The 67,675-nt window shown below is 59.4% G+C and overlaps 2 protein-coding genes across 2 annotated transcripts; both read right to left on the minus strand.

The window, feature by feature from the left end:
* Window positions 1-8,509: 8,509 nt before the first annotated feature.
* On the minus strand, window positions 8,510-15,085 carry CDC42EP2 (CDC42 effector protein 2). Its single transcript, XM_062195857.1, has 2 exons — window positions 15,020-15,085; window positions 8,510-9,877 (listed from the first exon to the last, which is right to left on the minus strand). The coding sequence occupies exon 2, from the start codon at window positions 9,648-9,650 to the stop codon at window positions 9,003-9,005; it is 648 nt and encodes a 215-aa protein (XP_062051841.1). The 5' UTR covers window positions 9,651-9,877; window positions 15,020-15,085; the 3' UTR covers window positions 8,510-9,002.
* A 13,246-nt stretch (window positions 15,086-28,331) lies between these two features.
* POLA2 (DNA polymerase alpha 2, accessory subunit) lies at window positions 28,332-55,971 on the minus strand. The gene is made up of 18 exons (XM_062195858.1): window positions 55,561-55,971; window positions 50,251-50,375; window positions 49,812-49,909; window positions 49,572-49,629; window positions 47,386-47,492; window positions 45,030-45,223; window positions 44,439-44,527; window positions 41,872-42,027; window positions 41,267-41,329; window positions 40,519-40,561; window positions 37,005-37,129; window positions 34,925-34,963; window positions 33,950-34,023; window positions 30,413-30,521; window positions 30,088-30,194; window positions 29,430-29,489; window positions 29,176-29,302; window positions 28,332-28,629 (listed from the first exon to the last, which is right to left on the minus strand). Exons 1-18 carry the CDS (start codon window positions 55,637-55,639, stop codon window positions 28,480-28,482), a joined length of 1,803 nt encoding a protein of 600 aa, XP_062051842.1. The 5' UTR covers window positions 55,640-55,971; the 3' UTR covers window positions 28,332-28,479.
* Between the last annotated feature and the right edge of the window lie 11,704 nt (window positions 55,972-67,675).

Raw genomic sequence — 67,675 nt, forward strand, 5'->3', positions numbered from 1 at the left:
AGGGGCGCGCACCGCGCCTCCGGCCCTGTAAGCGCAGGCAGCCTGTCGGAGCGCGCTTTCCGCTCTTGCTGCGCGTCGGTGCTGGCGGACCCGGCCTCTCCCCCACCCGGCTGAATGGCGGTTCGCGCCCCAGCAGAGCCCTGGAATCAGCTCCCGACGCAGTCGCCCAGGGGCGACCCCAGGCGCTGGGAGGCCTGCTCTGTGTCCTGGCGGGCTTCTTGGCCGGTCCCTGCTTTTCCAGACCCTGCCCCAGGTCTTCCAGACGCCAGGCCCCGCACCGGCCCCCTCCCGCGCTCAGGCGCCCACGGCCCAGTGCCCCGGGCTTGGCGCTTGGTCCTTGTCCCTTCCCGAGTGCCCCTCGCAGCGCCAGTTCCAAGGCCTGCGGCCTGCCCCCACGTGTTAGCATTTCGGAGTGAGGCCGTGCCTTCCATCCCTGGGATTCAGCACGGTGCCTGCCTGGCCAGAGTGGAGAGGAACTGGCACTGCTTACCCTGCACCGCACCTGAGTCTCAGAGTGGTGTCGGCAGTGTGGAGGGAAGCCGGCACGGTCCTGCCTGGCCAGAGTGGAGAGGAACTGGCCACTGCACCGCACCTGAGTCTCAGAGTGGTGTCGGCAGTGTGGAGGGAAGCCGGCACGGTCCTGCCTGGCCAGAGTGGAGAGGAACTGGCCACTGCTTACCCTGCACCGCACCTGAGTCTCAGAGTGGTGTCGGCAGTGTGGAGGGAAGCCGGCACAGTCCTGCTGCCCAGAGGGCTGCGGGGCCCAGGGGGCCAGAGCTCCCCGTGCTAACCTCCTGCACCCTAGGAGGTTAGAGGAGCTCGCTTGGATCCCTGCCACCCACAGGGCAGATCTGGCCTGGGTGCTGGGCTGCTGCTTGCCAGCCGGGCTGTGGCCGGCATCCGGGAAGTGAACCAGCGATAGAAGATCTCTGTCCTCCCCCTCTCCGCCTTTCAAGTAAAATTGAATGCATAGTTTGGGAAAGTTCGCCAGCACTAAGCATCCGGGTGCGCCTGCCCTATGACCCAGCAAGCCCCTCCCTCTACGAGAAGGAGCGATTACAACATCGTGAACGGATCTCCAGCACTTAGCATTGATCCAGAGAGGCCAGAGAACGCACTGTGCGAGCTCATTTACGTCAAGTTACACAACAGACTCATTATCGCAGAGGGCAGAGGGCAGGAGGGGGGACAGGAGGTGGCACTGAGGGGCGAGGACTGGTTTTTACCTCTGGGCACTGGTTACACATCCCTTGTTCTCTTCGTAACCGGCAACACGAGACCTGTGCATTCCTCTGTATGTATTTCAATGAAGAGTTTGAATTTAAAAACATCAGTGGGGCCGGGGCTGTGGCATAGCGGGTTAAAGCTACCGCCTACAGTGCTGGCATCCCGTACGGACACTGGTTCGAGTCTTGGCTGCCCCACTTCCAATCCAGCTCTCTGCTGTGGCCTGGGAAAGCAGTGGAGGATGGCCCAAGTGCTTGGGCCCCTGCACCTTCGTGGGAGACCCGGAAGAAGCTCCTGGCTCCTGGCTTTGGATCGGCCCAGCTCCAGCCATTTTGGCCAGTCGGGGAGTGAGCCAGCAGATGGAAGATCTCTCTCTCTGTCTCTGTAACCCTGCCTTTCAAATAAATAAATAAATCTTTTTTAAAAAATCAGCAACAACAGTGACACTAGGTAGGCTAGCTGCAAATGATCGGGAAGGCAGCTCACGGGCCCAGCACCAGCAGTCTCGGATCTTCCGAGAAATGCTGCACCGCCAAGCGGCAGCTGCTCCTCGCGCTCTGGGCGGGAGCAGCGGGGCCAGTGTCTCCTGCACACGCGCACCGCGGAGAGGACGCCGGCTGGCCCTGGCACTCTCCAAGATGTTGCTTTCGACCTCTTGGGTTTGGGGACCACGGGAGACACACCTCCAGCAGGGGGCGCTGTAACCGCTTCTCTAAGTCCTGAGCCGGGATGATCCGTGGAGCTTGGTGCACACCATGCCACTGGGCAAGAAAGTACCAAGAGGCCGCATTGTTGGCTGGGCTGATGGATCTCAACTGTCAAGGGGAAACAGGACTCCTGCTACCCAGCGCGGGAGGGAGGGACAGAAGTGAAGACCAGAGAATCCCCTGGCAGGTCTGTGCCTGTAGTTAGGAGGAGACAGGCTCCTGGTTAGGTGTTTGATTGCAGCCCTCCCACTAAGACAGAGGTGGAGGGGGAAAAAAAAAACCGTAAAATCATTGAAGAGCTAACAACAGTGGAGCATTACTGGGTCGATACTGAGGCTAAAATCCAGGGAGGCATTTACTGATCTGGAAAACATAACCACGGAACTGAACTGTGGTTTGACAGTCTTTGGGGCCGGGGGGGGGGGGGGTCAAAGGCCAGAGCGTCCCCGGTGTGGGAAGGCAGATTCCCCAACACTGACGCTGGGACCCAGGGGCGGGCCTCTGGTGCTGGGTTAAGACACTGCTTGGGACACTTGCTCCCATATGGGAGTGGCTGGGATCGAATCCCGCTACCCCGCTCTCACTTCAGCTCCCTGCTATTACCCATCCCTCACCCCCCACCCCCCCACCCCCCCCCCCCGAGAGGCAGCAGGTGATGGCTCAAGTACTTGTCACCTACATGGGTGACTTGGATGGAGTCTCTGGCTTCCAGATCAGCCTGGCCCAGCCCTCGTTGCCAGCATTTGGAGAGTGACCGAGTGGATGGAAGGCCTCTCTATTTCCCTACCTCTCTGTCACTCTGCCCTCAAAAACAAGGAATCCCCAACTTCTCTGGAGTTGTAGTCTAGAGTCCTATCATCTGGGTGGTCCAGGGAAGTTGAAAAGTTCAAACCTTGAACTTGTCAAACCTTGAACTTGAATTAGCATAGAGCCATTTTTTTTTCCTGTTTTCATTTTATTTGAAGGCAGAAATACATAGACATGTACAGAGAATTCTTCCACCTGCTGGGTCACTCTCCAGATGCCTCCAACAGGCAGGGCTGGGCCGGGCTGAAGTCAGGGGGTCTCCCACCTGGATGGCAGGAACCTAAGGACTTGGGCCATCTTCCGCTGCCTCCCGGGCTCATTAGGAGGAAGCTGGATCAGAATTAAAGTCGAGACTCCATGTTCCAGGCACTGTATTGCGGGATGCAGGCGTCCCAAGTGGTGGCTTTGGGCTTAGCCTGTTGTGCCACAGTACTTGCCACAATGTGCATCCATTTTTTTCACCTTTTGTTTTTCTTTCTTTTTTAAAAGATTTATCTATGTCGGGGCTGGTGTGGTATAATATGTTAAGCCAACATTTTTTTTTTTTTTTTGACAGGCAGAGTGGACAGTGAGAGAGAGAAAGACAGAGAGAAAGGTCTTCCTTTTCTGTTGGTTCACCCACCAATGGCCACTGCGGCCGGCATGATGCGGCCAGCGCGCTGCGCTGATCTGAAGCCAGGAGCCAGGTGCCTCCTCCTGGTCTCCCATGCGGGTGCAGGGGCCCAAGCACTGGGGCCATCTTCCACTGCACTCCCGGGCCACAGCAGAGAGCTGGCCTGGAAGAGGAGCAAGCGGGACAGAATCCAGTGCCCTGACTGAGACTAGAACCCTGAGGTGCCGGCGCCACAGGCGGAGGATTAGCCTAGTGAGCCGCAGCGCCGGCCAAGCCAACACTTTTGAAGTTGGAATCCCATATGGGTACTGCTTAGAGTCCCAGCTGCTCCACTTCCGATCCAGCTCCCTGCTTATGGCCTAGGAAAGCAGTAGAAGGTGGCCCCAGTGCTTGGGCCCCCGCACTCACATGGGAGGCCCAGAGGAGGCTCCTGGCTTCAGCACAGCTCATCCCCAGCTGATATGGCCACCTGGGGAGTGAACCAGAGGATGGAAGACCTCTCCCTCTCTCTCTCTCTCTCTCTCTCTCTCTCGGCTCTTTCAAAATAATAAATAAATGTTAAAAATAGATGTAAATGAGCTCACAGTAAAATAAAATTTAAAAAATAGAAATAATTGGCAAATGGATGGAGGTGTATGGAGGTGTATGGATGGTATTTTTTCTAAGTTTGAAATGTTTCAAATTTAAAAATCGGAGAAAATGCAAACTCTGTATAGAGAAAGCCACCAAGGGCTCAGATTCTTTGGAGAAGGAGACCTGGGACCCCCCCCGCTGAAGAGCCCTGCTCAGCTGAGGCGCATGGCGGATGGGAGGAAGGGAGTTATTCATACCAGCTAAGGCTTGTTGGCCTACACGTCTTTCTTTTCCTGCTGTGTCAAAGATATTTCTTATAGGCCGGCGCCATGGCTCACTAGGCTAATCCTCCGCCTGCGGTGCCGGCATCCCAGGTTCTAGTCCCGGACGGGGCGCCGGATTCTGTCCCGGTTGCCCCTCTTCCAGGCCAGCTCTCTGCTGTGGCCCGGGAAGGCAGTGGAGGATGGCCCAAGTGCTTGGGCCCTGCACCCCATGGGAGACCAGGAGAAGCACCTGGCTCCTGGCTTCGGATTGGCACAGCGCTGGCCATAGTGGCCATTTGGGGGGTGAACCAACGGAAGGAAGACCTTTCTCTCTGTCTCTCTCTCTCTCACCGTCTAACTCTGCCTGTCAAAAAAAAAAAAAAAGATATTTCTTGCATATTTTAATCCACCACACTTCTCTCTTCCTGTCCACTCGTATGCAGGGTACATGTGGTGGTCATGGACTTTACAGTGCGGACCCTAGGCTGAAAATGACTGAGCTGGGCCGGTATCTTTATTGTCAGTTGCTACGACAAAACACCCGAGAGCGGGGGGCTTACGAAGGCCAACGGTTTACTTGGCTTAGTTTGGTCGCAGTTCTGGAGGCCGAGAGGGCCGAGCGCGCGGCGCTGGCATCGCCTCTGCTTCTGTGAGGGCCTGGCCCTGCTTCAGCCCCTGGCGGAAAGCAGAGGGACAGGTGGGCTTGGGCAGCCCAGACAACCCGTTCTCACGCCAGTAATCCAGGCCCGGGGAATCAACCCAGCCCAGAGGAATCCCCCTTCATGATCCTATCACCCAGACAGCCAGCAATCCTGCTTAACGAACTAATCACTTCTCAACAGCCCCCACGTCCCCCACGCCAGAGGGCACGGCCCGGAATCAGGTAATCGCAGCTGGAAGGACTGCAAGAGGCACGGGTGTCCTGCGACCTGGACGTGGACGGTGGGTGTGACCGGAAGAGTGAGTGGATTCCTGTGTTTATTTCTGAAGCCAAGAGGTGGATTAGACCCGAGTGAGCAAGCGAGCGAGCAGCTGATCCATCTCCCGGCCGCTTCTCTCCCCAAACACCCGCGACAGTTAGGCCTCGGCGGGGATGAAGCCGGGAGACGGTCACCTGTGCCTCCCAGGGCGCACACGAGCAGGCAGCCTCGGTGGGAAGTGCCCAGGTCCTCTGAGGAGGGATGCAGGCATCCTAACCGCTGGGCCGCACGCCTGCCCGGACACAGGCATTTCTGACGGAGGGCGAGCTGCTCTGTAGGCAGGGGGCCGGGCGGTTGCCGTTGCTGCTTTTTGGAGAGTAAGCAGAGAGGGCGTGCACGAATGCGGAGGGTCTCAGAGCGGACTGGAGCGGCACGCCGCCATTGTCTGCTTGCTCAGCAGATTCTTTCCCCGCTTTGGGGGAAGACTTGTAAGGGTGGAGCTTGTGGGACATGGTGCTTACTGAAGCCAGAGAGAAGGCTCTCACTCCCCAGGAAGGGGCCTTCGCTTTCCCAGGGCCTGCGGCTGAACCCAGGGACAGAGGGTTGCACCAAGGACAGGCTTTGGGGACCCGCAGACTTGGGTTCAAGCCCCACTCCAGGAATATGTCCAATCTCCAGTCTTTTTTTTTTTTTTTTTCTTTTTGGACAGGCAGAGTGGACAGTGAGAGAGAGAGACAGAGAGAAAGGTCTTCCTTTATGTTGGTTCACTCCCCAATGGCCGCTGTGGCCAGCGCACCGCGCTGATCTGAAGCCAGGAGCCAGGTGCTTCTCCTGGTCTCCCATGGGGTACGGGGCCTAAGCACCTGGGCCATCCTCCACTGCCTTCCCGGGCCACAGCAGAGAGCTGGCCTGGAAGAGGGGCAACCAGGACAGAATCCGGAGCCCCGACCGGGACTAGAACCCGGGGTGTCGGCGCCACAGTTGGAGGATTAGCCTAGTGAGCCGCGGTGCCAGCCAATCTCCAATCTTGACACGACCACCAAGTCAGCTCAGGGCAGAAAGTTTGGCAGGGATGTAAAACGGTGAAATGGTGCCGGTTCTGTGGAAAGCAGCATGGTAGTTCCTCAAAAGTGCAAACTAGCCTGTGATTCTACAGTTCCACTTCTGGTGCTTACCCACAGGGGCTGGAGGCAGGGGCTGGAGCAGGGGTCTGTGCCCCGGGCCCATAGCAGCATTGTGTCGTTCAATGACCACGAAGCGGAAGCAACTCAGCCACGTGTGCACTGACAGATAAACCGCTAACCACTACACGCCCGGAACATTACCCAGCCCTCAAAGGGGAGAAATTCTGACGTGGGCTACGACGTCCATGAGCCCTGAGGATGTCGGCGCCACGTGGAATAAGTCAGTGCCCAAAGGCAGGCAGTGTGTGCTTCCGCTTGGATGAGGTCTCCGAAGACAGCAAGTGGCACGGGTGGTTGCCAGGGGCTGGGGAACGGGGACCAAGTGTCTAATGCAGGTTGGGAAGATGAAGAAAGCTCTGGAGGTGGACGATGGCGATGGCCGTGCCACAAAGTGTGATGCACGTAAAGCCACTGAACCGTGCCCTCAGAAATGGCAGAATTCGCGGGCAGGAGTGTGGCACAGCGGTTTCACACCACTTGGGAAGGCTGCATCCCTTATCAGAGTGCCTGGGATCCAGTCCCATCCCCACTTCTAATCCAGCTTCCTGCTAATGCGCCTGGGAAGCAGCAGGGGATTGTCCGGCCCGAGTTCTTGGGCGTCTGCCACCCCCATGGGAGACGGAGGGAGTCCCTGGCTCCTGGCTCCATCCTGGCTTGGTCTGGGCTGTTTCAGGCCCCTGGGGAGTAAAGCGGCAGATGGAAGAGCTCTAGTGCGTCCTCTCTCTCTCTCTCTCTCTCCCTCCCTCCGGGACTCTGCCTTTCAAATATTTTTTATTTTTATTTTTTTTATTTTTGACAGGCAGAGTGGACAGTAGAGGGAGACAGAGAGAAAGGTCTTCCTTTGCCATTGGTTCACCCTCCAATGGCCGCCGCGGCTGGCGCGCTGCGGCCGGCGCACTGCGCTGATCCGATGGCAGGAGCCAGGTGTTTCTCCTGGTCTCCCATGCGGGTGCAGGGCCCAAGCACTTGGGCCATCCTCCACTGCACTCCCGGGCCACAGCAGAGAGCTGGACTGGAGGAGGGGCAACCGGGACAGGATCGGTGCCCCGACTGGGACTAGAACCCGGTGTGCCGGCGCCGCAAGGTGGAGGATTAGCCTACTGAGCCGCGGCGCTGGCCTCAAATAAATATTTTAATATTTTAATATGGTAATTTTATATGTATTCTGCCTCCAGAAAAAACAGTCACTGCCACACACACACAAAAAATACAAGCAAAACATCTTTGCTGCCCGCGCCGACCCTGGCTCATCGTTTCTCCCACACCTGCAGCGGCCGCCCCCTCCTTGGCCTCCCGCTGACCGCGTCTCCCTGCTTTGCACGGTTCAGCAGCTCCCCGTCGCTCGGCCTCACTCTCGCCGACCGGCAAAACCGCCCTCAGCTGCCACCAGCCTGTCTGCCAGCGCCTCCGTCCTGCGTCTCCGGAGCCCAGCACCCTCTGCTGCCCATGGTGACTATTCTAAAACATCCGTGCGGCAGTGAATGATTTTTTTCGCACAATCCTCTGAGTCCATTTCAGATATGGGGAAACCGAGGCTCACACGGGCCAGGTGAGATGAAGGTTTGGCTCCGTGGTGCCTCCGTGCCCCTGCTCACGTCTGGGCACAAGTCTGCTAGCGCATCTGCAGGTCCTAGTCTCCTGATTGCCCTCCGTGTCTGGCAGCACCTGCCTTCCTGCCTTCCACCGTGGCTCCACAGCGATTAGCACCGCTGGACACCGTCACTTGTGGACGCGTTGACATCCTTTTCCTCAGTGGGACATGAGCTCCAAGGGAGCAGGAATCGCGTCTGCCTTGGATCCCAGCGCCCGGGGGCTACCGGCTGTATTGTGGGCACTCAGCAAACAACCGCTGAGGGAGCCCACCCCTCAGTATCCGCGGATCCCTCCCGGCCGCGTCTCCCTCTGTCCTCCGCGTCCAGGAGCTGCTGGGCCCCTCCACAGGGCCTGCTGGCTACTGTTTTCCTCCTGGGTGTCCCCAGGTGGGCCTGGTGCATGGGCAGGGCCCGGTCGCCCACCCTACCCCTTGCCAAATGCCCGAGTCGCAGAATTGACAGACAGACCAGTTGACACTGGTTTGTTCCTGCCTCCTCTCAGCAGGGCGCAGAATCAGGTGCAAACCCTCCACAGAGCCCTTGGGGGCTGGGGGCTGCCCCGGGGAGAGTCCGCCCACGGCGGAGACCGGAGCTGCTGGGACGCGGGCACAGCCACTCAGCCGGCAGCAGCAGCAGCATATTTTATTGCGACCAGAATCCCCTGGTCATGTGAGGGAGGGACGGGCAGGGACCGAGGCAGGACACTGCTGGTCTCTGATAACCGCGCTCCACGTCCAGGACACAGGTCAAAGCTCGAGGTCCAGAACCGCCCGCCCGTGCCTGCCGGAGCTCTCAGCCGCCAACCGGGGCGCCCCGGCGGGCTGAGGCAGGAGAGGCTGAGTCCGTTCCCAGAGCCGCCGTCCAAGGCGCCCCAGGCACGGGGCGTGGAGGGGGCAGCTGGCACTCAAGTCTGACTTCTGTCCGTGTCCTTGTGGGTTGTTAGGGGAAAGCGTGAGGCCCCCTCTTGGGGAGAGGATGGGGTGGGGGAGGGGAAACAAAGGCTCAAAATGAGAATCAGTGGCTGCGACCCCGTGGGTGGGCGCTGGGGTCGTGACTCCTGGGCCAGGTGTCCACACGCCACCTCCGGGCGTCGCCCCAGCCGGGGTGCCGCGGGGCCTACGTGGGGATCTGCACGCGGTCCAGGTCCTGCTCCATGATCTGTAGGACGTCGTCCAGGATGGAGGGCCCCAGGTCCACGTGCAGGGACAGCAGGGAGCTGGCGTGGCACAGGAAGGGCTCCTCGGCGCCCGGCTCTGGGGTCAGCCCGTTGGGGGGCGAGCCAGCCTCCGGGATTCTCCAGAGGTCCACGCTGCCCGCCTCCGGTGGGGAGGGCTGTGGGGAACGCGGGGGGCTCTCCAGGTGCAGGCGAGGCGGCTTGGGTGGGGCCTGGGCGGCGGGCAGAGTGAGGGCCTGGGGCCCGCCCATGGCCGGCAGGGAAATGGCGTTCTTGAGCAGCGGGGACAGCCCGTCGGGGAGCTCCCGCCCGTACACGGTGGCCGTGCGGGTGAACTGGAAGGGGAGGTCGTAGGCGCCGTCCTCCTCAGGCCCCTCGGAGGCGGCCGTGCCGGGCAGGAGGTGGAGCTTGCCCTGCAGGAAGGAGATGTCGCCAAACGTGTCGCCGCCGCCCCCGCTGCCGATGTGAATGGTGTGGCGGAAGTCCCCCAGCGGCGGGCTGATCATGTCGGACGACAGCAGGTCCCGAAGCTTCTCTTTCTTGCCCTTGCGGCTGCCGCGCTTCAAGTAGATGGGCACCTTGGTGGACATGGTGACTTCGCCGCCCCGGCCGGGCTGCCCAGTCCACGGCCTCTCTCGCAGCTCACCGGGGGCTGGAAGCACCTGCTGCAGACACCAAACCTGCCACAGGCTGCGAGGAAGCGCTAGGGGGCGCGGCCACGGTGGGCTCCAGGAATCAGAGCGACTCCAGATCAGGGCAGCTGCAGGCGGCGATGGGCTCCGGCCCTGTCCCCGACGGCTTCCCCCTGGCTGAGGAGCTGAAACACAGAGGGGACACGCGTCAGGGACGAGGGGACACACGGCAGAAGCACGCGTCAGGTCTCTGGGCCCCTGCACCAGCCCGGGGAGCGGTGTCCCCATAAAGAAGGGCGTCGGCACAGACCCCCCGCGCCTTAGACACGAGACCACCAGCCCCAAGCGTCCCCCTTACGCATGCGGAAACCGAGGCCCAGGAACCCGAGGCACAGGCCCAAAGCCGTGTACAAAGTCCTGCTCTGGTCTCTCGCCCTGGGTCGGCGCCACTGCCCGCGTGTCACTCCCTGTCCTGACCCCCCACTGCTCAGCAAGTGGGGCGTGGGGAGGGCCGAATGTGGGGAGCGCACGGGCAGGGGCGACTCCCTGCAGGGACCCTCTGCCGGGCACCCCCAGGCCCGCACACACAGGGGGCCTTCAGCCCCCACTGCAGAAGGCGGACACCCCCACACTTGGTCCCATCGCGGCCCTCCTGCAGGTGACGTCACCCTCCCATCAGAGTGCCAGTTGGAGTCCCGGCTGCTCCGCTTCCCATCCAGCTCCCTGCAAATGCGCCTGGAAGGCAGCAGAGGACGGCCCAAGCGCTCGGGTCCCTGCCACCACGTGGATGGAGTTCTTGGCTCCTGGCTTGGGCCTGGCCCAGCCCTGGCTGTAGCAGGCATTTGAGGAGTGACCTAGCAGACGGCAGATGTCTGGTTCTGTCTCTCTGCCTTTCCAGTAAATGAAAAATAAACTTTTTTTTTTTTTTTTTTAAATTTCTTATGGGTGGTGGTGAAGCCGGCCTGGTCCCTGCCTCAGCACCTGGGGGTGGGGGGTGGGGAACGGGACACAGATGTTTGGGGGGGGCTCTACTGCTCTTGGCCTTCGTCTGAGCCAACTGTCACAACCTTCTAATATCCTCATTGGACAACCAGGTGGGCGGCCTTGCGGCAGGGCGGCCTTGCGGCGGGGCGGCCTTGTGGCAGGGCTGGTTAAGCGCACGCCGGGGAAGCCTGCATCCCACATAGTGCCTGGTTGGAGTCCCAGCTCTGCTCGGACCCAGCTTCCTGCCACCTCCCGGGAAGAGCAGACGATGGCTCAAGTAGCCGGGTTGCTGTCACCCGTGTGGGCGAACCCAGTGGAGCTCCTGGCTCCTGCAGGCTGGCCCAGCCCCAGCTGTTGTGGGCATTCGAGAGCAAACAAGAGGATGGAAGATCTCTCTCCCTCTCTTCCTCTCTCTCTCCCTCTCTCGCTCTCTCTCCCTCTCGCTCTGTCACTCTGCCTTTCAAACGATGAATACATAAATAAGTATTTAAATAAATAAATATATATATTTTAAAGCAAGAAAAACTTGAACCTCACGGAGTGGGTGTCCAGCCTAGCAGCTGGAACACGTTGGGGAGCTGCTTTGCTCTGAGCCCTGGCTTCCGGCCCTGGCTTCCTGCTCATGTGGACACTGAAAGAGCCGGCCAGGGCCTAGGTGACCGTGCTCAGTCCAGGGAGGACACGCGGGCGAAGCGCCTGGCTCCCAGCGACCTGGCCATTGCAGCCATTTTGGGAGTGAACCAGTGGGCGGGAACTCTGTCTGTCTGTCTCTCTCAAAAACTAATTTTTAAAATATTGATTTATTTCTTTGAAAGGCAGAGTTACAGACAGAGAGAGGGAGAGACACACACAGAGAGAAAGGTCTTCCATTTGCTGGTTCACTCCCAAACGGCTGCAATGGCCAGAGCTGGGCCAATTAGAAGCCAGGAGCCAGGAGCTTCTTCTGGGGCTCCCACGTGGGTGCAGGGGCCCAAACACTTGAGCCATCTTCTACTGTTTTCCCAGGAACATTAGCAGGGAGCTGGATCAAAGTGTAACAACCGGGACTCGAACTGGTGCCCACATGGGATGCATGTGCCATACATGATGGCTTTACCCACTGTTCTACAGCACTGGCCACCAAATAAATTAAAAATTAAAGGGCCGGTACCATGGCTCACTTGGTTAATCCTCTGCCTGCGGTGCCAGCATCCCATATGGGCGCCGGGTTCTAGTCCCGGCTGCTCCTCTTCCAGTCCAGCTCTCTGCTGTAGGCCCTGCACCTGCATGGGAGACCAGGAGGAAGCTCCTGGCTCCTGGCTTTGGATCGGCGAAGCTCCAGCCATAACGGCCATTTGGGGGGGTGAACCAACGGAAGGAAGACCTCTCTCTCTTTCACTGTCTAACTCTATCTGTCAAATAATAAATAAAAAATTAGAGCTATCAGGGCTGGCAGTGTGGAGTAGCAGGTTAAGCCTCTGCCTGCGAAGCTGGTATCTCGTATGGGCACCCGGCTGCTCCTCTTCCGATCCAGCTCTCTGCTATGGCCTGGGAAAGCAGTGGAAGATGGCCCAAGGCCCTGGGCCCCTGCACCCGCGTGGGAGACCGGGAAGACCAGGCCCAGATGTGAAGTGAACCAGTGAAGATCTCTGTCTCTGTCTCTCTCTCTCTCTCTCTCTCTCTCTCGTCTGCTATCTCTAACTCTGCCTTTCAAATTAAAATGTATATATATATATTAAAAGCAAATTAGAGGTGTCGGGCATTTGAAGGGAGAGGGAGCGAGGCAGTCAGCTCCATGGGGTTGATGGAAACGTGAAAGGATGGCGCCCAGATGTTGACAGTGGTGACTTCAAACGGTGCAATTTCAGGTTCACTTTTTCCCTCCTTGGTGAGACTTTCCTGAGCTCAGATTGTTAATAATGAGCGTGCATTAGTTACACGCACATATAATTTATGTTGTCAGGGGGAAAAAAGTCTATTCTTAATGTGGAAAAATAAACACTCCAAAGGAGGGTCACACCGGAACAGAGCGAGTATTCCGCCCGCTTCCCTGGGCGGGGTGCGCCGAGGGCCCGCCTGGCCTGTGCCGGACACGTGGGAGCCCAGCCGTGGTCAGCACAAAAGGCAGAGAAGGAAACACGTCCAAGGTCACCCAGCGGGCAAGGGCAGGGCCCGGATTCCGGCCAGATGAGCCCACTCTCTCCCACGGCCCCTCCCCAGGCCAGCAGGGACCGAGCGCGGGAGGCTCCCACCAGGTCCTCTGCTCCATCTGCACCCGGGCAGGGTGAGCACCGGGGGGCAGGAAGGAGGAAGAGGGAGAGGCAGGGCCCTCACTCGGGAAACCCCACCCCAGGACCGGACACCGCGGGTCAGCCACCCGGGGGCCCGGAGGCCGGACGCTGAGCACCTGCAGGTTAGCAGGAAACAGAGGAGCACGTCTCCTGCCCCAGCGGAGCTCAGCTCTGCCAGGAAGGAGCTGGGGGCAGGCAGGGGAGGCAGCAGGCACCAGGAAGCCCCCAAATCCCACTCCTCATTCATCCTGTGCCTGCCACGCCAGGCCCGGGGGCACCCTGACCTGCACCCAGTCCGTCCCCTTGCTGGGGTAGCTCTTTTTTTTTTTTCATTCATGGACAGCGGGGCTGATGGGTAGGAGGATCTGCCCTGAGCCTGGGCCAGGCCCCCCCTCCCCCCGACAACGCCCGCCCCATCTGTGGGAGTGCCAAGACAGCCTGAATGTTTCACAACAAACTGGGCGGCCCTGACAGCTGTCTCGCTCAGAGCCAGATGTGCCGCCCAATTCCAGATGTGGGGAGACTCGAGGGTGCGGCTGGGAGTTACAGCCATCAGGCCCCAAGTATTCACATTTGGCCACCCCAAGACCCCCGGTCCTGGCCTGCCACACAACCTCCCGTCTGCAGTCTCCCCGAGCAGAGGCCGGACTGAGATGTTAACTTTGCCAAGGGCGGGTAGCGAGCCGGAGGAGCGCAGCCTGGTACCCAGCCTGGTGGGCCGTGCCAAGCTCCACAGCCGGGTTTGGGAGCAGGAAGGAAACAGGCCCCCAGGGGCCCCTCTGAGTCCTAGCCTTTGGGTGCCCCCCCCCCAGCTTGCAAGTGTCCACAGATCCCAGCCGTGGGGTCCCCGCAGCTGTGGGAAGAACAGATGGGAGCCATCCCAGCTCTCTGGGCTGGGCCTGGACAGGAGCCCTGGCCTCCCTCAGAGAAAACCACTTCCTGGAGGCAGAGCCCCTCCTGTCGCCAGGAATAGGAGGCCACCCTCCAGGACCCAGGCTCAGAGAGCAGTCCCCCACCCCGCAATCAGGAGACCCACCCTGTCCAGCTTCAGCCAGGGCCCTGTGACCTCGGGCAAGACCAGGTCTCACCCTCCCTACCCACAGAGTGGGCTGACAACGAAGCCAGCAACCCGAGGGCTGCCGGGACCCCACTGTTCCACCAGCGAGCCCGGGCGTCCACGTACAACGGCCGGGATCCGCGGGTCACTGCTGGCCCTGCCGCCCATTCGGAAGACGGCAAGCGCTCTGGCTCGCGGGGCGCAGGGCCTGGAGCCAGCCTGAAAGCCGACGGCCCCCGGTCGCGGCATTGGCCTCCGAGGTTCGCCAGCAGAGACAACGCCCACCCGCGCGGGTCCGGCTCAGCGGCTGCGGGGTCCCGCGGGGTCTCCGCGCGGAGCCGCGCCCGCTAGGTGGCGCGCGCGCTCCCGCTATCGCCCTGCGCGCCGCGGAGTCCGAGGTGCGCCCGGCTCTCCTGGGCGCCCCGGAGGAGCTGCGGGTCCGAGCGCCCGACGCAGAATGCCCGGGTCTCACATTCACACAGCAGGGGCAGAGGGGCGATCAGGGTCGCTGCTCGGGGCTCCCAACTCTGGGAGGAGCCGCCCCCCGCGCTCTCCGGCCTGGGCGAGGTCCGAGTGTCCGCCCGGCGCGGGGCCAGAGCGCCTCCGGAGGTCAGGTTCCGGCACCCACCCCTCCTCGCCCCCTGCCCCGGCGCACCCCACCCAGCCCGGATCCGTTTCAGGGCACGCAAGGCCGCGGCTAAAGATAGGAGGACACCTCACCATCGGCTAAAAATACGACCCCCGGTCCTGGCGGGGACTCTGGGAGCGCGCTCCTGGGTCCCGGGGGCGGGGCGGGGGCTCGCGCACAGAATGGACGGCGGAACCGGGAGTCCAGTTCGGGATGCGCAGCGTCCCGGGGACCCTGAAGGGCGCAGGTGGGGCTGTGGGGACCGGGGCGCGGGCGAGAATCCCACGGAGCCCGAGGCGCAGGGGCAGGACCTGCGCGGAGGTGAGACCCGGGCCGGGACGCGAGCTTCTCCGGGGGCAGGCGCGGAGCCGCGGACCGTGCAACTCACCGCGAGGCGCGCGGGCGGGCGGCGAGGTTCAGGAGCCGGACGGCGCGGCGGCGGGCTGGACCCTGGCTGGGGACTTGCTGCGCGGACCTGAGGCCCCTGGGGCCCCGCCCCTGGCCAGCGCAGCCAATGCTGGGGCCGCCCCGCCCAGGCCCCGCCCACGGGCCCGCCCACTCGGGGGCACCGCCCAGGGCTCCGGGTTCCGAGGGGCGCAGTGCGGGGCCGCTGTCCCGGCTCCCGCGGCGGCCGGCAGGGTGGTGTCGGGGCCCCGGGGTGGACTCTGCGGACTCGGGCTGTGCCCGTGGGAGCCAAAGCCGTAGCTCCTAGGAGGGCCGGGGAAGCCGTGGCCGGAAGACAGAATAATTCTAAAGAATTCACGGAGCCCACCCTGCGGAGCGGGGGGGGGGGGTCGTGGGAGGGGCCAGCACGGTGCGGTAGGGGAGCACTAAGGGCACGAATGCGCCTACGTCAAAATATCAGACACCAGGGAGCTTCGGAGCGTTGGTCACTTCCTGGGAGCTAGGCGGAGAGGGGAGTATTTCCACGTGTGAGTGCGTGTGCCTGTGTGTGTGTGCACGCGTGGGAGCAGGCGGGGGGGCCCGTGCGCTCCTGCACTTGCTGTCAGGCTGTGCCACTTCCTGCAGACTCATCCACTCCTTCATTCATTCACACGGGCTGGAAGTAGACGGCAGGAAACCAGCACCCATTCTGTGACTCAGCGGTATTTCCCCAGTGTTTGCCAAGGGCCCAGCACCGTCCTGTGGCTGGACTGGGATCCAGGGGAGGGAACTCCAGCTCCCCAGGTACAACGTGCCCCCCTTCCAGACGGGAAAGGGCTCGGAAGAGGGAGCCGGAAGCCACGTGGAAAGCAACAGGGTGTGGGGGCCTCCCTTCCTGGAGGCCGACAGCTGGGCTGGCAGGTGCGGGTCACCCACAGGGTGGCCCAGAGGAGAGAAGGAGGCTGGGGTCCGGGAGGGGAGGGAAGGAGGGGTGGAGGAGAGGAGGGATCTGTGCAGGGAGGAACTGGAGCCCCCAATGATGTCCCTGTCCCCGTTCTTCCTTTTTTTTCTTTCTTTTTTTTGGACAGGCAGAGTTAGACAGTGAGAGAGAGAGAGAGACAGAGAGAAAGGTCTTCCCTCTGTTGGTTCACCCCCAAGTGGCTGTTGTGGCCGGTGCGCTGCACCGATCCAAAACCAGGAGCCAGGTGCTTCTCCTGGTCTCCCATGCGGGTGCAGGGCCCAAGGACCTGGACCATCCTCCACTGCCCTCCCGGGCCACAGCAGAGAGCTGGCCTGGAAGAGGAGCAACCGGGACAGAATCTGGCGCCCTGACCAGGACTAGAACCTGGGGTGCCGGCGCCACAGGCAGAGGATTAGCCTTGTGAGCTGCGGTGCTGGCCAGGATGTCCCCGTTCTAACTGGAACCATGAGCATAAAGTGGCCCACATAGTCATGGCTGTGACCATCTGACTTCTCAGAGAGAGAGAGTGTGTCCTACACCATCTGGGTGGGCCTCGGTGGGAGAGCTGGCTCCTTAAACGTCGGGGGTGGGGTAGGGAAGAGACGTGAGGAAGGGCCGGGGGCTGTTGTGCAGGTGGACAAAGAGGCCGCGAGCCGAGGAGCTGCAGCCTCACGGGGCCGGGGCGTCTGTTTCTGCCAGGCCCGTGGACACCTGCCCCGTGGACTCCTGCCCCGTGGACTCCTGCCCCGTCCTTTGCGGGCCGTGGAGAGTCATCACCTTGCAAACGAGCCTGCTGTGCGTTCAATGAAGTTTGAGTCCCGCCTGTGGTGGCCTTGGTGGGGCCAAACCACATGACTTCAGGGGCCTTAGACGACCCTCGGGCTGGACACTGCTTCCCCCTCACCTCTCCCCACCCCTGCCCCAGAAGCTGGGAAAGATGGGGGAACCGGTGCCCCCCACCCCCGCCCCTGCGGAAGGAGCATAGCCCTGCTGACCTGACCTCACCCAGTGAGGCCGCGCTGGGCTTCTAACCCACAGCACGTATGATAACGGTTTTGCCATCAACACCGTGTCTGGGTTAATTCTCTCCAGCAGCAGTGGAAAACGCATGGGGGAAGCTTCTGATTTATTTTTTTTTAAAGATTGACTTATTTATTTGAAAGACAGAGTTATGCAGAGGCAGAGAGAGAGGTGGGGTGGGGAGAGAGAGAAAGAGAGGTCTTCCATCCGTTGGTTCACTCCCAAGCCAGAGCTGGGCTGATCCAAAGCCAGGAGCCAGCAGCTTCTTCCAGGTCGCCCACACGGGCGCAGGGGCTCAAGGACTTGGACCATCCTCCACTGCTTTCCCGGGCCACAGCAGAGAGCTGGATCGGAAGTGGAGCAGCCGGGACTAGAACTGGCGCCCATATGGGCAGGCAGCGGTTTTACCCACTACACCACAGCGCCAGCCCTCTGGTTTAACCTTGATGGCTGCGGTGGATTCTGCCAGGAGCCAGGACTGGCCCGGTGGCCTGGAGGAAACTGAGGCCTGGACAGTAGAGGGAGGGGGTGAGGGCCCCGGGCCAAGCTGGGGTGCAGGTGGGTGCTAGGGTTAGCACGTGTCCAGCCAGAGGAAGCTTGGCCACTGGATCCCCAGGGGCTGGCGGGCTCCATCCTCAGGATCAGATTCAGGCCGAGTTAAGAGGGCTGGGGTTCGGCGCTTGCCCTCCTGCCTTCCGCCGTGGGCGGAGGCAGCACCAAGGCCCTCTCCACATGCCGGTGCCGGGCTCTTGGCCTCCTCCAGAAACACGAGCCAAGGACCCCATTCGTCTGGAACTCACCAGCCGGCAGTACACAGTGGAGTCAGGGGGGCGCAGGATGCCCCTCCCCCTTCTTGCCACCTTGTCTTGGCTGGGCGTCCACGTACTCAGACCCACCTGTGCCCTTCGAGGGCTCCATCTCCTGTGCGCCCCCCAGAGGGGCTGGTGAAGTGGCCGCGGCCGGAATGGTTTGGTCTCCAACGTGCAGAGCTGGAAGCTGGAGCTGATTCGCCTGGTGGAAGGGGCAGAGCCCTCCTCTGCCTCGGGCTTCTCACCCAGTGCCGGCATCCCCAGACGGCATCCCCGGACGGTCCTGGGAGAGGAGGGGCTTCAGCGCCCTGCGGCATGGACCAGGGTCGGAGCTGGCTCTGTGGCCTCAGGCAAAGGGCTTTCCCTTTCTGAGCCAGCTCTGTAAAATGGGACAATAGTGTCAGGGCCTGGGAGTCCCGCGCCGGCAGAGAAACCTGTGGTGCTTTGTTCCTGGGATTGAATTGAAGGCTTCGTCCCCAAGGTCTTCTGTGAAATGGTGCTGAGAGGTGGAATTTAGTCCTGTTATGGTGTCTGAAGGTGAGCCCTGTGGGAGGCCCTTGGATTGGACTGAGCCCCATGTGGGCTTGTAAGAGGCCCCATAGACAGGCAGGTGCACGCTCTGTTGCCGTGGGCTGCTCTGTGCTACCTCGGGCTCTGTCGGTGGGGTCGCTCTCTCTCGATGCCCAAACACTGTGGCCATCGATCTTGGACTGTGAACCTGCAAAACCACGAACCCAAGCAAACCTCCCTCTCCCCGCCAGGTGTTTCTCTCAGGTGTTTCACTGTCCTAAGGGAAAGCTGAGGGAGACCCTGAGAGGCGTGGAGTCCCCAGGGGCCTGGCCTAAGCCCCTGCTCTCCTCCCTGCCCGGCCTGGGCACCAAGCCAGGACTGGAGCTGCCCCGAGTCCCCTGGATGTGGCCAAGTTGTGCCCAGGGCCGGCTGCGTTGCTGCTGGGTCCACTCCTGCCGTCACCCGGAGCCCCAGTGCCAGGCCCGAGGCTCTGGAGTGACTTGCGGCTGGCCCGGGTTCTGCCCTTTGCAAACGCCCACGCACAGTGGAGGCCGCCCCTTGGGCGTGGGGTCCCTGGGGAGGTCCTGCTGCATGGACGGGGCCTTTGTGCACACATCCAATGTCCCGTGCGAGCCCTGCAATTAAGCGCGTATAAAAAAAGGATTTTGTCTGCTGAAACTGGCTGCTTTCTGCAGTTTCTCAGGCTGTGTGTCAGGGCCGGGCGTGGCCGGGAGGCTGGGACAGCCTGAGCTGCAGGACGGCCAAGCGGCCGGCATTTCGGACCCCAGAGGCTCAGGCCAAGCGCCCCCCACCCCCAGGACCCTGCGTCCCAGACACCCAGGTGGCATTGGAGGGGCAAGGCAGGCCACCAAGTGCACTTGCTTGTCCCCAGGCCCGAGGTGGGCCCAGTGGCCACTGCCCTGCCCCACCCCCACAGCTGCCTCCCCCCCACGGGGGCGGCCACACAGGGACTGACTCAGCCCTTCCTTCCCCTCCCGGACGCTTCTTCCTGGAAATCGCCCTCGTCAGCGGCCACAGCCCCAGTGGGTCCTGGGGGCCAGAGGCGGAAGCCCCCTCCCCAAGGCTGACCAGAATGGAGGGCCCTCAGGAAAGCCACCCCCTGTCCTCACCGGGGACCTAAGGCCCCCCGGGGAGGCAGGTGGGGTGACAGGGGCCTGGGGCCCGGGAGCAGAGTCTCCCAGGCAGGGCAGTGACCCTCTGGGGGACAGTGGGAAGAGATGGGGTCTCAGGAGGCGGGCCCCCCGGGGTGCTGGGGGCTGGGAAACGGCCGACCTCCCAGCCCGAGCTCAGCCTGTAGGGCCGGCGGCCTGAGCCCACTCCAGGGCCTGGCCGAGATTTTTTTCCTTGATTGTTTCTGCTTCCTTCTGCCTCTGGACACTGGCCAAGTCCAGTCCTGCCCGCCTCGCTGCTCAGCCGCTCCGAGAAGTCCCATCCGCCGGAGGCTGGACCAGAGACGAGTGCCGACCCTCGGGGTCGCCCCCGCCGCTCCTCTGCCGGGGACCCCTCCCGGGAGTCGGTGGCAGGGCCTGGCGGGGGGAACTTTCCTTTAGGTCTGGATTTTGGCCTCTGGCCCAGGCCTGGGGGGTTTCCAGAGTGGTGACACCCTGTCCTGGCAGGGCCTGGCCCCCACGCTTCCTCCCAGAAGTCTCTGGAGCCACTCAGCTGCCCGACTGCTCATTTGGTCCAGGGAGAAAAAACGGGGGGAGGGGTCAGCAGAGGCTGCCTTCGGTGCGTCCAGGCACCTCGGTGCTGTTCTGTGCTGCTCGACACTGCTCGATCCACGCACAAGGACACGCATGGTGTGACCAGGGAGCGCACAGGAGAGGGAGGGCGTGGTCCAAGGGCTGGTGCACGGGCAGTGTTCTCTGCCCAGCATCGTCCCCTCTGCTTTCTTGTTTCTGGTTTTTGAAAGATTTATTTGAAAGGCAGAGTCACAGAGAGACGGAGATAAACGGCAGAACAGCCGGGCTGGACCAGGCCAAAGCCAGGAGCCCGGAACTCCATCCCGTCTCCCACATGGGTGGCAGGGGCCCAAGGACTCAGGCCGTCATCTGCTGCCTTCCCAGGTGCATGGGAGCTGGCTGGGGAGTGCAGCAGCTGGGACAGGTGCCCGTATGTGACACAGACGGTGCAGCCAGCGGCTTAGCCCGCTGCACCCCCACGGTGGCCCCAAACCTTTCCCTTGTATTCTGGCTGACCCTCCCTCACTTTTCCAGAGTCTCCAGTGTTTCTGACCCGCCCCCAAGCTCCTAGAGTGCCTGGCCAACCCGGGCTGGAGGGATATTTCCGAGATGAGCATCCCACACCGCTCGGCACCAGCCTGGGGGCTTCCTGGAACTGTTTGCTTTACGAATGCCAAGACGCTGTCCCAGGGCTGCTGGCGGCCGGCCCTGCTGGCCTGAGAATGAAGCCCACCCAGGGAAAAGCAGAGCTAAGACAGTGCCTCTGACTGGCAGGGCCTGTGCTCCTGGATCCAGCCATGCCTGAAACAGCTCCCATTACGTGAGCCACCGAGTCCCAGCTTTTGCCAAATCCAGTCCGGGTTGGGTTTCTGACACTTGCCACACCATAACCAGAGGCACGCGCAGCGCGGGGAGCCGCTGAGGGCAGTGGGAAGGGCATCAGGGGCGGGGTCAGAATGCCTTTCTTCTCACTGAAATGACTTTTGGATGAAGTCATCCTTTCATGAACGCTTCCTTCTCGCCCGTCCGCCCTGGCTCCCTGCTCCCAGTCCCCCTCCCGTGGGCAGCAGCCTTATCAGCTCTTATAAACACTTCCAGAGATACTCCTCGCACGTACAAACAGCCCCCCACCCCGTCTCTTTGCACAAGTGGCAAATATTTAGACACACAGAGCCCCAAGTGCTGCAGGCCCTGGGGGCAGCCGGGGGAGGGGGCCGGAGTGACACTGCCGGTGCCGTGGGTCCCCCCCCCCCCTGCTGTGGTCAGCTGTCTTGGACATGGCTGCGGCTCCGTGCGTGCTCAGGGCACGTCACCTGCAGCTGCACTGTTTCACAGCCACATAGCACAGGCCGTGGGCTTCCGACCCCAGGACAAGCGACGGGGCTGTGCGGCACGGTGCCCAGGACAAGCGACGGGGCTGTGGGGCTGTGCGGCACGGTGCCCAGGACAAGCGACGGGGCTGTGGGGCTGTGCGGCACGGTGCCCAGGACAAGCGACGGGGCTGTGGGGCTGTGTGGCACGGTGCCCAGGACAAGCGATGGGGCTGTGCGGCACGGTGTGCCCGTGCCATGAGCGCAGCGGAGGGGTGAATCCAAGGAGGGCCGTGGGGGCGTCGTGTTGGCTCTGGCCGCATGCACTCCCGGGGGAGGCACCAGGCGCCAGGGCCCGGCTCCCCATCGATTGGATCGTTGTCACTCTGACAGGGAAGAAGGAAACAGAGGGGCCTTCCGGTGGTTCCAGTTTGCTTTTCTCTTGGGAGAGGCGAAGCCGTCGTCTTTCCGGAAGCGGAGCTGGTGTAGCTCTGTTCCCATGCCCTGAGGAAGGGGGGGGCTGGCAGCTCCAGAGAGGCGGGCCTGGGAGGAGGCCAGCCTGGAGGAGGGGCCGCCGGTCCAGGAGAGAGACAGAACGTGGCTCCGAGAGGCGGCGGAAGTCAGAGCTGGAGATAACACGACAGAAAGCTGGGGACGAGGGGGTGGCCTTTGGCCTGGCAGTGAGGACACCGCTGTGCCTTATCACTGGGCTTGCATGGAGGCCCAGCTCCGCCCCCAGTCCCAGCTTCCCGCCAGTGTGCGCGGGACCCTGACCCACCGCATCCCAGCGCGGTCCCATCCTTCAGTGTTCGTGCACCGGGGTGGCGGCCGTGTGGGAGCGGGGATTCTGCCTGTGGGCTCCTCTTTGCCTCCTGCGCCGGGAGGCAATCCCACACGGATCGGATCCACCGTGAGTGACGTCCCTGCTGTGTAGGCGCCCGACAGACCCTCCGTGTACGACTGAGTCGGCTGCAGAGTGGAGCTTAGGGCCCAGCAGGTGCCGAGCGCTCACTGCGGATCGGGGAGAGGGTTCCTGCGCTCCGGGAGCAGTGTTCTGAGAGTCCCCCCGCCCCGGGAGGGACAGGGCAGGGAGCAGTGGACCCCAGCCGAGTGCTGGTCCCTGCGCTCCGGGAGGGACAGGGCAGGGAGCAGTGGACCCCAGCCGAGTGCTGGTCCCTGCGCTCCGGGAGGGACAGGGCAGGGAGCAGTGGACCCCAGCCGAGTGCTGGTCCCTGCGCTCCGGGAGCAGTGTTCTGAGAGTCCCCCCGCCCCGGGAGGGACAGGGCAGGGAGCAGTGGACCCCAGCAGTGAGGACGCATCTGCACAACACACACACACACGTGCACAGCTACACACTCATGCACTCACACATGTACAACCTACACATGCAGTCACCCACACATGCACAGTACACACATGTAAAGCCACACACATGCATAGCACATGCACGTACAGCCACACACATGCACAGCACATGCGCACATGCCCAAGCACACACACGCATGCGCACAAAGATGCAGAGGTACACACGTGCGCAGCATGCCCACACGCACAGGCATGCACACCCCCTCAACAGTGGTCACGGAGGGGCGGGTGGGGTGCAGGCTGAGACGTGGCTTCTCTTGTCGCGCCCCACACTGGAGTGCCTGGGGTCAGCTCCTGCGGCACAGCCTGGGAGGAGCAGCTGCCGCCTCCAGTCCTTGCGCCCCTGCACCCACTTGAGAGACTTAGAAGAAGCCCCTGGCTCCCGGCCGTGGCCTGGCCCGGCTCCAGCCATGTGGCCACCTGGGGAGCGAACCAGCAGATGGAAGACTCTAACTCTGCCTTTCAAATAAATAATAAATACATAATTTAAAAAGTTATACCCATTAAACAACATGAGTACATCTGTCTTCTGCTGTTTCCCAGGCCGTCAGCAGGGAGCTGGATCGGAAGGGGAGCAGCTGAGACTCGAACCGGCGAACCGGCGCCTGTACGGGGGCTGGCGCTGCAGGCGGCGGCTTCACCCCTACGCCACAGCGCCGGCCCCTATATTTTTTCTGTTCTCACTTTCTTCTGAAGCCATCCCTGCTCACCCGCCTGCACCCCCCCCCCCCACCCCAGAGGCAGCAGGAACCGGCGTGGGGTCCGCGCAACGCTGTGGCGCTGCGAGGGTGGAGAGCCCGCCCCCGCGGACAGGGCCCCGCCCCCACGGACAGGGCCCCGCGCAGACCCTGCCACCGGCAGTGAGCAGCCAGGGAGGCTGCGTGTGGCTCTCCGCTTGCCTGCTCCTGGGGCGGGGGTCCCGGGTTCGGACCTGGGGGGCTCTGGGGACAGAGGGAGTGCGCAGGGGCCCCGGTCACGGGGTCACAGGGCTGCAACTGAGACCTCCGCGGCTGCAGGGTGCTCAGGAGGGAGGAGGCTGGGTCTGGGGGAGGGGGGGGTTTGCAGCTGGCTGGGGCCCAGCCCTGAGGCCCTGGACATTTCCCAGGGAGCGGCCACGACTCGGCCGCCCAGGATGACGGAGGGTGGGCACGACGCGGGGACCCGAACGCCCCGAGCGCAGGTGACCTCTGTTCTCCCCGGCCCCGGCCGCACCCCAGGAGCTCCTCACTGCCACCACTCCTGACCCCGCCCCCGCCCTGCTGCCCCTGGGGTGCGAGCTGGCCCCGCCCCCTCTTGGCCGGCCTCCCAGCTCTGCGGCCTTTGAACCCAGGGACTCCCAGGCCAGCCTCTCCGGCGCCCGCATCTCCCCAGTGCTGCTGGGTCGTCCGGCGCCCGCTGGCCTGGATCAGGCCCTCCTTGGTGTGCTCGCAAGTGGCGAAAATTCAACTCAGGCTAGTTTAAGAAGGCAGGGGCTACTTATGGTCTCTGCTTGGGGTACAAGAGGGCAGCTTCACTGGGGTTCAGACACGGGGGCCCGGTGCTGCCCCGTCTCTCCATCTCCAGGCTCTGTCCTTGGGGTTCAGTCCACACTCAAGACGGGTCTCCTCTCATGGTGTAAAACCGAAGCAGGCCTGCCCTTGCAGCTGTCTTTTCTGCCAGTTCGGGCCCTGGCGTCACCATGTTTGGATGGCCCTAGGCCACACCCAGGCCTGCCCAGTCACCAGAGCCAGGAGATGCCACGTGCCGTTTGGCTGAAGCGAGGCAGGAGTGTGGCAGAGGGAAGCCAGGGAAGGAGAGTGGGTGCTGGTGTTCACCATCCGGCTCCACACACCGCTCCCGGCCCAAAGCGCCTTCCCTGACCACATCCACCCTCTTGTCTTTTTTTTTGACAGGCAGAGTGGACAGTGAGAGAGAGAGAAGGTCTTCCTTTTCCGTTGGTTCACCCTCCAATGGCTGCTGCGGTTGGCGCACCGCGCTGATCCGAAGCCAGGAGCCAGGAGCTTCTCCTGGTCTCCCATGCGGGTACAGAGCCAAGGACGTGGGCCATCCTCCACTGCCTTCCCGGGCCACAGCAGAGAGCTAGACTGGAAGAGGGGCAACCGGGACAGAATCCGGCGCCCCGACCGGGACTAGAACCCGGGGTACCGGTGCCACAAGGCGGAGGATTAGCCTAGTGAGCCGCGGCGCCGGCCAATCTTTTTTTTTTTTTTTTTTTAATATTATTTATTTGGGCCGGTGCCAATCTTTTTTTTTTTTTTTTAATATTATTTATTTGGGCCGGTGCCGCGGCTCACTAGGCTAATCCTCCGCCTTGCGGCACCGGCACCCCGGGTTCTAGTCCCGGTCGGGGCGCCGGATTCTGTCCCGGTTGCCCCTCTTCCAGGCCAGCTCTCTGCTGTGGCCCGGGAAGGCAGTGGAGGATGGCCCAAGTGCTTGGGCCCTGCACCCCACGGGAGACCAGGAGAAGCACCTGGCTCCTGCCATCGGATCAGCGCTGTGCGCCGGCTGCAGCGGCCATTGGGGGGGTGAACCAACGGCAAAGGAAGACCTTTCTCTCTGTCTCTCTCTCACTATCCACTCTGCCTGTCAAAAAATAAAAAAAAATTTTTTTAAAATTAAATATTATTTATTTGAAAGGCAGAGTTACACACACACACAGAATCTTCCCACTGCTGGTTCACTCTCCAAATGGTCCAACAACTGGAGCTGGACCGATTCAAAGTCCGGAGTCAGGAGCCTCCTCCAGGTCTCCCACGTGGGTGCAGGGGCCCAAGGACTCAGGCCATCTTCTACTTCTTTCCCAGGCACAGCAGAGCTGGATCAGAAGTGGAGCAGCTGGGTCTCGAACCGGCGCCCATATGGGATGCTGGCACTGCAGGCGGCGGCTTTACCTGCTACGCCACAGCGCCTGCCCCTCTTTTCAGTGCTGTGGCCTGGGAAAGCAGTGGAAGATGGCCCAAGTCCTTGGACCCCTGCTCCCTCATGAGCGCCTTGGAGAAAACTCCCGGCTCCAGCTCGGTCCAACCCTGACCATTTGGCCATCTGGGGAGTGAACCAGCAGATGGAAGACTTCTCTCCCTCCCTCCCTCTGCCTCTCAAATCAAGACTGGTTCACGCCCCAGACACCTTCAACAGCCAGGCCCGTGGAGGCTAGGTGGAGCCAGGAACCCGGAACTACTCCCAGGCCTCCCCCCACCCTCGACCCTGTGGTGCCAGCGCCACCCTTAGGGCGCCCCCTGTGGCGGTGCAGCTCCTGCCCCCAGTAGACACGAGGAGAGCGCAGGTGTTTGGGGAGGCACACCCGGGTCCCATTCAAGACCTCACATTCTCTGATTCCATTCATGGGGAGCCCCCCCCACTGAGCCTGCAGCTGGGGAGCGAGGGCACGGGCCTGCTGATGTGAGGGGGTTTGTGTCTATTTGTTGGGGTGATGAGAATTTTCTGGAATTAGATTGTTGATGTTCGTACAACCTTGTGGATACCCCAAACCCCACTGGATTGCATCTCATATTCAAGTGCCGGTTTGCATCCTGGCTGCTCAGCCTCTGATCTGCTCAGCCTGCTGACGCACCGGGGAAGGCAGAAGATGACGGTCCAGGTACCTGAGGCCCTGACACCCACTGGGAGACCGGGTGGAGCTCCTGGCTTCTGGCTGCAGCCCGGCCATGGCAGGCGCCCGGAGGGAACCAGAGGATGGAGAACCTGTCACTCTGCCTTTCAAGTAGATGAAGATAAAACAGCTTTTTGTTTGTTTTTTAGGGAAATCGGACCTCCCTCCCCGAGCCACCCCGGCCTCTCATGAGGAGCTGGAGGTTCCCCACCCCGCCCCCAGTGAGAGGCTGCGCACACACAGCTGGACTGGCTCCCCGTGACCCGGCCAGGAGGCCCGGTCGGGGGAGAAAACCTGCCACGTGTGCCAAGCACAGATGAGAGAAGTCAGCGCAGAGGCCACTCCCACCCAGGGGCAGCAGGGGTGGGCTGAGCGGGCTGGGAGGCCCTAGGTCAAGGGGGAGGATTCGAAGTCCAGGGCAGGGCAGGTGGGGGCCTGAGGGTCAGGTCAGTGTCATGACCCCAGGTGCCCCCCCCGCCCCGGGTGCCCCTCCCGGTCCTGGGCGTCCCCCCGCCCTGGACGCCCCTTCTGGCCCCGGGTGCCCCTCCTGGCCCTGGGTGCCCCTCCTGTCCCCTCCTGGCCCTGGGCGTCCCCCCCGACCCTGGGCATCCCTCTAGGTGCCCTGGCGCCCCTCTCCCCCAACATCCTTCTTGGCATCCGGCTGGGTTCCCGTGCACAGGAGCTACGAGGGATGTCCCCGCCCCTCACTAGGGCCTGAACCCTACAGGGCAGCCACGCCAGGGGTTGGGAGAGGGCCGCACAGGCGATGGCCTGCTTCTCAGAGCCCTCGGGCTCGTCTCCAGGGCAGAGGCCACCCAAGGGGCTCGGGAGACGGATGGAGCTGGCCTGCCGCCTCTACCCGCCATCAGGGCCTCCGTGTGCCCCAGAGCAAGCCCCACAGACAGAAGCTGAACTGGTGACAGCACAGCCAGACCCAGGGTCAGCGGCCAGCAGTCGCTCGGCACCGCTGTCCTGATGGGAGAATGGAGCTGCCTGGTGCCAGACCTGCCTGCTCCCTGGGGTTTGCACCCTGCTTTGTTTGCTCCTAATGCCAGCTCTGGCCTCCCAGGTCAGCTCCCAGCCCCACCCCTGGTAACCAGGCAACGGCTCCCACCTCCCCTCCACCACCTCCCAGCCCCCCTGCACACGCCGCCCCGCGTCTGGAGGGGAAAAGGGGCTCTGTGCCTTGCCAAGGGGGGACCACCAGGGCTCCCCAGCAGAGCTGCAGACCAGGCCCGGGGCCGCCTTCCTAGGCAAGGCTTCCCAAGGCTGGGGGATGCTTTCCCACTGATATACGGCTTGGTAGAAGTAGGCGATACTCCTGAGCTGGGGTGACCACATCGGGTGTGGGAGAGGGGTCTGGGCTCCAGAGACCAGGGAGGCTGTGGAGCCCAGCTGGGGAAGGAGGGGAACCAGCCCTCCAGCTTGGGCCTTGTCTCATTCCTGTCCCTGGACTAACCAAAGCCAAGGCTCTCGGTTAAAGGGAGGCGTTTACCCAGCCCTGGCCAGAGGAGAGGGGAGGTGGGGCGGGCCCTGTGCGGCCACCTGTCCATCTGAGCCAGGTCCCAGCCATCGGCGCTCACCGACTGCCCACAAGCCCGTCCCAACAGCCTGGCCAGCTCAGGGCAGAAGTCCATTCTGTTCCACACATGGCCACGGGCTGTGCTGGGGACCCAGACAGCGCGAGCTTGCCTGAATGTTCTGGGTGACAGGCAAGGCCGGGGCTACATGGCGGGGCTTGCCAGAGTGGCCGCCACCAGGGAGTCCAGCTTTGGTGCAGTGCGCATGCGAGGGGCCAGCGGGAGGGCTGGGCACGCAGCCAGCGTTGCACTCGGCAGCCCCGCCCCATGGCTTGAGTCCAGCGCCCTCGTCGGCTCAGAGGCTGTGGGGGCCTGGGAGCCTCAGAGGCCGAGGGGTGGGGCCGAGGGGCTGGACAGAAACCCAGGGTGACCAGCGCTCCGCCTTCTCTGGACATCGGTCAAGCAGGCAACATTCTTGTCCACTATCAGGAAAAAAATTAGTCAGAAGACACACCAGGACTCACTTTTATTCACCCGGAAGTTGTGTGGGTGGTTGATCCTCGCAGGAAACCCGGGCCTCCTTGCCTGCGTGACCAAGCCCCGGCCACGCCCCCCAGAGGAGAAGTCTGGCCAGGGCCGAGGGGCGAGAGCCCCCCTCAGATCCTGAGCACCTGGACAGCGGCGCAGGGACTCTGCCGCCCCTCCCCGCCCGCGGGCGGCCTCCTGAGGTAGAGGCGGCCGAAGGTGCCTCCCACCTGGCCCTTGGTGAGGCGCCCGGGGTTCACACAAACACAGCCAAGGATGTCCTGGGAGGGAAAGAGGAGACCGTGGGCCGAGGGCCAGGGGGAGGCAGCCCTGGACAGCAATCACCAGACGTCTGGACCCCACAGGCAACCTCGGCCCAACCCGCCGCCCGCCACCGGCTTCCTGTGGAGGGGCAGCCGGGGGGACGCCAGTCAGCCCCCCAGCTCTGAGACAACCCACACCGCCGTTCACTGCCTCCCCACGCGGGAGACTGTGACCTCGCGAGGTTGGCCTGGCTCTGCCTTGGGAAGGGGGGACAGTGTGGGTGGGTTTCCTGGGGTGGGCAGGGCCAGCGATCACCAAGATCCCACCGGGTCACCTGACAGCCCCACCTCTGAGGTCCTGAGGGCCTTCCTGCCGGCCACCTGGGTGGGGATGGGGCCTCTGGGCGTTTACCTATACATGCGCTGTCCAGCCAACCCCTCCCTACAAGAACGAGGCCCCAGTGCTGGGTCGCAGGGGCCAGCGGCCAGATTAGCCGCCCTGGGCCGGCCAGTGCCAGGCGCGGCTCTGGTGTTTCTGGGGAAACAGCCCAAGTTCACACCTACCTTCACGAAGTACCTCAGCTCTGACGGGACTATGAAGACGTCCGGTGTGACGGGCAGCTGTGCGTAGGCGTAGAAGTTCTCATAGTCGATGGCGGTGCCCTCCTGGGGAGGGTACAGTGGGTAGTAGCTGCAAAGAGGGAGAGGGGTCAGGAGCAGGGGACGGAGGACCCCTGTGGCACCGTGCCCTCTGGCGGGCAGCCTGGCCATCGAGTCACCCCCCCCCCCAGTCAAGGGGTTCCAGCGAGCACGCTCACCTCCTCTGGGTCAGGATGTGCTTGAGTATCCGGCTGAACCTGTCTGAAGTTCCGGAAGAACTGGGGGAGGAAGGCGAGGGAGAAGTGGGAGGCACTAGAGGGACCTCCACGGTTGTGACACAGTGACAAGGGGACACCTCGGGGAGTCCGCAGACTGCCCGCAGGCAGCCGGTCTGCACCCCCGGGGAAGGAGAGAGGAAGCCCCCGTAATCGAGGCCAAGGGAGGCCGCCGGCGAGCCGGTCTCACACAGGGCATGCAGCACCTCCTCGCCGGGCTCGTACAGGGGTCACGCTCCTCCCTGCCCAGAGCCGCCGGCCTGCAGCCCGCAGCTGGGCCCTCTGAGGGAACCCGCAGGGACACCCACGGTGCTCAGCTCACACACCGGGCGGTGAAGGGAAGGGGGCAGGGAAGAAGGAGTGGAGGGGTTTCTGTGCCTCCAAGTCGAGGGCAGGACAGAGCAGATCCCGTCTGAGGAGCCGGGACAGAAGAGAGGCGCCCCCGGCGGAGGGCCGCTCAGAACACCACGGCGAGGGCCAAGCGCCGCGCTCAGGACTTGCTGGCCAGGACGGTCGGGCAGCCCTTGGTGTCAGGGCCAGGGAAAGGACCTGGATCCCGGGCGTGAGCTGTCTCACTTGCTGGCCTGGCCACGCTTCTCACCTGCTGATCTCCTCGGCGCCCATGTGGAACAGCAGATCCGTGGACGTCAAACCAAAGATCACTCCGTTGACGGACAGGCTGCAGGGCTCGGACACGAACCGCACTCGCTGAGCGAGAAGGGTGCAAACAGACCTCTGGACGCCCACCTAGAAACTTCTTCCCCAGGACAGTGGGGGGGGTCCCCAAGGCTGGGGGACCACCAAACGGAACTAAACCCACCCTGGTAACTTCACAACCACCCTGGCCTGTTAGGAAAAGGAGCACAAGACCTGGGAAGGGCCTCTCTGCCCGGCTGGCGGCGCGGGCTCCGAGCCGGGGCTGGTACCTTTCTGTCCTCCTGAGCCAGCTCAGGGTAGCTGAATGGTGGCTGCGGGTACACGGGCTCCTGGTGCACGTCTCTGAGCGATGGCACAAACACGAGGTGGGAGCCGGAGCTACAGACAGACAAGGGCAGCGCGCGGGCGGTCAGGCCACAGGGCTGAGTGAGAGCGGAGACAAGACCCCGCCCGGGGAAGATTCAGACCCGGACTCCGCTCTGCAGAGCGGCGTCTCTCCCGGACCTCGAGAGCGTAGCACGTTCCGCTCATGCTCATCCATCCTGAGAAGGCTCTGGCTGCCCAGGCCGCCTCACTGCCAGGTGGCACCCCGCCCAGGCACAGGGCAGCGTCTGCACTATTGCCACAGGCCATGAAATCGAGTTCTAGAAAATCTAGAAAGACAAGGACGGGGCCCAAGAATCATGCCGCAGGGCAGGAGCAGGGACAGGAGTTCTGACTCCGCCCACTATCAGCACAGGGGCCACAGGGGCAGTGCAGATGTTCAAGTCTCCCTGACACACAACCCCTGTCACCAGCGAGGCTGGGGTCCCTTCCCCGGGAAAAACCAGCGCGCCCCTCAGATCCTGAGGCCGGGCGGCACAAACACGGGCCCTGATGGGACACTGACAAGCGTTTCCAGGGCGATGGGAAGCAGACGGCGGCTCCCCTCCCAGCCGAGGCGCCCTCTGCTCACACAGCACGCAGGGGACGGACGCCTCGGTCTCTGCCGCTCGCCAGAGTGCGTTGCAAAAGCGCAAGAACCATTTCACAGCCACGATGAGAGCACAGGTGCCGGCAGACGCTTCCTCTGCCGGAGGCGGAGAGAATCTCCAGGGTTGCAACACCACGTGAGGAAAGCTCTGACTCGGCCCGACTGGTCACCTTCCCCGGCCGCACAAGAGGAAAGGAAAACCCTGCTCCCCCGGCTGCCCTGGGCACAGAGGCCTATCATACACCACACAGGCTGGCGGGCCGCCGGGCCCACTTAACAGCCAGCTGCAGCCCCAAGGGGTCCAGCCCTCCTCTCGCTTCCCAGGCACAGGCGCCTTCTCGTGTGACGAGGCGCCGGTGATGGCTGTCCCACTTAACACTCGTCACCTCTGCTCAAGGAGCGAGCCCAGGCCGCTGCAACTGGAAACCAGAAACCTGAGGTCGAAGGTGCTTTGCATATCGGCATAGCCACCTTTGACCTGGGTGGCTAACGACCCAGCCCGGCATCTGGGTGCAGAGCCTCGTGGCAGCTCGCCTGGACGGGACAATCTGTGCTCCTGGTCCCGAGGGTTCAAGGTCCATGGTGGACACAAAGGACCGGGGAGCAGGTGCTGCCGTCAAGGGACAGAGTTGCTGTTTCCGGGCAGGCTCAGAAGAGCAACGGTTACGGAGGAGACAGCCCCTGCTCAGTCACCAGCCGGCTCTGCTCAGGACCGCACAGCCGCACACGTCACCATGGCCACACACGTCACCGTGGCAGGTGTCCCTGCCGCTCCCTCGGACAGGAGGGGCCCGCCCAGCTTCCTCACTGGCTCCAGTCCCCACTGCTAGACCAGGTCAGGGCTCTGCACCAGGAGTTCTCCACCTGAGGGCCATTTATCTGTGGTTTCTGGAAGGTGGGGCAGCCTGCCCTGCCCTGGGCCGCATGCTGGCCTCGGATGAAAGTGCCTGGTGGTGCTGGGCACTCACCCAGCCCAACAATGCCCGCTCTGTTCTTTGTTTGTGTCCTTGCTGTCAATACCACATGAGGCGAGGAACCAAAATCAGAACCCATCCTCAAACCAAAAGCACCAGCCACGGCTGGGCACTGCTACAGTTCCTGCTGCCCCCGGAAGCTGACTAGAGGGGGCGCAGCCCGCTCCTGTTTGTTGGGTGGTTATCTCCTGAGGAGCCCTAAGCACGCTCAGATTCAACGACCCTGACCCAGGTCATGACAGATCTGAGGAAGCAGAGGGCAGGCACTTATGTCACCCTCATCAGAGGGAGGGACGGAGAGGCAGAGCCAGCCTCTGGCCGTCACCAGCACAACTCGAGCACCCTGACTTTGGGTGCTTCAGGGTGCTCTCTACCAGGTCCCCGGTCCAATCAATCAACTACTGTGGCTGCTCAACGGCCAGAAGGTGGACACATCTTAGTTGTTTTTTTTTTTTTTTTTAAAGATTTATTTATTTATTTGAAAGGCAGAGTTATAGAGAGGCAGAGGCAGAGGCAGAGGCAGAGAGAGGGAGAGAGAGAGGTCCTCCATCCGTTAGTTCACTTCCCAGATGGCTGCAATGGCCGGAGCTGGGCCAAGCTGAAGTCAGGAGCCAGGAGCTTCTTCTGGGTCTCCCACACGGGTGCAGGGGCCAAGGACTTGGGCCATCTTCCACTGCTTTCCCAGGCCACAGCAGAGAGCTGGATCAGAAGTGGAGCAGCAGGGACTTGAACCAGCACCCATACGGGATGCCAGCACTGCAGGCGGCGGCTTTCCCCACCACACCACAGTGCTAGCCCCTACATCTTGTTTTAAAAACCACCTTTGTTAGGGGCCGGTGTTGTGGCATAGTGGATTAAGCTGCTGCCCACAATGTTGGCATCCCATATGGATGCTGGTTTGAGACCCAGCCGCTCCACTTTCAATTCAGCTCCTTGCCGATGCTCTTGGGAAAGCTGCAGAAGATGGCCCAAGGGTTTGGACCCCTGCACCCAAATGGCAGATCGGGAAGAAACTCTGGCTCCTGGCTTTGGCCTGGCACAGCCCCAGCTATTGCAGTCATTTGGGCAGTGAACTAGTGGGTGGAAGATCTCTCTCTGTATCTCCTTCTCCCTCTGGAACTCTGCCTTTCAAATAAATTTAAACAACAAAGAACAAAACCAAACCAAGCTACCTTTGTCACACAGACTAGTTTCCAAAAGCTTAGCCTATTTTTTTTTTTTTTAATCAATTCACCTACAAGAAAGCAAATCCTGGTGAAGACCCATCACCTACACCAACTTCTTTCAAACCCTCACATGGGGGAAAAGGGACAGGAACCGAGGGCGGCGGCTTCCTGAACTTTCTACTTTTAGCTTTAGCCGCTTCCTGGAACAGTGACTCCTCTCCGGTGAGCGGCACAGCTCCCGGCGCTGCCTGATGTCTCACTGCACCGGCTGTCTGAGCTGTGCAGGGATGTGAGCTCCCACCCACCCAGAGTTTCTGCCACCCCCTGCTCTGGCCTCGGGCAGCGCCCCAGGCAACACGGGGAAGCACTGACTCACCCCAAACCCTCCCAACAGGGTCGTGTGTGTCAGTCACCGACCACCTCAGCGCCCTCCCGGGAAGATTCCCATGATGCCAGTCTACACAACAGGGAGCAGAGGAAGAGCACAGCAGGAGAGCGAGGCCCCGGCGGTCCTCTCCTCCCAAGCCTGTTTATCTCCGCGCTTCACAGAGACGCTGCCTCACTTGCAGTTCAAGGGTCCTGTCTGACCCGGGCAGTTCAAAAGGACGAAAGGGAAGGAGCCACCGTCGCTTTCATAGCTTCAGTTCTCACTGGGATGCCCTGGGAAACATAGCCGCCACTTTGAACTCTGACCTTCTCGTCCCTTCGATAATCGTACGCAGACACTGCTTGAACACGTCTTCAAACGGACTTGTCAGGAGACAGTTCTGCAAGAGAGGGAAGACGGACTCAGGGTGTGGACACCGGGCGTTTACCCACTTTTGTTAAGTGACTGCCAGGTGCCAGCTGTTGGGCAAGGAGCTGAGGGACCGGCAGGTATCTAAGAGCCGTGGTCTCTGTCTGGGAGGGCCTGAATCCGTCTCCTGAACACAAGCTGGGAGCGAGATGACAGGCGCTTCGATTCCTTGTCGAGGGAGGTCAGAGGTCCTGGAACTCAGAACAGGAGGCCCAGACTCCGGCCACGCAGACGTCCCAGGAAGGTCTTTTGTGTTTACCCATCTGAGGACAGCTCCACGGCCCAGGGACACCTGCGCCTGTGCCGGTGCTCTGCCTGTGTCAGGTGTCACAGACCAAGGAGCGCAGGGACTGGTGTTTTTGTATTTCCCACCCCGGCTTCCAGACAGCCCTGTCAAGGTCAAGCTCTTTCTACAATGTGTTTGATTAGCTACAGGGTTAATTCAGGTTTATCACCGATGTGGATCAACTCTGAAAGGTGCAAAGAGGAGCTGGCGCTGTGGCTCAGTGGATAAAGCGCCACCTGTGAAGCCAGCCTCCCACATAGCTGCTGGTTTGAGTCCTGGTTGTTCCACTTCTGACCCAGCTCCCTGTTACCGGCCTGGGAAAAGCAGGGGAGCACGGCTCGAGTGTATGGGCACCTGCCACTCACGTGGAAGACCTAGAGGGAGCTCCTGGTTCCTGGCTTTGGCCTGGCCCAGCCCTGGCCATTATGGCCTTCTGGGGAGTGAACCAGTGGATGGAAGATCTCTCTCTCTATAACTCTGATTTTCAAATAAATAAATAAACCTTAACAAGAAAGGTGAAGAAAAGTTGGGCTTTGTACAGCTACAAGCACCCAGCCCTCACCCTTGTCCCACCCAAGGTACTTACCTCCACCTGTTCATGCTTGGCATCCAGGAAGGGACCCAACTGCGAATGAGCCAGAGGGGAAACAAAGGCACCAAGAGGACCAATCAGAGCTCAGGTGTCTGCAAACACCTTCAGAGAACCCGCCCAGCACTCCCCTGCCCAGGCCCCTGCTCCCCACCTTCTCCTCAGTCTGGCAGTTAGGAGATGGGGCGGGGGTGCACCTGAGCCCTGGGTGCAGGGTGGTCCCAGGGACTGTTCTTGCTCTACTGACCTCCTCCCAACAAAACCTTTGTTCTCATTTTCTAAATCTAGCAAGGGAAATGGACTACCATGCTGACAGTAGTACTCTAAGCTTTAGAAAGATGCCGTGTGGATGCCGGTTCCAGTCCCGGCTGCTCCACTTCCAGTCCAGCTCCCTATTGGCCTGGGAAAGCAGTGGAAGATGGCCCATGTGCTTGGGCCCCTGCACCCACAGGGGAGACCCGGAAGAAGCTCCTGGCACACAACCCTGGCCGTTGCAACCATTTGGGGAGTGAACCAGCAGATGTATCTCTGTCTTCCTCCCCACCTCTCTCCGTAACTCTTTCAAATATAAAATCAAATCTTAAAATAAAAAAAGAACCAAAAAGTACTTTCATAATAAGATTTATTATTTATTTGAGAGGCACAGTTACAGATAGAGAGGACAGAGATCTTCCACCCACTGGTTCACTCCCTAAATGGTTGCAATGGCCGGAGTTGGACCATCCAAAACCAGGAGCCAGGAGCTTCCTCTGGGTCTCCCATGTGGGTGCAGGAGCCCAAGGACTTGGGCCATCTTCCACTGCTTTCCCAGGTCACAGCAGAGAGCTGGATTGGAACTGGAGAAGCTGGGACTCAAACCGGGGCCCATATGGGATGCCAGTGCCCCAGATGGAGGCTTAACCTACTACGCCACAGTGTAGGCCCCCAAAGAGTATTTTTTTTTTTTGACAGGCAGAGTGGACAGTGAGAGAGAGAGACAGAGAGAAAGGTCTTCCTTTTGCCGTTGGTTCACCCTCCAATGGCCGCCACGGTAGGCGCACTGTGGCCGGCGCACCGCGCTGATCCGATGGCAGGAGCCAGGTGCTTCTCCTGGTCTCCCATGGGGTGCAGGGCCCAAGCACTTGGGCCATCCTCCACTGCACTCCCGGGCCACAGCAGAGAGCTGGCCTGGAAGAGGGGCAACCGGGACAGGATCGGTGCCCCGACCGGGACTAGAACCCGGGGTGCCGGTGCCGCAAGGCGGAGGATTAGCCTAGTGAACCGCGGCACCGGCCCCCAAAGAGTATTTTTAAAAAGAAGGATGGGGGGCCAGCGCTGTGGTATACCGGGTAAAGCCGCCATCTGCAGTGCTGGCATCCTATATGGGCGTCGGTTTGCTCAGCTGCTCCACTTCCAATCCTGCTCTCTGCTCTGGCCTGGGAAAGCAGAAGATGGCCCAAATCCTGAGCCTCTGCACCCGCGTGGCAGCTCTGGAAGAAGCTCCTGGCTCCTGGCTTCAGATTGGCACAGCTCCTTCTATTGTGCCCAACTGGGGAGTGAACCAGTGGGTGGAAGACCCCCCCCCCCACTTCCTCTCCTTCTCTCTCTGTGTTAACTCTGCCTTTCAAATAAATAAATCAATCTTAAAAAAAATAAATAAATAAAAAGAGGAGGATGGGATGGCCATTTAGCCTAGCAGTTAGGATGCTGGGTGAGGTCACTACACCACAGGCCGGAGCACTGGTCTGGACTCCGGTCTCTGCTGGCAGACCCTGGGGAGTAGCAGTGGAGGCTCAGGTAACTGGGTCCCTGCCGTCTGTGTGGAGATGTGGCTGCATCCCAGCCTCCCAGCTTCGGCCTCGGCCCAGCCCTGGCCATCTCAGGCATCTGGGGAGTGAACCAGTGGATAAGAGTGTGCTCTCTGTTCACACGTCTGCCTGCCTGCCTCACACACAAGTAAACACTTCTTAGCAAAAAAGAGGACAGAACGATGTGCTTCCCAGAAATTCAGACCTTCACTTAGACCCCTTTCTAAAGGCTGATTCTGCAGATTCCCGGGGTGCCTCCGCGTCCACAGCTGCCCCAAGAGGCCTCTTACCAGGATGCAGACGTCCGGCCGGTCGTGGTTGATGACGGTGATCAGGTCGAGCAGGGGGTCATACGTGATGCTGTCAGACGTGGTGTATGGTCCGCAGGCGACCAGGACCATGGTTTGCTCAAAATCTACAACAGAAAGGACTGCAAGGCACCCTGGGAGGCAGTGGTGACAGCAGAGGCTGTGACTGTGTCCCTGCCACCTGTGAGAGACCTGGCTCGAGCTCCCAGCTGGCTCCTGGCGTCTGCCTGGCTCAGCTCAGCCACAGTGGGCGGTAAACCAGCGACAGACAGCGTCCCTGACAGAACGAAGGGAGGAAGAAGGGAGGGGGCTGATGCTGGATTGGGGCAGGCACTTGGCACACTGGACAAGTCTGCTCAGGGTGCCTGCATCCTACATCCAAGTGTCTGGTTTCAGTCCCGGCTACTCTGCTTCCAATCCAGACTCCTGCTAGTGGGCGCTCTGGGGGCAGCAGATGTCAGTCAAGTACTTGGTGCCTGTCACTCCCGGTGGAAGACCTGCATGGAGCTCTGGGCTCCTGGCTTCAGCCTGGCCCAGCCCTGGCTCTTACTGGCACCTGCGGAGTGAACCAGTGGATGGAAGATCTTTCGTGTCCTCAGCCTTTCAAATAAAATGAAAAATGAACAAATGCAGATTTTTAAACAAAGGACTCCTATTAGGAGAGCACAAAGAGCAGCAGGGGACAGCACAGGACTCACGTACTGAGTCTTCACACAGGAGGAGGTCCTCACCCGCCCTCAAGTGATGGGCAGGCCCGGCCCTCACCCTCGAGTGACAGGCAGGTGGGCAGGCCCGGCCCTCACCCTCCAGAGCCGGGCTTCAGCCCCTTCACCCTCGAGAGCCGGGCTTCAACCTCACTGGAAGCCTGACGCCTCGGAGAGTATCAAGTCCTGTGAGCGAGCATCATATACTGAGGCCTGAGAACGTGACGGCTGCCAACTAACATGTGGGCAGTGTACAAAGCATGGACACGTGGGGCGCAGGACAGGATGGGAAGGGACTGGGCGGTGTACACAGCATGGACACGTGGGGCGCAGGACAGGATGGGAAGGGACTGGGCGGTGTGCACAGCATGGACACGTGGGGCACAGGACAGGATGGGAAGGGACTGGGCGGTGTGCACAGCATGGACACGTGGGGCACAGGACAGGATGGGAAGGGACTGGGCGGTGTACACAGCATGGACACGTGGGGCACAGGACAGGATGGGAAGGGACTGGGCGGTGTACACAGCATGGACACGTGGGGCACAGGACAGGATGGGAAGGGACTGGGCGGTGTACACAGCATGGACACGTGGGGCACAGGACAGGGTGGGAAGGGACTGGGCGGTGTACACAGCATGGACACGTGGGGCGCAGGACAGGATGGGAAGGGACTGGGCGGTGTGCACAGCATGGACACGTGGGGCACAGGACAGGATGGGAAGGGACTGGGCGGTGTGCACAGCATGGACACGTGGGGCACAGGACAGGATGGGAAGGGACTGGGCGGTGTGCACAGCATGGACACGTGGGGCACAGGACAGGATGGGAAGGGACTGGGCGGTGTGCACAGCATGGACACGTGGGGCACAGGACAGGATGGGAAGGGACGGCACACAGTTCAGGATGGTGCACAACTTACAACATTTCTTTCTGGAAGTTTCCACTGACCGTTTTTGGGCTCCAGTCAGATGTGACTGCAGCCCTGGGAAGAAGCCCAGGTAACCAGGGCACACGGTGAGCATTCTCCTGCAGCGCAGGAGGGGTGTGAACTGAGTGGTGGTGAGGAAAGTATGTGCTGGGTGAGATGTGTTCCCATGAAAGGACATTTCAGGAGCAAGGGCAAGGCAGGTCCAGGAGAGCCTTGGGCCCTGGGTGTGTTCAGTGGGAGGGACTATGGGATGGCCCAGGCAGCTGGAGGACGTGGAGGAGGTGTGCACCCAGGGTGCAGAGACAGGTGCAGGCGCCAGGGTGCAGGGGCCTGCGCTGTCGCAGCCCCTCTCCTAACAGCAGCCAGGCAGCAAGTTCAAGGCAGGAGTCACCTTCCTGTGGGGGGGGCAGGGGCCTGTCCCCAGCCCCTCTGCTGTGCAGCCCCTCTCCTAACAGCAGCCAGGCCGGCAAGTTCAGGGTGGGAGTCACCTTCCTGTGTGGGGGGCAGGGGCCAAGGTGAAGTCTGCCCCACGGCCACGCCTTACTCTGTATCTCCATGAGTGCCTCGTTTAATTACTTGTATAAAACAAAATGCTGAAAGGCTCCCCGGGCACACAGCTCCGGCTCCCAGCACCTCAGCCACGTTCATTTCTCTTCACTGGCTGAGTTGATCTGACTCCACGTGCCATCCATAAACACAAATCTACCGAGAATACGCAGCGTCATAAACCGCTACGTGTCACTCCTGATTCCACCTCGTCTCTGGGGAGACCTCGCGCTGTCCGCGTGCAGGGGGTGGCGGCAGGCTGCTGTGCTGGGCACCCCAGTGCCTCGTTCACGGAAATGCACGGACTGTGGGCACTGGACGTGGCAGTTAAGACACAGGGGATACCCGCATCCCATACAGGAATCTCTGGGACTGAGCGACAGCTCGGCTTCTAACTCAGTTCTTCCTGCTTTGTGCCCTGGGCGGCAGCAGATGGCTCAAGTACTTAGGTCTCGCCACCCACGTCAGAGACACAGAATGATTCTCGGGCTACTGGTTTTGACCTGGCCCAACCTGGTTGCTGCAGGCATCTGAGGAGTGAACCAGCAGATGAAAGATCTCTCACTCTCTCTTAAATAAATTAATACATTTTAAAAATGCTCTGAAACATTTTGTGGCAAAGTTTGTCAAAATTTCTCTTTGCCCTTTCCTCACACAGATTAGTTAACAAATAACACTATGCATTCTTAGAAATTCTTTTTTGGGGGGCTAGAGCTGTGGTGCAATGGGTTAATGCCCTGGCCTTTAGCACCGGCATCCCATAGGGGCACCAGTTCCAGTCCTGGCTGCCCCTCTTCCGATCTAGCTCTCTGCTGTGGCCTGGGAAAGCAGCAGAAGATGGCCCAAGTCCTTGGCCCCTGCACCCGCGTGGGAGACCCGGAAGAAGCTCCTGGCTCCTGGCTTTGGATTGGCGCAGCTCTGGCCGTTGCAGCCATCTGGGGAGTGAACCAGCAGATGAAAGACCTCTCTCTCTGCCTCTCCTCTCTCTGTGTAACTCTGAGTTTCAAATAAATAAATAAATCTTAAAAAAAAAAAAAAAAAAAAAAAAAAGGTAACCTCCAAGTACCAGCTAAGTACTGGCCTTTAAGCACCAAGCATCACATGGTGAGAGCCAGAGCAGCCCTGAGGAGCACTTGGCTCAGATCTGTGGCCTTGCAACAGAAGGCCTCTGAGCCCACACTTGGCTGCGCCCTGACCACCTGTGCGTGCTGCTCCCCACGAGCTCTGGCGGCTTTCTCGGGGCCCCAGGAAGTGTATTCCTGAACCTCTGCCACTACCCTCACAGTTGGCAAAGCCGTTTTAGACCAAAACTTACCCCCATCCTCTTCTGTGGGCTCATAGAATGGAAGCGGCACACCCTAAACACAGGGAGAAAACTCCACTAAGGTCTCGTGCCAGCCATCATCTGGGTCAGGAAAGGGGTGGGCCCCTGACTGGTGAGCATGGGTGCAGAGGCAGGGCGGTGGGGACGCGGGAGAGGGAAGGAGGGATGAGCCTCTGTCCTGCTCCTTGGAGCTAAAGCCCACAGAGCTGAGGGGCCTGCCATTTTTCTCTACCGCTCAGAACAGCGAAGCGAGCAGCCAACGGTAGGTCATCGGTGAGCTCCAGGAAACACCCAGCCACACGTGGCAGAGAGCAGGTGTCTGCTACGAGTGCTTCCAGGCAGAAAGGGAGAGGACGTCTTGCTACTTTTTCTGGCATTTAATGAACATTTCTGGAGGCCTACGGCCTAGAGCAGGAATAGGAAAACTGAGGCCTGCAGGCTGAACGTAGCCACGGCCAGCTGCACAGAAGGGTTATGGGAACCTGGCCACTGTTGCTCATCCCCCAGCCGTGTGTGGCTGCTTGGCACAGTCACGGCAGACGTGTGGCCTGCAGAGCCTCCGGGATTTACTCTCGGGTCCTTCCCAGAGGCAGCTGTCACCCCGGCCTCGAGGCAGGGTCCCACTCCAGAGAACGGACCGACAAACAAGCAGGCTCTCAAAGGAGCAGCTTCTAGAGCACACAGGACTGCACACCACGAGCCTGCAGTGAACCAGGGGGGATCAAGGGCCACCACATACCTCGTAGAGCTTGGTGGCAACAAGTTTCCTACCCGTGATGTTGGTTCCTTCCATAACCACAACCTGAAAGACAGGAAACAGAACAGGATTGCTAAACAGGCAACAAAAGGAGAGGTTTGCAATAAATTATTTTGATGTAATTAAAACAATTGTCCAGCTACTCTCAATCTGTACATGTAAACGTAGGGTACTTTTCTAGAAAACAAATTAAGATGCTGTGTTAGTAACACTAATTATGCTATGCACGTATGGTCTAATTTCACCACAGTCCTATGACGTAAGAATTATTATCCCCATTTTATGGATGAAGACACTGTTGCCTGGAAGATTAAGTATCCAATCTGGCCCGCAGCCCCGCAACAGCTGGGGTGGAGCTGGGACTGATCCTGGGCAGTCATGGTCAGAGCACGCACGAGAGAATCGGAACCCTGTGAGTGTCGGCTCCTGGGCCTACGCAGCCACACCTCAGGGCACGGGGACGGCGACCAGGAGCAGCTGCCCACGGCACGCGCGCACTCTCTCTCTCTCACACACACACACACACACACACACGTGCGCGCGCACACACTGTGGCTGGCCTCTCAGGGAGGCTCCTGCAACCTCACCTGTCCAGGAAACAGAGAGTATTCTTTTAACTCGGATAAATCCACTGGGATTTGAGCGCCGGAGGAATGCTCCCGGTCCCCCTCAAGAATCACCGACTTGCTGTTCAGCTTCCCGTTGCTGTCACAGCCAATCTGTCCCAGCAGAGTGACAGGTTCCTCGAAGGAAGTTTGTGACATAGGAATGAGTCTGTGGGACAGGAGCTCAACCTGGAGCCAACAGAGCAAACAGAAAACCACCCCAGCACGCGCTGCCCCTTGAGCCTGAGGTCACCTCGTCATCAAGACTCTCGAGGGGCCAGCGCTGTGGCTCACTCAGCTAACCCTCCACCTGCAGCACCGGCATCCCATATGGGCGCTGGGTTCTAGTCCCGATTGCTCCTCTTCCAGTCCAGCTCTCTGCTATGGCCCGGGAAGGCAGTGGAGGATGGCCCAAGTGCTTGGGCCCTGCACCCGCATGGGAGACCAGGAGAAGCACCTGGCTCCTGGCTTCAGATTGGCGCAGTGCTGGCCGTGGTGGCCATTTGGGGGTGAACCAACGGAAGGAAGACTTTTCTCTCTCTGTCTCTGTCTATAACTCTACCTGTCACAAAAAAAAAAAAAAAAGACTCTTGAAGGACATAGAGGTGCCCCTCCCCCCAACTGGGACTATGTCCTGCAAGGGGGCCTGCCTCCCTCCCCGGCAGCCCTCCAACTCAATATTGCTAACGTCGTGACTGTAAGATACCAGACAGCGTTCTAAAGGCTTCCACGTAATTACTCACTTAACCCTCACAGCAGGCACCAAGTGGGGACCGCTGCACCTACTGCGCAGATAACAAGCAACGGCGAGGTTGCTAACTCAGGTCCGGGAGTGAAGCCTGGGTTTGAAGCCCAGAAGTCTGGTTCCAGAGCTACATTTGCCCGCACAGCACACGGCCTCTTGACAGGAAGTCCTTCATGCCCTGAGCTGCAATCTTCTCTACTGCTTCCTGTCATCCCCCCACCCTGGGAGCAGAGAGGAAGTCCCATCTCCCACATGACTGTGCAGCCCTGCCTCCTTCTCCACTTCCTCCCTAATTTCCTTAGAAGACCCGGTTTTACTCATATTCCCCATCTGGTCATTCTTCTCCAGATGTAAACTTGTGACAAAGGTGCCTTAAAGAATCTTCTAGAACACATCTCCCCTTAGATTAAGAAATATTCCAGGACCAGCACTGTGGCACAGTGGGTAAAGCCACCACCTGCAACACCAGCATCCCATGTGGGCACCGGTTTGTGTTCCAGCTGCTCCACTTCTGATCCAGTTTCCTCTTAACATGCCTAGGAAAGCAGTGGAAGATGGCTCAAGTGTAAAGGTCACCCACATGGGAGACCTGCTGAAGCTCCAGGCTCCTAGCTTTGGCTTGGCCCAGCCCTGGCTGTTGTGACCATCTGGGGAATAAACTACAAGATGGAAGATCTCTCTTTCTCTCCCTTTGTCCCTCTCTGTAACTCTGATTTCCAAATAAAGAAATAATTTTTTTTTTTCTTTGACAGGTAGAGTGGACAGTGAGAGAGAGAGACAGAGAGAAAGGTCCTCCTTCCGTTGGTTCACCCCTCAAATGGCCATTATGGCCGGCGTGCCACTCCAGTCCGAAGCCAAGAGCAAGGCTGGTGCAGGGCCCAAGCACTTGGGCCATCCTCCACTGCACTCCCGGGCCACAGCAGAGAGCTGGACTGGAAGAGGAGCAACCAGGACAGAATCCGGCACCCCGACCCGGACTAGAACCCAGGGTGCTGGTGCCGCAGGCGGAGGATTAACCTAGTGAGCTATGGTGCCTGCCAGAAATGAATCTTTAAGAATTAACTAAAGAATATTTTTAGAGAAACACAGCATGAAGTGAAGATGCTATCAGCAACTGCCAGTCTGGAAGGACAGAGAGCAAACGAGGGGACAGACAGTGGGTCTACGCCCAAGTGATGAGTCTCAGAAAACCCATCCTGCCGTCTCGAACCCGGGTGCTTCTATTTATGGGGTCTCCAGGAGGTGGCCTATCGCACCACCATGGGGAACAAGGCCATCAATCTTTGTTCACATACATGACCTGGATCTGGGAACTGGTGCTGTGGTGTAGTGGGTAAAGACTATAGCGCCAGCATCTCATATGAGTGCCAGTTCAAGTCTCGGCTGTTCCACTTCCTGCTAATGAGCCTGGGAAAGCAGCAGCAGATGGCCCAAGTCCTTGGGCCCCTGCACACATGTGAGAGACCCGGAAGAAGCTCCTGGCTTCAGATCAGCCCAGCTCCAGCCATTGTGGCCATTTAGGGAGTGGGCCAGCAGATGGAAGATTTCTGTCTCTCCCTCTCCCTCTCCCTCACTGTGCCTTTCAATACATAAATAAATCTTAAACAAAACAAAACACCCGACCCAGGCAGGATCCTGGTCACAAGGCCAAGAGCAGGCATGAGCCTTTCTTCAGAAGCACCCACTTCCCCAGCCCCACCGAGATCAGTGTTCAAACCAGAACGCAGACAAGGGGAGAGCAGGGAGGCGGCTGTCACCCACTTACACGACAGCACCCACTGAGGGCCGTGGGAACGTCTCTTACTTGTGCTGGGACGAGAAGGGGGGTGAACGCCTCAATCTGGTAATATTCTCTGAGTTCGCTGCCGAGTTCTTCTATCCTACAGGTCAGAACTGCAACCCCAGAGGAGAGGAAGAGGAGTTTAAAGACATGTCATTTGTCAGGAAGAAACAGCACATCGCAAAACATCCGCGTCCGCCATTTGTAGGAGCGGCAGTTCAGACCCTCTAACACCCCAAGCCCATCTCCTGACCACGGTTGCTAGACGTAGCCCTCCACTTGGCACAGGACACTGCCCCCACCCAGGTGACCACCGTGATCCCAGGAGCCCAGGACAACCCGGAGGGCTGCCAACGCAGAGGCCGGAAACGTCTTTAAGCGGAGTTTCTTTCTGGCCCAGGCTCTCGTCACTGGGACTGATGACGCGCCTCTTCTTCAGCAATGACATGACTTGGGAGAACTCGATGGCATCAGCCCTGTCCCTCCACTCCCAGGGAACCCACCACTCCTACTCGAAGGCAGCTTGGGACTCGCTCTACCAGCCAGCTAAGCTTTATCTCTCTTCCTAAACTCTGCCAGGTGGTTTTACAGAGTCTCTAGGGGAGGCAGGCTCACCTTCTCGAATGTCTGGGAGCTTCTGAAACATGGATTTGTAGCTCGCGGTGAGGGGCTCCGGATACCCCAAGACTTTCAGGCTGACTTTTCCAGCGCCTCCGCCCCCAGACCAAGACACCCCCTGCACTGAGCCGAAGGAGGTGACCACTTCCCCTCGGTTATTTCTCGAGTTGTATTTCTGGGAGGGCGTAGCACTAATTAGAAGCAAAACAGATCAGTATTACTGTGTTTGTATCTCAAAGGAGAGAGGAATAAAATGAGGTTACCTTTGGAAATAGGGACTGGGGAAAGCCGAGCCAGCCTCGCGTGCCATAAACCCATCAACGTAACAGGGCTGGACACCGCCAGACCTTTCAGGAATTTCAGGAATGAGGGGCCCAGGAGGAAAACCAAAGGTGCTTAGAGAAGTCCAGAGACAGGAACATATTTTAAAGGTTGCTGTTCCCCTGGCATTAAAACTGACCAAAACCCAAACTCGGAATTGGCTAAAAAGCAAGTTGTATGAATGTCTAACATGTATTAGTCGATCACGTGAGCCTGCAATCACGCCAACTGGGCTGAGAACACAGAGCTCACGGGCAGGAACAACGGCAAACGAAGCTCAATACGACCGGGCTGGAGACGGCCGGGGGGAGCCCACGCGCCCCCTCTCCAGGCTCTGCTGACCGGCTCTCCTCACTCCTTTCCCCATTAGCAAACGACACCTCAGAGCACACGGAGGCTGCCCACCTGCTCAGCCGACAGATCTCCTCAGTCCTCCAGTTGCGGGCACTGTGCCCGGAGGGCTGCTTGTTTAAGGCACTAAAACCCTGCAGGAACCAGTGTCACACGGGACCCGTCACAATCGGTGCTGTCGCTCCTCCTTGCCAAAGAGAAGCTCCCGATGAGCTCAATTAATCATCTCTACCTCCAGCGCTGCCTCTACCTGAATAATTTATGTAACTTTCATGAATTACAAAACCCGTTTCTGATGTCAGCTTTATTAGTGTCTATTAGAAATGACGAGGCAGCACGTCACCGACTTCTCTGAGCTCTTCCCTGTGAAGCTCCAAGGGGCGCCCATTACAGCAGGCCCCGAACGCAATCAGACGCTCACGTAGGCCGGCTGTAGCCAGGCCTGCAGGCTTCAAAGCACTGCGTGTTTAGAGAACGCCGCTCCCGTGTGGTGCTGGCTCATCTGTGAGCCGTCCCTGCACACCAGCTGCCAGGATACCATGTAAGACTAGAAAGCTTATTCCCCCAAAAGGCTGGAGAACTCCTGGAGTACGGGGCTGCGCTACAAAGCCCACGTATCCTCCACAGTCTGAGGGGCACTCGTCTCCCGTGACTGCTCTCCTAAAGGGACAGAGCTGGGACGGGCGCTGGGTGTAGGTCAAGCCGCCGCTGAAACACCCACACCCTGACTCGGCCACTCTGCTTCCAGCCCACTGCCGTTAAGGCGCACCCTGGGAGCAGCAGGTGATGGCCCAAGCAGCTGGGTCCCAGCTTCCCTCATGGGAGGCCTGGATGGAGCTCCTGGCTCCGGCCTGGCCCAGCCCTGGCTGTTGTGGGCATTTGGGGAGGGAACCAGCGGATGGAAGAGCTGTCTCATGCTGTTGCTCTGCCTTTCAAATAAGTAAAATAAATACAAACATAAAAAAAAAAAATCAAGTGATAGAGTCTGAGAAATCTCAAGCTCTCATCAGTCTAGAAGAGGTGGTAGCTCCCGGGCCTCACCCAGAGGGGCCAGCACTGACAGACGCGTCCTCTGCCCAAGCAAACACTGGCCGTGGGGTTCTCGCACGTAAGACGTGCCATCACGGATTCCAGTCCCTGGTGACCTCTGTGGGTCTATGTGCAGTGGTGGTGGCAGGGACAAAACACCAGTTAACTCAGCACAGACTCACAGTGAACACGACTCAGACCAGCTGTGACCTGAGCGAGGAATAATCAACAGGTTACACAACACCATGAACAGAGACATGTGCTTTTCCTTTTGAAAAACAATTCGGTTGAAAGAAAGAAAAAGAAGAAAGCAAGCCCAGCAAAACACAAACTAAGAGAAGCAGGTGGAAACCCACTTGTCAGACTGGCGGGCTCCTGAACAGGTGGGCTGTCGGCTGCAGAAGACGCCAGTTCCCGACCTAGGAAAGGCGCCTGCGGACGTGGGTGGGAAGCCAGTCTCCGCCACTACTGTGAGAAACAGAGATCTTCCACAAAGGCAGCGCGCCGGGGAGGCCGGGGCACTGCTCTCCCGGTGGCTCTATGCAGAGGTGCCTTCCGCCCAGTTAATCAGTTACTCTGCGGTCAGCCTGCAGCTGACAGCCAGCGGGGGCTGCTCTGGGGGCACCTGTAGGCAGCCCAGTCTGATCCGTACCTTGGAGAGAAACTCGACGGTGAAAGCAGCTGGTGGGGGCTACGGGCAGACACAGTCCTTTTCGTCAGGGGGGTTTCTGGGGTGGTGATAGCTCGCTTCTGAGAGCCCTAGAAACCAGGAAACAAAACCCCAGTCACTCAAGATCCAAGGTGCTCATTAAAGTACAATTCTTAGCCGGCGCCGTGGCTCAACAGGCTAATCCTCCGCCTTGTGGTGCCGGCACACCAGGTTCTAGTCCCGGTCGGGGCACCAGATTCTGTCCCGGTTGCCCCTCTTCCAGTCCAGCTCTCTGCTGTGGCCCGGGAAGGCAGTGGAGGATGGCCCAAGTGTTTGGGCTCTGCACCCCATGGGAGACCAGGAGAAGCACCTGGCTCCTGGCTTTGGATCAGCGCAGTGCGCCAGCCGCAGCGTGCTGGCCGTGGCGGCCATTGGAGGGTGAACCAACGGCAAAGGAAGACCTTTCTCTCTGTCTCTCTCACTGTCCACTCTGCCTGTCCAAAAAAAAAAAAAAAAAAAAAAAAAAAGTACAATTCCTTAGCAAGGGCGCAGCACCCAACGAGAAGGCTGGCTCTCTTGTTTGGGCCCCATCGTCCAAGCAGAACCCCAAGAAACTTCCCACAACCATGACCCGACATTCATCAGCACGTCCCCAGTCTGAAGGCAATTGTGAAAAAGCACAAATAATAGTTTCCAAAACGGACAGCCAGGCGGGCAGCCTGCTCACTTGTCTTTGCTTTAGAACACATTCGAGTCTTGCAACCCCTAGTTTTGACCTGTGTGCACATTTTCCTGAAGAGGGATGGGACCATGTCCCAGCTTATTCTGGCAAAGTGCACCACACATTTCCAACATCGAGGAAGGGACGGGCTCCAGCAGAGGACACGAGGATACGGCTGAGCTCACACTTGGAGAGCAGTCAGCAAACACCTCGCTGCTGGTCACTTCTGCACTCGGGGTTTTTTGTTGCCGTTGGCTCATCAACAAGAATCCAAAGATAAGACCAGAATGGAGGCTGAAATCCACAGCCCAGAGACGGGCTGTCCCCTCGAGTCTAGGACAACTGAGTGTAACACAGGAAAGACAACCCTTGTCTGGACTGCAGCCAGGAAGCCGGCCTGCCCGAGGGAGGGAGGAGAGAGCTCCTCCCGGCTGCTGCTGAAGGCGCGCTCCAGCTCCAAGCCGCCGACTGCTCGTGGCTGCCGACTGGTGGTCAATGTTAGAACGCCAGAGAATGGATTCAAACTGCCATTAAGTAGCTACAATGGAAACTACATCTCAATTCTTTAGGAGATTTTTACTAGGGAGTATTACATATTAGGTCAAATACAAAGATTAAAAATTTGAGAAGCAGTGGGATGGGAGAGAGGAGGGGGAGTCTCCCATTCACTAGTTTACTTCTAGGAACCTGATCCAGGTCTCCCTTCTGGGTAGAGGGACTCACCCACTTGAGCCATCACTTGTGGGCGATGAGAGTATTAGCAGGAACCTGGAACCAGGACTGGGAGCCAGGCACCCTGACATGGGAACGGGTACCCCAACAACCTGGCCAAATACCTGTCAAATTATTATCATCATTATTTAAAGATTTATTTATTTATTTACTTGAAAGGCAGAGTTTTAGGGTAAAGCTGCTATGGTGTAGTGGGTAAAGCCACCGCCTACAGTACCAGCATCCCATATGGGCACCGGTTCAAGTTCCCGCTGCTCCACTTCTGATCCAGCTCTCCACTATGGCCTGGGAAAGCAGTGGAAGAGGGCCCAGGTCCTTGGGTCTCTGTACCCACGTGGGAGACCTGGAAGAAGCTTCAGGCTTTAGATCGGCCCAGCTCCAGCTGGAGGGAGGAAGGGAGGAAGGGAAGAAGGAAGAAAGGAAGGAAAGCATGGTGGTCAGTGCTGGGGTGCAGCAGGTTAAGCCACCAGCTGCAGTGCCGGCATCCCATATGGGTACTGTTTTGAGTCCCAGCTGCTCCACTTCTGATCCAGCTCCCTGCCAATGTGCCTGGAAAAGTAGCAGAAGATGGCTCAAGTGCTTGGGCTCCTGCACCCACATAAGATATCTGGATGGAATTCCAGGCTCCTGGCTTTGGCCTGGCCCAACTCTCCCTCTCAAATAAATCAATCTTCAAAAAAAAAAAAAAAAAAAAAAGCTACTCCCAGAATGCAATTTCCAAACATACTACATTCACCTTGGAGGGTGTGGTGTAAGAGTTCAGAAGGGTCTCCTCTTCTTCCTCCACTTCAATTCTAAAAACACTGGTTAAGGAAAACAATAACAAACTTCTACCCAAGGCAAGAACTGATTAAGAAGGAATCTCAATATCGGGCCACTTTTATGTCTTCAAATGATGCGTGCAACTGCAGACAGATTCTAAAACACAGCATGTGACTTGTCGACTTGGCGCGGAGACCGGCAGCAGAAAGGATACAGCTCCTGGATGGACACGATGTCTCTGGCGCCGGCGTGCTCGCTGTCCTTGGAGACACCCTGCCGGGCTCTGCCTCTGGACAGCCTTTTGCTCAGAAACTGAGGAATACAACATAATGAATTTATCTTTCTGTCGCAAGTCACAGGGGAGGCATTTCCCACAGCCTTCAGCTAATATAATAAGCATCAAAATACAGTCAAAGATAGAAAATTCCTCTTTCACTTGCTGGGCATAGTTCTGGGTGCTTGACAGCCACTTTGATTTAATTCTCACAACAACAATTAAAAATGTGAATGACAGAGCCGCTAGTGGAGGGGAACAGGCTCAGGACAGGAAGTCATCTGCCCAGGTCCACATTCCAGGACGATTCTGAGTACACCCCAGTGCCCCCCTGCCAGGGCCCAGGTACATGTTCAGCTGGCTTCCGTTTTGCTCTTACCTCATGCTCAAAAGAGTTGAGAATCTCGGAGGTAACGCACATCTTACGCGTGCTGGTACAGAAGGCTATAAGCTCGCCTACCATTCCCTCCTCACTCTGTCCATACAGAACACAAAGCTCGGCCACTGCGGGAATGAAAATCGGACAAGAACTCAGATTCACGTCCTGCAGCTGTTACCTTGCGAAGGGACTAGAACACTCTACCCCAATCAAAGGTTCATCATCCATTAGTGTCAGACACCGCAGGACTGGGAGCAGCCGTGAACACAGAGGAATCCTTGCCCTACAGTTTACTACTGTGGCGAGACGGGAAACATGGAAGCAGGTAGTATGTTAGATGGTTAAATGTGCTACGTAGAAAATAAAGCCAGGGGCCAGCGTTGCTGTGTAACAGGCTAAGCCACAGCCTGCAACGCTGGTATCCCATAAGGACACCAGTTCAAGTCCTGGGTGTTCCACTTCTGATCCAGCTCCTGGCTAACGTGCCTGGGAAAGCAGAGGAAGACCTGCACCCACATGGGAGACCTGGATGATGCTCCTGGCTCTGTCCTAGCCCAGCCCCACCCTTTGTAGCCATTTGGGGAGTGAACCAGCAATGGACATCTCTCTCTCTCTCTCTGAAACTCCGCCTTTCAAATAAATAAAATCCTTAAAAAAAAAAAAAAAGCCAGAAGAGGGGTTGGGGAGTTGGGCAGAGAAGGTAACGTCTACATGCAGCTTGCAGGAAGTGAAGCCGTGAGCCAGGCTCCTCCAGGAGCGGAGCTTTCAGGCACACAGGACACGGGCAGATTCCGAGGTCGGGGAGGGTCAGTGAGGCCCAGTGTGGCTGGGAGGCCACAAGCGAGGAGGAAGCCGTGGAGATGCGAGGCAAAGGGAGCTCAGGCTGCTGGTCACTGACAGTAGCCTCGCTGGTGCTGGGAGCAGGCTGGAAACCAACTCACTAGTGTTCTCCTAATGTAAAAAAATTGTTTCATTCATTCAAGAGGCTGAGAGGGAGGGAGCGAGGGAGGAAGGGTTAGTTCTCAACTGCTGGTTCACCCCCGGATGTCTGTAATGGCTGACCCTGGGGCAGGCCAAAGCCAGGAACGCGATCCAGGTCTCCCATGCAGGTGCCAGGAACCTAAGTACCAGCACCATCACTGCTGCCTCCCAGGGTCTACACTGAGTGGAAAACCGGAGCCAGGAATCAAACTGGGTGTCTCCAGGGGCCGGGCTGTGGTGGAGCAGGCTAAGTCTCTGCCTGAGGCACCGGCATCCTAGATGGGCGGTGGTTCGAGTCCTGGCTGCTCCACTTCCGATCCAGCTCTCTGCTAGGGCCTGGGAAAGCAGTAGAAGATGGCCCAAGTCCTTGGGCCCCTGCACCCACGTGGGAGACCTGGAAGAACCTCCTGGCTTTGGATTGGCCCAGCTGCAGCTGTCGCAGCCATTTGGGGAATAAATCAGCAGATGGAAGACCTTTCTGTTCTCTCCTTCTCTCTGTAACTACCTCTCAAGCAAATAAATAAAAATCTTTAAAAAAAAAAGAAAAAGGGCCGGCGCCGTGGCTCAACAGGCTAATCCTCCACCTTGCGGCGCCGGCACACCGGGTTCTAGTCCCGGTCGGGGCACCGATCCTGTCCTGGTTGCCCCTCTTCCAGGCCAGCTCTCTGCTGTGGCCAGGGAGTGCAGTGGAGGATAGCCCAAGTGTTTGGGCCCTGCACCCCATGGGAGACCAGTATAAGCACCTGGCTCCTGCCATCGGAACAGCGCGGTGCGCCGGCCGCAGTGCACTACCGCGGCGGCCATTGGAGGGTGAACCAACAGCAAAAGGAAGACCTTTCTCTCTGTCTCTCTCTCTCACTGTCCACTCTGCCTGTCAAAAAAAAAAAAAAAAAAAAAAAAAAAAAACCACCTCGTGTATTCCCACACAGGATGTGAGCATGCCCAGTCCCTCAGCAGTGTTTGGGATGAAACAGGACACGATCTGACCTCCACTTAGCACGGTCACCCTGGCTGCCGTCCGGCACAGACTGAAGGGACAAGGGGAGAATCCGGGCGGTCAGGGAAGACTCGTGAGACGACACTGGCTTCCATCAGCGTGGTCAGAGGTGCTTGGACCCTGGACAGAAACATCCTGGAGGCAAAGCCGGCAGGACCAGCTGGCTGAGGGGAGGGGGAGAAGTCGACACGAGGCTGCTGGTGTTTTCAGCCTGTGCAGCTGGAGGTGGGGTGGGGGCGGGGGCAGAAGGACCACTTTGAGAGGGCGGGGTCACCAGGAGCTGTGGGCGCACAGTCTGAAAGCCTGGCAGACCTTCAGCTGGAGACGACACCAAGGAGGCTGCTGGACGCCCAGCCGCGGTCAGGTCACAGGCTTTGGGTTGAGACGCGAGTTTGGGAACTGCCAGCGAGCACAGGAGATGAAAAGCCCACAGCCCCAGTGAGACCCCGTGAGACCCCCACGGGAGCAGGTGTCTGGAAAGGCGACGCCGCCCAGACCTGAGCCTGGGGCACGCCAGCGACGACACGAGGAGGCTGCAGCCTGCCAAGCGTGGCCAGGCCAAGCTGCGGAACAACCTGCAGGGACGGCTGGCAGCTCAGAGGAAGAGCAGCAGCAGCGATGGACAGCGTCCAGAGACGCTGACAATGCACAGCGAGGCGTGAGGACTTATCCCTGGCTTCGGCAAGGTGAAGGTCACCTGTGACTGTGGTGACAGGAGCCCAGTGACTCCACGGGAAGAAAACGCCGACTGAGACGGATGTAAAGAAAAACTCGAAGACAACGGAGGAGGCTTGGGGTCATCGGGAGAAGAGAACTGAGTGAAGAGTGGGGTCAGCACAGGACTTCAGAGCAGGAGGAAGACCCCACGCCCCTCTACTCGGGAGAAACTCCCGCAGAGAGAGAAGCAGAAGACGTGGGAGGTAGAATTCCTGGGGCATCGTCCGTAAGCAGGCAGGGAGGGACACATTCAGGGCTTAAGCGGAGGGCTTGGCTTTCACAAGCAGCAGCGCTCCTCCGTCGGACCTCCGTCGGAACAGGGGAGAAACCCTGGCGAACTACAGGCCCAGGGAGGCGCGGCTCTGGGGAAGTGACGGACCTTTCTAGTCCTATTTTGTCAGGGAGACAGGACGTACGTCCATCAGCCGAGAGCGGAGGCGGCACAGAACGTCAGGGAAGGTGGGAAACAGCCACGCGGCACTGACAGCCAGGCCACGGAAGCTCCTCAGCACGCAGTGGCCGTGGACGCAAGGGCTTGAACGTTGCCGCCGCCGGGGGGGTCCTCCGTGAACTGGGAGCAGAGGCATCCACACCGAGAACGCCCACCGTGGAGGCTTTGCTCCGCAGATCTAATTTCTTTTTGTGTTGATTTCATTTTCCGACTACGACCGGGTTTCTCATTTCAGTCTCTTTTAAGAAGAGACAATCAGGGGCCGGCGTTGTGGCACAGCGGGTTAAAGCCCGGGCCTGCAGGGCCGGCATCCCATACGGGCACTGGTTCAAGTCCCGGCTGCTCCTCTTCTGATCCACCTCTCTGCTGTGGCCTGGGAAAGCAGTAGAAGATGGCCCAAGTCCTTGGGCCCCTGCACCCACATGGGAGACCCGGAAGACACTCCTGGTTTTGGATCAGCTCAGCTCTGGCTGTTGCAGTCATTTGGGGGAGTGAACCAGCGGATGGAAGACCTCTCTCTCTCTGTTGCTACCTCTGTAACTGTCTTTCAAATAAATAAAATAAGTATTTAAAAAAAGAAGCGACCATCAGGAGCCAGCATTGTGGTGCTGTGGTCATCACCAATGATCCCGGCCTCCCACAGCAGTGCAGCTTTGTCCTGGCTGCTCCACGTCTGATCCCCTCCCTAGTAACGGGCCTGGGAAAGCAATGAAGACCACCCAAATACGTGGGCCCCTGCCACTCACATGGGAGACCCAGATGGAGTTCCAGGGTCTCGGCTTCAACCGTGGCCATCTGGGTAGGAACCAGCATATGGAAGATCTCTAACTACGCCTTTCAAGTAACTCAAATTAATATATTTAAAACATAACTTTAAAAGAGAGGCTGGTATGGTGTACCAGGCAAAGCTGCACCCGTATGGGCACCGGTTTGTCCCGGCTGCCCCACTTCCGGTCCCGCTCTCAGCTACATCCCGGGAAAGCAGCAGAGGCTGGCCTGAGTGCAGGGCCCCTGCACCCACGCGGGACATGGGAACAAGCTCCTGGCTTTGGCTTGGCCCAGCCCAGACCACTGCGGCCACCGAGTGAACCAGTAGATGGTGGACCTCTCTGTGTCTCTCCCTGTCTCGTAACGCTTTCAAATAAATAAATAAATCTTTTAAGAGAGAGAGAGAGTACAGTGGGCATGAGGACTTGGAGAATCCTGGTCTCTGGAAGCGGATTTCTCACAGCTGCTCTCTGGTTTTCTGTACGAAATGCGAAGCTCAAAGCACTGACAGTTACAGCAGGCGCCCACTTGTCCCATCCTAAACCCGGGACCTGCGCATCTCGGAGACCCCGCCCGCCGCAGAGCAGTCCTTAGGCTGCCCTGAACGGGACCGATGTGATGGATGGACCAACGGGCCCGCGGGCAGGAGCCCCCGGCTGGCAGACGGCGCGGCCACTCAACTCTCCGCCTCTCCACCTGCAAAGCAGAAGCAGCTGAGGCGTTCCCTAAAGTTCCTTTCAAAGCTGAAACATTTCTCTTAAAGATCTGATTGATTTATTTGAAAGTCAGAGCTAAAGAGAGGGCGACAGAGGTCCTCCATCGCTGGTTCGCTCCCCAGACGGCCGCGATGGCCAGGGCAGGGCCAGGCCACAGCCAGGAGCTTCCTCCAGGTCTCCCGTGTCGGCGGCGGGGCCCCACGCACCTGGGCCGTCGGCAGGGCGCTCAGTCAGGAGGGGACTCGACCCAGCGCCACCGGCAGCGGCGGCTTCACCCGCTGGGCCTCGACACCGGCTCCAAGCCACAGGTGCACAGAACACCGATAATCCGGACGGGAGAAGCGAAGCATCGCCTACGCTTAGCCTAGGGGTTCAGATGCCGGGGTTCCTGCCAACGCAAAGGACCCTGGGAGGCGGCTCAGTCATCGGCTGGGTTCCGGCCCCGAGGGGGACACCTGCTCTGGATGCTGTTTGAGGGCCTGGGGGTTGAACCAGCGCCTCTCCAACAAGGAGGTGTGACAAACTCCCCAAGAGCCACCTTTCGGAAGCCCCACGCCTCTTGCTCGGCTGCCAGGGCTCCAGTGGGCCCGGCCCAAGGCCCCCGGCCGGACACCGACCTCACTGGACACTGGCGCTTCCGACCCTCACGCAGCACGCGGCGCCCTCGGGCGAGGACTCACATTTCTCGGTCACGGCCTCCTCCCACTCGAGGCCGAAGATCTGCAGCTCCTCCGCCAGCAGCTGGGCCGACGCCGCCATGGCCACCCAGCTCCGCCCCGAGCCGCGGACGCCCGCGGGCGCGGAGCCGGGCGAGCAGGTCTAGGTCCCTCGGGGGCCGGGGAGAGGACGGAACCCAGCGGCCCGAGCCCTCACGCCGTCGGGAGGCCCCAGGTTCAAGTCACAGAAAAATTATTTTTCAAAAGAAAACGCGGGAGTAGCCCCTGAGCGTCCCGAAGGGAAGGCCTGGGAGCCTGGAGAGGCCGCTCTCACAAAAAAATAAATAAATAAACAAACAAAACCGAGCTGCTTCCCACAGGCTCCCGCAGAGCGCCTCTGAAGGCACCGAGGAGTCGCAAAATACCCGCCAAAGCGCTGCGCGGCGCGCGCATGCGCGAGGCCCGGGCAGCCCCGCCCCTTCCTCTCGGCACCGTCCGGGTCCTTCCGGCCCTGTGCGCGCGCGCACGCCGCCTGCGCGCTCTACGGCGGCTGCGCAGTTCCCGGGGGCGGCGCGCGCCATCTGCGCGCTCTACGGCGGCTGCGCAGTTCCCGGGGGCGGCGCGCGCAGGTCGTGCGGTCCGCAGTGGGCGGGGGGCCGTGCTGTGCCCGCCCCGCTTTTGCCTTTAGTTGTCTGAGCCCCCCCGGGACTGGTTCGGGGTGCGAGGAGGGAGTTGGCTTCGATTTCTTCCAGCCAGTCTGTCAGTGAAAGTAGTTCTCCAGCTGGCTTGAACTTTATCGAGTCCTCGGGAACACGTGGGTCTCTCTTTTTAAGAATTATTTTGTTTATTTGAAAGAGTTACAGAGAGAGGCCCTCCATTCCTCTGGTTCACCCCCCAAATGACCGAAGCCAGGAGCCTCTCCCGGGTCTCCCACGCGGGTGCAGGGCCCAAGGACCTGGGCCATCCTCCACTGCTCTCCCAGACTAAGGAGAGAGCTGGATGGGAAGTGGAGCAGCCGGGACTCGAACCAGCGCCCATATGGGATGCCGGCGCCGCTGGCTGAGGCCACTGTCCATCACAACCTTGACTACGCACAAACTCCCATCCCAGCGTTCACCCAGGCGCAGCCGGCTCTCGGCTTAGCGGGCACGGGGGCGGTGGGGTTCCGAGCTCTGCCAGGCGGGCCGAGTGGACTCAGACCATGAGCTCACGGGCGGGGGGCCCTCAGGACCGCCTCCTGGGTCCCGGCTGTCAGTGCCGCTCGCAGCCGGGACTCGCACTTGCGCTCCACGTGGAAGGCCCGCGTGGTCAGCGGCCGCCCCACCTGCTGCTCCCCCACGCTGGCCCCAGCTGGTCTTTGCTCCCGGTCCTGGACCGGTGTGTTTCGATCACTGGCAGCCGAATCCTGCAGTCCTGAAGCAACAGCGACTCTCTCCATCAGAGGAGAGGTGGCCCAGGGCTGCCCGGGCGCCGTCCATGCAGCGGGCTGGGCTGTCCCCCTTCCTGATCCATTGTCCTCAAGTTCACGTCCATTCTTGAGGTCGTGTCTCAGTCCAGAATGGCCTCTGGGATTCCAGCCATCGCATTCACATCCGAAGGGAGAGAGGGGAAGAGCAGAAAGGGAGGGGAGAGGGTGGGAGGGGGCGAGAGGAGTCTTGGCGGGCTGGCCTGCCGCTGCAGGGGGCAGGCTGTGGCCCCGGCATCCCACTCGGTCACCGGTTCGAGTCCCGGCTGCTCCACTTCCGATCCAGCTCCCTGCCAGTGGTTTGGGAAATCGGCAGAGGATGGCCCAAGTGCTTGTGCCCCTGCACCCACGTGGGAGACCCAGAGGAAGCGCCTAGGTCCTGGCTTGGGCCTGACCCAGCTCTGGCTGTTGTGGCCACTTGGGGAGTGAACCAGTGGACGGAAGATCTCTCTGTAACTTGGCCTTTCAAATACATAAGTAAATCTTAGAAAAGTTGCCATAAAGCTGCTTGGGATGAAGACTGTCGCTGGCGGCTCACCCAGCACTGCCCCTCCCCCGCCCCCGTCCTGCCCCCCACTGCCCCGTCCTGCACTGTGACTGGTACCCTTGCATTTCGCAGACTCCCTACAATAAGGCCTCGTGCCTCATCTCAGCAGAAGTTGTTGGGGAGCACTTCTAGGAGGACACCCTTGACCTGGGGTGAGGCCCCAGGTGGGGCACCTGCACCCCGTATCCCAGCGCCGACTATGGCCCGGTTCTGCTTCCGGGCTCCAGCTTCCTGCCGGCGTGCACCCTGGGAGGCCCCAGCGGTCGGGTCCCCGCTGCCTCCTGGGAGACCCGACTTGAATTCTCAGCTTGGGCTGGACCCAGTCCCGGCTGCTGTGGGCTTTTGAGGGTGAACCAGCAGATTGGCTTTCTGTCTGTATCTGCCTCTCAAATAAGCCATTTTAAAATCAGGCATTGTCTTTGAAAACTGCTGAAGAAGAAGAAAATACTCGCTGAAGCATTTGCTGTTTGTTTGAGTCCGGGCCACCCACGTGGGAGACCTGGATGGAGTTCTCGGCTCCTGGCTTCCACTAAGCCACCGCACCGGAGCGCGAAGCCGCCGCCCTGCACTGCAGGCACGCGGCCACCAGGTGGCGGCAACGCAGCATGGCTGCGGGTCTGGCCCGGTGTTCTCCAGGATGGTCCAAACTTTGTCTTTCACTCTCGAATTCCCCACGTGGTTCTCAGATGAAACTAACAGGAAGTAAGATCTTTAAAAGCAAACCTATGAACCCACGTGACCCATCAGAGACTCACGCCAGCCCCAGCCCCGCTTAGGACCCGTGCCGCAGTGGCCGGGGCAGGGCCGAGCCAAAGCCAGGAGCCAGGACTCCCACCTGCTTCTCCCACGTGCACGGCAGGGACTCAAGCAGTTGAGCTGCCTCCCAGGCCCCTGGGCACGGGGCAGGGAGCCGGGCGGGAAGTGGAGGCGGGGCTGGACTCCATCCCGGCCATGCCGCTGCGGATGCGGCCTGCACGCCGTGGCTTGGCCTGCTGCACCAAGCATGTGCCCCCATTGCTGGCATCCTGTCCCCCTTGCTCTCGCCCTGGGGCCTCACTGGCCCTTAGCGAGCTGTCCCTCGTGCTGCCCTGCCGGGCAGGCTCTTGCTCGCCTCTCCGACCGCTCTCCCGGCCTCGTCTCTGTGGCGTTCTCCCTGAGCTCCGGGATGTCTCCCCCGCGGCCCCGTGACAGCCCTGCCCTCACGTCCTCCGTGGTTGTTGGAGTGAGCCCGCTGCGCCTGCCTCCACTCTGCTCTCGCCCACCATCCTTCACTGCATTGCGCACAAGATGAAGGCCCACCCACCCCCAACCTCCCCAGCCGTGTGCCCCGGCTTCCCCAGCACCCACCGGTTGTCACTCTCCTCCCCCCGCCCGGTTTCTGTGCTGCAGCCCTGGTGCCCTCGTTTCAAGCCTAGTGCCACAGGGCCTTTGCACACGCTGCTCTGGCTGGGTCCCTCCTCACTCCCCGCTCAGCCTGACAGTTCTCACTCTTTCCTAAGTTCTCACGCCTAGGAGGGCATCTCCGTCTCCCGGCTGGGGACTAAATACTCATCCCAGGCGGTCAGCCTCCAGCTGCCTCGAACGCCGTCCCAGCTACCGCGTCCCCCTAGCACCCAGGTGTCTTCCCCGGTCTTGTTGAAGCTTTTTCACTTCCTTCTGCATAGCCTGAGTTTCTCCTGCGTTCATACGTATCATCTTTGGGAGCCGGCGCTGTGGCACAGTGGGTAAGCCACTGCCTGTGACGCTGGCATCCCGTAGGAGTGCCAATTTGAGTCCCCGCTGCTCCACTTCCCATCCAGCTCCCTGCTAATGTGCCTGGGAAGGCAGTAGAAGATGGCCCAAGTGCTTGGGTCCCTGCACCCACGTGGGAGACCTGGAAGAAGCTCCTGTCTCCTGGGTTAACCTGGCCCAGCCTGGTTCCCTATGGGAAGTGCACCAGCTAATAGGAGATCTCTCTGTGTCTCTATCTTTGTAACCGCCTTTCTCTCTCTCTCTCTCTCTCTTTTCTTTCTTTTTTTTTTTTTTTTTTTTTTGACAGGCAGAGTGGATAGTGAGAGAGAGAGACAGAGAGAAAGGTCTTCCTTTACCGTTGGTTCACCCTCCAATGGCCGCCGCGGTTGGCGCGCTGCGTCCGGCACACCGCGCTGATCCAATGGCAGGAGCCAGGTGCTTATCTTGGTCTCCCATGGGGTGCAGGGCCCAAGCACTTGGGCCATCCTCCACTGCACTCCCTGGCCACAGCAGAGAGCTGGCCTGGAAGAGGAGCAACCGGGACAGAATCCGGCGCCCCGACCGGGACTAGAACCCGGTGTGCCGGCGCCGCAAGGTGGAGGATTAGCCTGTTGAGCCACAGCGCCGGCCATAACTGCCTTTCAAATAAACCAAATAAAACCTTTCAAATAAACCAGTATTTCTGGGAAAAGTATCCTCATTAAAAACAAAATTAGTTATCACTGTGATACTTTAAGAATTATCAGTAAGTTGCATGTGATATGAATTAGGCTGAGAAAATTGCTTTTCTCATTTTATAGAGTGGCGTAATGTTCAGTGATTAGGCAGAACGTCTGAGTGCAGATGTACAGGTTGTGCACTGAGCAAGACTTGCTGACCAGGCGGATGGGAGCCGGCCCATGTTTTGTGGGCCAAGCTGCGCATCCTGCTGAAGCCGTGTCTCCCCCTGGGCTGGAGCTGTCACAAAGGCACCCTTCCCTCAGCAGGCTTGGTGCCCAGGGGCTGTGCCCTGAGGGCGACGGACCGGCCAGTGGCCTGGACTGAGAGTGAGCCCACTGGGTGCTCCCCTGGTCAATTCCAGGACTCTGGGGCAGGGCCCCCTACGTGGGGGCTTGATCTCATCCAGGCAGGCACTGCCGGGGCTGGGGGTGTGGGTCGGGACCCCAGGGGTCCATGACCGTGCACCGTGGACCCTGCTCGTCTGCTTCTCCCTTGGACGCCCAAGATGGCCACGCAGTGCCCAGCGTGCTGTTGCTGGGAGGACATTCGACATCTCTGGGAAGGAGGTTTCTGAGCTCACACTCTGAGAGGCTGAAAGTCGAGATCAGGTGGCCTCTGGCAAGGGCCCCCCAGCTTGGCTGGGCCACATCACGGCCAGGGACAGCACGGTGGAGTGAGGGCAGGAAGGAGACCTAGCGTGAGACAGAAGATGGACACGGGGGTCCCTGGGCCCCCTCCAGGGCCTCGCTGCCGCCCACTGAACCCCACCTCTCAAAGGGCCCCACTGAGCATCAGCCAACTGGGGACCAAGCTGCTGACATAGCAGCCTTGGGTGGGCGGGGGGGGCGGGGAGGAAGGCAGAGTGTGTGCCCGCCAAGCAGGTGGTCTCACGCCGGCTTCCCCTGCACCTGCCCCTCCCCCTACAGGCAGGGAGGCAGAGCTGTGGAGGGGAGCTCCCCTAGGGGCTGGTTTGACCCAGGATCCTGGAAGAGGCGTGCCCAGGCCTCCTGGGCAAGGGAGGGGCGGGTTTAAGCAAATCAAGTTCCTGGGACAGAGAAGTTTCAGGAAGGAAGGAGGAAACTGGAGCCATCAGGAGGCAAAGTTTCTCACTTCTGTTTTTCAGAATTAGCAAATTTTTAATTACTGGACAGATTTTTATTACTAGAATTTATTTATTTATTCATTTTTAAAAAATATTTATTTGAAAGTGAGAGCTACACACAGAGAGGAGAGGCAGAGAGAGGTCTTCCATCCGATGGTTCTCTCCACAGTTGGCTCCAACGGCCGGAGCTGCACCGATCCGAAGCCAGGAGTCAGGAGCTTCTTCCAGGTCTCCCACACGGGTGCAGGGGCCCAAGGACTTGGGCCATCTTCTACTGCTTTCCCAGGCCACAGTGAAGTCTCCACGGCACATGGCCTTCGGGTGAAATCGGAGACGACCTCCTAAAATCTGTACAGAAATGTGGCCCCTGAAAGTTCCCCAGGAGCGCCACCTGGGGTGCCGCACGTGCTACCGGAGTTTGGGGTGCCATACGATATCACCACATGCTTATTAATAAGTCCCCAATATTAATAAGCCCAAGAGGGTTCTTGCCCAGTATTTAGAGAAGAACTCTAAATCCCGGCACAGATAAGCGAGGCAGCATGGTACGCTTTAGGCCTTTATTGAGTGCGGAAGATGCATAGGAGAGTGAGAGCTTTATTAAGGGAGAGGGGTAAATCTGGGTTCATACCGAGCACCAGGAACCAGCCAGTGGAGGAGCAGCTAGGACTGGAAGCCTAAGGGGTGGCCCGAAGGCCACGTGCCCCGGAGGTGCAGGCCTACAACAAACCCCCTCCTGGCAAGAGGCCAGGGAAGAAGAGAGGGCAGGACACACCGTGTCCCAGGCTTTTAGCCCACTTCCAAAGGGGAGTGGTTAATTAACCTGATTGGCTGGTGGGCACCCAGGTGTGGCCAGGTGGGGGATGAGGTCACACAAGGGCACGGCAAAGGCGTGATCTTCCAGCTCACAAACCTAATTGATTTTAACCTGTATGCCCACCTACTTCATGGGGAACTTTAAGGGGCCACATTTTTGTATAGATTTTAGGGGGTCATCTCCAATATCCACAGCAGAGAGCTGGATGGGAAGAGGAGCGGCTGGGACTCGAACAGGTGCCATGTGGACGCCGGGACTGCAGGCGGGGGCTTCACCTGCTACGCCGCAGCGCCGGCCCCTAGAATTTATTTATTTTTTATTACTAGAATTAGCAGAGTTATATGACTGCACGAAGCAATACCCTGAATGCGGGCAGATGGCTGCCCGGAGCTCCAGACGCGCATTTCCGGCTGTTTGTTTGACATTTATATGGTACGCTGATGTGCTATTTTTGTTTTTTTCTTTTTTTTTTTTTTTTTTTTTTTTTTTTTTTGACAGGCAGAGTTAGACAGTGAGAGAGAGACAGAGAGAAAGGTCTTCCTTCCATTGGTTCACCCCCCAAATGGCCTCTACGGCCGGTACTGCGCTGATCCGACGCCAGGAGCCAGGTGCTTCTCCTGGTCTCCCATGGGGTGCAGGGCCCAAGCACTTGGGCCATCCTCCACTGCCTTCCTGGCCACAGCAGAGAGCTGGCCTGGAAGAGGGGTAACCGGGACAGAATCCGGCGCCCTGACCGGGACTAGAACCCGGTGTGCCGGCGCCGCAGGCGGAGGATTAGCCCAGTGAGCTGCGGCGCCGGCCTGATGTGCCATTTTTCATAATTCCTTTTAAAATTAGTTACTTCTGTGTGTGTGAAAGGCAGAGAGGCAGACATGGACAGATGGACAGGCATCCTCCGTCCGCTGGTTTGCTCCCCAAACGCCCGCGGCAGCTGGCGCTGGGCCAGGCAGGAGCCAGGCGCAGGGTCTGGGCCTCCCAGGTGCTGCCTTCCAGGGTCTACACCAGCAGGAAGCTGGACTGGGAGTGAAGCTGGGATTGGAACCCAGGGTTCCAGCCCAGGCACCTGACATACTGTGTGGGGCCCCTAGGGGTCTCCGCCACTACACGCACCCCTTGTTTTTGCCTGACTCCGACGCTCCGTGCCCCGCTAATTCTGTACACTCTGCTTTCTAACAGAATCAGTGACTTACGAATACCACCCTTCCTGATCAGGCAAAAACCAAACTAAAACATTTAAAGCCTTTTTCAGATAAAAGAGGAAATTTAGCTGCTTCTACTTTTCTCTCTTCCTTCCTTTTTGAAAGATTTATTTATTTACTTTGGGGCTGGCATTGTGACGTAATGGGTCAAGCTACCCACATGGGAGACCTGGGTGAAGCTCCTGACTCCTGGCTTCTGCTTGGCGCAGCCCTGGGTGTTACGGCCATCTGGGGAGTGAACCAGCGGATGGAAGACCTCTCTCTGTACTCTGACTTTCAAATATAGAAATCTTTTTTTGCTAAAGATCCATTTTATTTATTTGAAAGAAAGAGAGAGAGAGAGGTCTTCCATCCACTGGTTCACTCCCCAAATGGCTGCAACAGCCAGAGCTGAGCTGATCCGAAGCCAGGACCCAGACCCTTCATCTGGGTCTCCCACATGGGTGCAGGGACCCAAGGACCTAGGCCATCCTCTGCTGCTTTCCCAGGCCATTAGTAGGGAGCTCGATTGGAAGTGGAGCAGCTGGGACTTGAACTGGCGCCCATATGGGATGCCGGCACTGCAGGCGGTGGCCTCACCTGCTATACCACAGCGCCGGCCCTCCAAGCGGCATCTTAACTGCTGTGCCAAATGCCCACCCCGCTTTCTCTTCGAGAGATTTTAGAAATGCCCTGCGTGTAGCTCGGCTTACCGGTAAGGGCCGGGAGCCTGCTAGGCGCAGGATGACAGGGCCTCCTGCTCGCTCCCCGGAGCCCGCGGCGCTAGCTCGCCCTCTGCCCAGCCGCTCTCTGGTCCCTGCCTCTCCGATGCTTGACCGGATTCCTGTTTTCTGGGGGACACGGCCCGGCCTCCCCGGGCTGTGAGCGCACCCCTTGGCCCGCTCTCTGCCTGCTGTGGACCCAGCTCAGCTTCTAGACTTCTCTCTCCCCCCCTAATTAAAGCCAGAGCCTCCGCAGCAGTGGGACCCTAACAGGGGACCGAGTGCCCCACACAGCTGGCAAGGCAATGATGGAATGTTCTAGATCAGATCTGGCCGCTATGGGTCTGCTGGCCACACGTGGCTACTGGGCACTTGGGACGTGGCCAGAGAAACTGAGGAACTGAATTTTAACTATTACTGCGTTTTAATGAATTTCATTAGTGTCACTTACTGATCAGCATAGATTAAATGTAGAGGCTAGATTCCTAACACCATAGCCCCCAGCACCTTTAAAACATTGTCACGGGGCTGGCACTGTGGCACAGCAGGTTAAAGCCCCGGTCTGCAGTGCTAGCATCCCCTGTGGGCGCCAGTTCAAATCCTGGCTGCTCCACTTCTAATCCGGCTCCCTGCTAATGTGCCTGGGAAAGCAGCAGAGGGTGGCCCAAGTCCTTGGGTCCCTGCACCCATGTGGGTAGACCTGGAAGAAGCTCCTGCCTCCTGGCTTCAGTTCAGCTCAGCTCCAGCCATTGCAGCCATTTGGGGAGTGAACCAGCAGAAAAGACCTCTGTCTCTGTCTCTCTCTACCTCTCTCTGTAATTCTTTCAACTAAATATTTTTAAAAAGATGTCACAACCTGAATAATGGGCACACCGCGGTTCAGTGAGGGGAGTGTTCTGGTGAGGCAGTGTGGTGGAGGGCGGGGGCAGGGTGTTGAGCACCCCGTATCAGAGCATGGTTCTGATTCGATTTGTAAGCTAGAGACACGCCCCCTCATGCCCTACCTCATCTCACCTGGACGCTCACCTGCCAATCAGGCTACAGAAGCACTCCCCTTTGGGAGTAGATCAAAGGCGTGGAGCACGTGGGCCCCTCTGTGTTTTGGTTGCACCCTTGTTGCACCCCGCCTCTGGGCGCGAAGCCCCATGGCCTCTGCCCTCTGCCTGCACGCGCTCCACGCACCCCCTGGCCTGCTCTCTGCCTGCTGTGGACCCAGCTCAGCTTCTAGACTTCTCTCTCTCCCCTAATTAAAGCCCTCGCTTTCCTGTGCATTTCTCTCGCTGAATAAAACACTTAAAAACTTCCCATGAGGCCAGTGCTGTGGCTCAACAGGCTAATCCTCCACCTTGCGGCACCGGCACACCAGGTTCTAGTCCTGGTTGGGGCGCCGGATTCTGTCCCGGTTGCCCCTCTTCCAGGCCAGCTCTGTGCTGTGGCCAGGGAGGGCAGTGGAGGATGGCCCAAGTCCTTAGGCCCTGCACCCTCATGGGAGACCAGAAGCACCTGGCTCCTGCACCGCGTTGGCCGCGGCGGCCGTTGGAGGGTGAACCAACGGCAAAGGAAGACCTTTCTCTCTCTCTCTCTCTCTCTCTCTCTCTCTCTCACTGTCCACTCTGCCTGTCAAAAAAAAAGAAAACCAAAAAACAAACAAAAACTTCCCGTGTTGTTTGGTCTGTGTGAGCCAGCATTCAGAATTCTTCTCTGGGTAAGTGGCAAGAACCCACAGGATTAACATGGAAATTATGAATAAGGCAGCCCGACATCAGTGCGAGCCCCAGCTGCTCTGCTTCTGATCCAGCTCCCTGCTCATGTGCCCCTGGGAGGCAGCAGATCGTGACCCTCAGCCACCCACAGAGCGAGACAGAGAGGTGGGGAAGCCCGCTGCCTGCAACGCCTGTGGGCTGCTCCACTTCCAATCCACCTCCTGCCAATGGCCTGGGGAAAGCAGCAGAAGATGCCCCAAGTGCTTGGGCCCCTGCACTCGTGTGGGAGACCCAGATGGAGCTCCTGGCTCCATTGCAAACATCTAAGGAGTAACCAGTGGATGGAAGCTCTCTCTCTGTGTAACTCTTTCAAAATAGACAAATAAACCATTAAAAAGAAGAAGAAGAAAGAAAGGAGAGAAAGGGATCTGGCTAGGAGTCAGGAACTGCATCCAGCCCTCCTAGGGGTGCCAGCGTTGCCGTGGCCGTGGGCTAACCGGCGGCTGTCACAACACCGCGCCCCCCAGCGTTTCTTAGCAATGCCAATTGCAACGTGGAGGGTTTCCGTTCTCAAGATTTCACCATTCTGGGTTATGACATTCAGGAGATGTCTTGGGATTATGGGTAGCACCCATGGCCAGGGGTTTCTGCAGGAAGCCAGGGCAGGCGGACAGGTGCGTGGGGACAGCAGGAGTCCCGCGGGGAGGATCTGGAAGCTGCCACGCCCCCGAGGGCAAGGCACAGCTGCAGGAACCCCACCCTGCGGCCTCCAACGTTGCTAGTTGCTGTGGCTTCCCTACAGGTGGCCCCCACCGGGCAGCTCACCCTGCTGCCTCATCCTTCCAGCGGCTTCCTGGGAAAGAGCGCCCAGCATCAGCCCCTACACAGGTCTAATTGCATCTGTGCTGTCCGTCAGGAAACACGGCCTCTGTGCGTTGCATGACTAAGCCTTCAGAGACTAAACCCTTCCTGGGGACCATGGAGATAGAAGCCTTCAAGACATGTTCCCGGGGTCCTGACCCCAGCAGTCACAACACTCATTCAAGTTCTGTAAATCAATCATCTCGTCCAGGCGCAGGGACATCATTACAGCTTCGCAGTAACCAAAAATGACAGCCCAACTTCCTGGAGTCAGTCTAGGTAAGAGGAGGGCTGAAACCACAGGGAGACAAGGCCAGGCCAAGGCCAAGGCCAAGGTCAAGTTCTGACCGTGTGACCTGTAAGGCACAATGGCCACTTTCGGATTAATGGTTTATTATTTACATGGGCTGAGAAAAGGGGCCTAAGACGTGGTGCCAGCTCTCTGAGGTCCTTGTCACACTGACACTCAGGGGCCCTGGCTGCAAGGCCACTTGTGCGAGACCCCGTGGCTGGGGGGGAGCCCACACCAGAGCAGCTGAGAGCTGCCGTGTGCTGCGCTGGGTTCAGAAAGCTTAGACCTCCTCGGAACTGGAGGTGACACCAAACCGCACCATGACAGCCTCTAGGTGGACAGGGGTGGTGGGAGGGAGTTGGCCCCCAAGCACCTGCTCTGAGCCCCCCTCAAGGTCCTGCCAGTTCTGGGCAGAGCTGCAGTGTCAGCCTCTGCCCACGGGGCCTGTGAGGATGTGTGCAGGCTACCGGGTGCCACGGGGGACACGTATCCCAAAGCTCCACCCCTGACCTTCCAGGTGTCCCGGCTACACTCAACAGTGACGGCAGCTGCACCTGTATCAGGTTCTCTTGTTCTTGGTACCAGCAGGAACTTGGACCTAGTTCTTCTTATTCATCTTAGACAATGTCAGATGACAATGACCATGGTCGTGGTTCCTAGGGGGCTGGTCAAGTCTACAGAGCTTGGTGCCCTATCCAGAACCCAGTCGGCCAACAGCACGCTTACCCAGGGTGCAGTAGGAGGTGTGGGCAGTCACACACCCCACCTCGCTGACCTGAAGTCCAGGGCGATGTGACTGTCCCCCGTCACCTGTGCTGGAGGGTGTAGAGCAATCAGTCTGCAAAACAAAACAGCACCAGTGGATGTGACCAAAGGGATCACACAATGCCCACCGGGCCAGTTTGTTCTACGCTTCTTCTTCTTCTTCTTTCTTTTTTTTTTTTTTTAAAGATTTATTTATTTGTTTGAAAGATAGAGTTACAGAGAGGCAGAGGCAGAGA

The sequence above is a fragment of the Lepus europaeus genome, chromosome 7 (genome assembly GCF_033115175.1).
Source record: "Lepus europaeus isolate LE1 chromosome 7, mLepTim1.pri, whole genome shotgun sequence".
Taxonomy (NCBI): domain Eukaryota; kingdom Metazoa; phylum Chordata; class Mammalia; order Lagomorpha; family Leporidae; genus Lepus; species Lepus europaeus.

Bases quoted from the DNA above. Each gene is read 5' to 3' on its own strand.
- POLA2 (XM_062195858.1), bottom strand. From the start codon at position 55,639: ATGGCGGCGTCGGCCCAGCTGCTGGCGGAGGAGCTGCAGATCTTCGGC. The intron at 50,376-55,560 runs GTGAGTCCTCGC...TCATTCCCGCAG, and splicing joins GGAGGCCGTGACCGAGAAAT to TGGCCGAGCTTTGTGTTCTG. The intron at 41,330-41,871 runs GTGAGGTTGCAG...CCTGTCTTTCAG, and splicing joins ACTCTCTGTTTCCTGGACAG to GTTGTGGTTATGGAAGGAAC.
- CDC42EP2 (XM_062195857.1), bottom strand. From the start codon at position 9,650: ATGTCCACCAAGGTGCCCATCTACTTGAAGCGCGGCAGCCGCAAGGGC.